Source organism: Xenopus laevis, chromosome 7S, assembly GCF_017654675.1.
Source record: "Xenopus laevis strain J_2021 chromosome 7S, Xenopus_laevis_v10.1, whole genome shotgun sequence".
NCBI classification, from domain to species: domain Eukaryota; kingdom Metazoa; phylum Chordata; class Amphibia; order Anura; family Pipidae; genus Xenopus; species Xenopus laevis.
In genome coordinates, this window is record NC_054384.1 from 21364295 (window position 1) to 21436383 (window position 72089).

The window sequence follows — 72089 nt, forward strand, 5'->3', positions numbered from 1 at the left end:
GTCAATCAAATATTGTCTGCCCCTCCTCTATACCTTAGGCATGGAGGCGGAGCAGGAAATGACTTTCACTTTCCATTCAGCACTTCCTAGATGTCACTTCTCTCCACACATTCCCCCCGTTTTCTTCACTGTCTAATTGTGTAGTCAGGGCATGGGGATGGACATCAGGTCCCCCATTCTGGTGCACAAAGATTCTGAGATGATGCAAGGCTTGTCTTAAAGTGATACTGACACAAAAAAAAGAATTTTAGCATATGAATGTACATTAAATGTTACCTATAGGTCATGTTGATCATTTGTTGCTGAGAGGTTTGTTTTTGTATATAATTGTTGGTTGAAGTTCCTAAGCCTGACTCTCTGACACTCTGACTTTGCCAACCTGACTGTCCCATCTCAGCCTGTTAGTTAGAGTTTCTAATGCTAACGGACTCCTGCTGCACAAATATGGCAGCCCCCTCATACAGGAACATGGGGGATCAGACAGGTAATGTAACACAAAATAACACAAAATGGCTCCTGCCTGCTTGCTATAATTATGAGTACCCAGACTGAAGAAAACAAGATTCAAATAATTTATACAGTGTAATTAAAGTTCATTTTGCTTGACTAATGTGATAAAATAGGATTTTAAATATTTTTTTTGGATGAGAGGTCCCCTTTAAGAAAGTCCAATGATATAAAGGTGTTGACAACACAAATTATATACTATATGGTTTTGTCTGTATTTTTTATCACATGGTTTGTATTTTGTTTTCAGCTTGCAACTTTCACTTCACATTATGATGTGTGCTTGTTACAACATGTCGGTGGAAATGATGGCAATTTTCATTTTTCAGCAGGCAACAAACACATTTAGGCAAAGACAGTAGTTTCCTTTCCCCACACAGAACATGTTTTAACGCTTATATAATTCGTTGCAACATCAATTCCAGTTTGGAACTTTTACCAATACATTTTTTAATATCGTGACATATCGTAGAAAAGAATCCTCTCTTAAAGCGTTACAGTTACTAATGTTTTTCTTACGTGTATTAATAATTGTAATTCAGGTAAATGACAGTTAATGCATTCTCTTTATGTATACAGTGTTTAATAAGCATTTTACGAAAGGGGCTGTGGGAATAAATTAAAACTAAAGTGCAATAAACTATAGAGCAACTGACTTGGACAAAATTACTTAAAAAAACAGGGACTGATCAATGACATCATTATTCCCCAACATTATGTTTTATTAGCACAGGTATGGGATCTGTTATCCGGAAATCCAATATCCAGAAAGCTCAGATTTAAGGGAACACCGTTTTAATAAAATAATTAGGAAATTTTGAAACCTATTTCCTTTTTCTCTGTAATAATAAAACAGTACCTTGTGGTTAATCCCAATTATACATATTAATTATAAGATAGAATTAATGCTTATTGGGCATTATTTAAGGGCAGATTTATCAAGGGTTCAAATTTTAGAGTTTATGGGAGTTTCTAAAAACTGCTATAAACTCAAAATTTGGGGGAAAAAAATTTAAATTTGGGTGAATAGGATTGACCTGCAAACTCAAAACTAAATTTGAATTGAATTAAAAATAAATTTAAAAAGTCCACGAAATGACTCCAAATTGATTGTAGGAGGTCCCCCATAGCCTAAAACTCCAATTCTGCAGGTTTTAGATGGTGAATAGTCAAATTCAAATTCAAAAAGGGGACAGTACATAATAAATTTCAAAATTCTAATTTCGAATTTTTATTCAATTCAAATCGAATTTGGACTATTCGCTAGTCAAATTACACACAAAAAAATGTCTACCCTTGATAAATCTGCCCTTAATGTTTAAATTATTTTAGTAGAGATCCAAATTACGGAAAGACTACTTATCCAGAAAACCACAGGTCCCGAGCATTCTGAATAACAGGTCCCAATATTTTTCTAATTTCGTTTTTTTTTAATTCGAATTGAATTTGGAATATTCCCTAGTCGAATTACACTAAAACAAAATTTCAACCCTTGATAAATCTGCCCCTTAATGTTTAAATTAATTTTAGTAGAGATCCAAATTACGGAAAGACCCCTTATCCAGAAAATCACGGGTCCCGAGCCTTACTTAATAACAGGTCCCCATACCTGTAATTTACTCATTGCATAGGGATTTTAGTTACATTTGTATAATCATAACATTGCTGAGCTATCATGCTTCGTGCATTCATTGGCATTTTCCTGCTTAGTACAATTAACTTCTGTGAGTTGGCAACAGAACAGGCAGCAATTCACACACAAAAATGAAAAGTGTTTGGAAAAGCACTTAGTTAAAAAGCAGTACAAGATTCATTAATGTCTGAGGAGGTGAAAGAAGAGAATTTGATGTGCAAAAGATGTAAAGAGGAAATATATTCTCTTAATGAGTAGGGTTTATAATCAATTTCCTTTAATTACACAGTAAGCTGTCAGGGCAAAGCTTAATGTTCGCAGAAAACTCCTTCTGTGTGTATATTTGCATTTAAATATATTACATGGTTGCCAAGACTAGAAATCATCCCTTTATTGATGAGTGGATTCAAAAAAGCTGGCATAGCTCACCTCTACTACCATAGCTTACAGGAAAACTATAAATCATTCTCCACCATCTGTAACCAGGTCTTTGCTGCACCTCTCACCAGATTAAAATCCAGAGCAAGGTGCAGAGATGTTGGTATCCACCACCACAACTATGCCTCCAGGTCTTCGCTGCACTCTGCACCCTGACCAACAGCACCACCACATACCTCCCAACTGTCCCGTTTTTTCGCAGGACTGGATTGTTACTGAAATGTCCCGACTTTCTCTTTGATCTCCTGCACTGAACAGCCAGAAAAAGCTACAAAGTTTCTAAAACTTAATTGGCTTTTGGCAGACAGGCCTGAATACTATTTAAGATAAGAAAAGAAACAATTGTAACAATATAGGATAAGCAGGTCTCTTGGGGAAACGGTGACTTGCAAGCTTAAAGGGCAATTCACCATTATTAGCAAAACTGTTATACAGCTATGGAACCTATTATCCAGAATGCTCGGGACCTGGGGATTTAATTATAATGGATCTTTCCGTTATAAATAAATTATATCTTAGTTGGGATCAAGTACAAAGTACTGTTTTATTATTATAGAGAAAAAGGAAATTATTTTCTAAAAACGTAATTATTTGATTATAATGGAGTCTATGGGAGCTTTCTTTAACTATTCGATTCAAATTCAATTCGAGTTTGCGTTCGATCCTATTCAACCAAATTGAAATTTTTTTTTTATTTTAATAAATTTTGATTGGTAGTTTTTTTTTCAGAATTTCGAGTTCATGGGAGTTTATGGGAGTTTTTAGAAACTCCCATGAACTATAAATACGACCCTTGATAAATCTGCCCCATACAGTATATACATTTTTTCTTGTTCTTTGTGCTACGTTATTGTATAATAGTCAATAACTTTTCCCTGTTTTATTGGATGGAGGATTGCTAGTTACTGTTGTTGTTGTGATCAAATACGTATCCATTGAAAACTCCTGTATTGTTTGGTAAATTGTTTCACAATAACAAGGGCATAAACTTTTAATTGTAGGGAAACAAGGGACACCCTTCAATCGCGATGTATTCTCACGACATTTCAGATTTCCTTTTGATTTTAAAGTCTTATGGTGAGAACAAAACTAAAAATGTCCCTGTGTTTGGAGGCCGTGATTAGGACAGACTTCTTACTTCTTAATACATTTCCCATCAGGTCTCAAGCGAAGCATTCAATCCATTTATTTTACAAGTATGGGATCCATTACAAGGAAAGCTCCAAATTACAGGAAGGCCATCTCCCATAGGCTCAATTTTAAACAAATAGTTAAATGTAAACATATTTCCTTTTTCTCTTTAATAATTTACAATATCTTGTGCTGTGTTCTAAACTAAGATACAATGAATCCTTACCGGATGCTAAACAATTACAATGGGTTTATTTAGGGGCAGATTTACTTAAGGTTGAATATCGAGGGTTAATTAACCCTTGCTATTCGACTGCCGAATTGAAATCCTTCGACTTCGAATGTCGAAGGATTCACCGCAATTCGTTCAATCGAACGATGAAATCCTTCGAATCGTTCGATTCGAAGGATTTTAATTGATCAAACGATTTTTCTTCAACCAAAAAAAGCTAGCAAAGCCTATGGGGACCTTCCACATAGGCTAACATTGACTTCAGTAGGTTTTAGGTGGCGAACTAGGGGGTCGAAGTTTTTTTTTAAAGAGACAGTACTTCGACTATCGAATGGTCGAATAGTCAAACGATTTTTAGTTTGAATCGTTCGATTCGAAGTAGTAGTCGAAATTCAAAGTTTTTTTTCCTCTTTTCCTTCACTCGAGCTAAGTAAATGGGCCCCTTAATGTTTCAATTATTTTTAGTACACCAAATTACAGCAAGATCTCATTTCCAGGAAAACCACAGTTCCCAAGCATTCTGGGTAACTGCACCATATATTATCCGGATAATAACAAATATGACACACACAGGACCTAATTTACTGGGGTTTATACTATTTTATCCAACAACAATCTTAAATCTCTGAAACTGGGTGGGTTGAGGTGGAACCCAGCAAGAAGTAATGGAACGGGGCTGGTTATGGTGAGGGGGTGGGGGTGGGCAGTCATGTCAGGGGATTGGTACAGTGACATATAGATCTTTGTTAATGCTCCCAAACCAATGGCTGGTGACCAATATGTTGTTCACCAACCCCTTGGCTGTTGTTTCCAGTGATCTCAAAGCAGGTGATTATTTTTGAATTCCTATCTCGGAGGCAAGTTTTGGTTGCATAAAAACAAAATGTACTGCCGAACAGAAGCTTCTTTAGGTGGACTGTCCACATAAGGCGAGGCTACAAAAAGCCAGTCAAAACTCTTATTTAACACCCCTGTAAGAACTTTCATGCTTGTGTAACTCCCCAACTCTTTTAAAAATGAATGTGGCTCACGGGTAAAAAGGTTGGTAACCCCTGGTCTATGGCATTATTCATGGTGAGTGGTGCATTTCATCTGTCTTATCGGCAGATTTTTGTCTGAATTCAAGACGTTGAAAACCAGATGCACAGTTTTGAAACAGACAGCCATGTAAAAAAACAGGACTGTCCAGTTCAGAATCAGGTGGGTCGATTTCAACAGAACATCCTATTGTATCAGAGTTGACCTGTCAAAATAAAAAAAAAGAATGAATCTGCTGATACACTTTTTGGTGCTACGGCAAATAAGGAAATGAAAGGATCTGATCAGCCAGGCTATTAACCCACACAAAGAGAACAAGAGCATTAGGCCATCCCTTTAGGGTCAGGACACACGCTCAGATTCGGTGAAATTAGTCGCCTGGCGACAAATCTCCTCTTCTTCGGGGGGCGACTAATCTCCCTGAACTGCCTCCTGCTGGCTATAATGTAAATCACCGGCAGGTTGGCACTCAGAGTGCTTTGTTTTCTGAAGTCGCCAGAAGTTTCCTTGTGAGGCAACTTTGGAAAACGAATTGATCTAAAGAAGAGGAGATTTTTCGCTGGGCAACCAATCTCCCCCCGAATCTGAGTGTGTCTCCTGACCCTTATATGGCCAGCCTGTCCTTTCAACCCACACCAGACACCTTGAATGGCTGGTCACTGCCAACAAAAACAAAGGTATCATTATTAAAATAATTGTACCAAATATTGCATCACAAAGTATATTCATTGCTTCTTTTATGGGGAAGACTCTGTTCTGTTCTCAGCTGAGACTGAAAATCTCCTTAACCTTGTGATGAGGAATGCTAATTAGCAATACCTGAGTCAAGCTACATCAAGTACAGGATATCAGGCTGTCAAAGCATCACGTAGATCCGCTTTTCTTGTATATTCTTTCCAAGAATTTGTGAAAGTCATTTACTATAGGCTTGTTATCAATGCCGTGAGAAGAAAAGAAGGTATGCTCCTGTAAACAAGATATCACAAAATGTTTCACATATAAAATATCAAAAACAAGGTGCACTGACTTCTATTAAAATGATACAAGGCAAGAGTGTTTTGTTTCTCTGAAAAATCAGATTAACTGTAAATATTTAATTGTTTTTAGCTTAAACCCTAAGAAAGTTAAAGTGCCTCTGCAACACAATGACTTCATTTGCTTTTTAAATGGTTAGAGTTTTTTTTCAATTGAATTGATTAAAATTCTTTGCAAGTGATTCTAGACAACAATTGCTCATTTTAATCTGCGCTCAATACGGCTCAGTTGGAGTTTCACTTCCTCTACTGATGTAAACTGCTAATTAGCCTTCTGTTGTGTTACATGCAGGGGATTATGGTGGACTATGAGTCTGCAAATGCATTTCCACTTATGGGGAACCAGCATGGGGACACAATCAACATGAAAAAGAAGTTTAATATGATTGCAGCACATAGCATATAAAGATGGGCAGACAGAGACAACCAGTAGTTGGCACAGTGCTAGGTCCTAAAACTTAAACAAAATTGAATGCATAAATATAACACTTTTGATTCTCCGTTTCCTTACAACTGACACCCATGTGCATACAAGGAGGAGCAGACCAAACACTAAGGCACAAGGGAGCTCTGTTCCTAACAATAAACCGTCCCCTACAAAGGTGATTATACAAAATACCATATGCAGATTGGAGAGGAGCAATTAGGGGTAGAGGTCTAGATGTAACCAACTTTTGAAACCCAGACCCGCAACTCGTGACCCGCATTATTACCCACTAGGATTTGCTACCCGATCTGCAACTGGCTTTCCCAGAGCTGCCAACTTTTGCTGCCTGTAATCAGGAGCGGGCAGCCAATGAGGCGAGTTGAGAAACTTGCCTCAGGCGGCAACGCCGTAGAGGTTTCCAGGGGCAGCAAAAAAACGCTCCTGGTACCTTTAAGAGCCGAATTTCCTTTTTTCGGCTTTACTATTGTGAAAGAGTGCAATTGCACTCTCGGCATTAGTGTTCCTGCCTCCCCTCCCAACAGGTAAGCCGGTGAGGGGGAGGCGGCATTGCAGGAGCCGCCTCGCTTTCATTAGAATGTTTGTTGCCTGTAATTTTAATTATCTGACCTGGAACATAATATTTGATATTGCTCTAGATGTGTCCATATTTATGCCCAATTAAAGAGACAACCTTTAAAAGCTGTGCACCAATCATATCATAAAACATAATGATATAGGGCCATCAGCCTCTCTGTGAGTAACAACAAGGGGGACCCCTGATTTTCTGTAGGTGGCTATAAGTTAAGCTGGCCATAGATGTAAAGATTTTTAAAATCGTGAGACCTCGATTCTCGCAAAACGATTGTTTAAATGTACGATTTGTCCATCAACTAAAAAGACCATTTCAGGCGATATTGCCAGGTGTAGCTGCCAGCTTGGCCTTGCAAACATAGATAGATTGCACTGGGGCCGATAATTTTTTTTTAACTTGGCCGATCAATTTTCTGACAGATGTCGGACGAAAAATTGTAAAATGTATGATCGTTTGATTCCCACTAACCTCATGATGATTTGACGGTTTGGTCGGATTGCACTGAAATCAATCGTTCACCAATGAAAGATCTTTACGTCTATGGGGACCTTTCCTTTAGGGAAGAGTTTTCAAATGGAGATGTTACATAAACAGCCAACTCCAAAAGGTCAGGGAAAACGATGTTGTATGCAGTGGAGTAGCTAGATATCACAGGGCCCTGCAGCAAATTATTTTTCAGGCCCCCAAAATGTCTAGAGATTGACCTGTTTTACCAATATTTATTGATATTTTATATAAATTAGGGCCTCATGGGGCCCCTATACCTAGTGGGCACCACTGCAGCCGCAGGGTCTCCTTCCTCTGTAGTTACGCCCATGGTTATATGTATCTTCCCCAATTTCCCTCTACAAGCCAGGGGTAACAGCTTTCTGCTTATGACAAGCAATTTGAGTCTATACAGCTCCAGCTCAAATGTGACCCAAATAACATTGAGTTGGCAAAATGTTGGTCAACTAGTTGTTTTTATTCATGACTCTAAGCACCACTGGACGTGAACTGGTTTACTAAAGATCCAAGGGCTTCGGGAATCCCCTGCTATTATATTATATTATTATGTTTATGCCCCATGCACTCAAATTAGTCTTTAATCTTGTAGTTACCTGCTTATTAGCATTCAATTGTTTGCATTCTGTTTGCTGATGGACCTATATTTAGTCAATGTAATTACATTTTGCCGCTAGGACAAAGGGCTGCAGAAATCTATATCTTCTTTTAAGCAAACAGGAAAATGAAGAGACAAAGAGACCAAAAGTTTCCAAAGCAAATCAATTTTCTTGCTTCTGCAGTTCTAAGGCTGACCCAGTAACCTTGATTCGTAGCCAAGCATCAGTTCGAAGGAAAAGTTGCCATTTACCTTTGCATAAGGAATTCTACATTTTCTTACCCCTAATCTGATGTTACATTTTTTTCCAATACCAGAAATTAGAATAATGAAATGTTTTGGGGAATCCCAATGTTTTATAGCTGTGTGCAATGGAAAAGGGACTCTTGTTTGAGGTTACGTTTGGCTTTTGTCATAGTGAGCTGCATGACCTCTGAACAAATAACTGAAATGCTTATCAATAGCAGCAAAAGCACTTTGCCTTGGTACCTAGTCCTAGGGAAAATATAACAAATAAAAAAACAAACAAATACAAGAAGTATTGTAGAAGTGATAGCTATATTGGCTATCAATAAAAATACATTGCAGGCTTTCAGAGCACCAGGGCCCCTTCGTCAGGCAAAGCTTGCAATGTATTTTTATTGTTAGCCAATATAGGTATCACTTCTACAATACTTTTTGTATTTGTTTGTTTTTTTATTTGTTATTTTTGCTACTGGCTAACACGATACCACAGTTTTTGTTTTGTGCTATTCCTAGGGAATAAACACTGAAACAACTGTTATGGGCAGCGTCGGACTGGAGGGTGTGAGGGGCACCGAGGCTTCTGACCCTTTGGGCCCCCACCCCAGATTCAACCCCCCCTCCAGACCCCCCGCCAAAGCTGCAACCCCCGTCCATGCCCCCGCGCCTACCTGTTCTCTCGATTGGGTCTGCACAGGCCATTTGGGCAGCAGACAGTTCTGGGTCTTGGTTGGTGGGATCCAACCCTGTGAATAGGAGAAGGCATCCAATGAGCAGTCATCAAGGCAGGTGTAAAATGTCAAGTAAAAACTTCAACTTCTCTACCTGACTTTTTAAGCCTGCCTTGAGGACTGCTCATTGAGTGCCTGCTCTCATACAAACTCGTGTTTCCCTGTCTCTAGTTGAAGGCTCAGGATAGTGGATCTGGGCCTCGTCCTGACTGTGGTGAGGTTTGGACTAATTCATCTTTATTTGTAGATAAACATTGAGACCAATAGAAATAAAGCCCATCCAACATTCCCTGTCTCAAGATATTTCTTTCTACTGAACCAACACCTCCCATATTAGTCTGTAAGAGTTTCTTGAGTTGCACTTTCTACCATTTAAACATTTAGGGCACATGGGCAGAATCGGGGAGATTTAGTCACCAAGCAACTAATCACCTCTTCTTTGGGGCGACTAATCTCCCCGAACTGCTTCCCCATGTCTTCCGCCAGCTTCAATGAAAAAATGCCTGCAGCAATGCACTCGCGACGCTTCGATTTCCGAAGACGCCGTATGGAAACTTTGGGCAACTTTAGAGATTGGTCGCCCCAAAGAAGAGGCGATTAGTCATCAGGCGACTAAATCTCTCCGAATCTCCAGGTGTGCCCTTACCCTTAAGGTTACACCGAGGCATATCAGGTAAAAGTAAAATCTATTTTTTAACCAAACAGGTCACCACATTCCAGGCATGTCAGGGTTATTATTACCTTCTGTGGAGCCCAGATTGGTCACCAGTAGAAACAAGCATGGTCTGGAAAGGCTCACATGTGCTTAGTTAGATATGCCCCCCCATGTTCAATTGGGACAAGAAAGACCACTGTACAGGTGTGAGACCTATTATCGAGGATGCTCAGGTCCTGGGGATTTCCGGATAAGGGGTACATGATTTGGATCTTTATATAATAAGATTACTTAAAATTAGGGATGCACCAAATCCACTATTTTAGATTCGGCCGAACCCTCGAATCCTTCACGAAAGATTTGGGCGAATACCAAAACAAATCCTAATTTGCATATGCAAATTAGGAGTGGGAAGGGAAAAACATTTTTTACTTCCTTGTTTTGAGGCAAAATGTCACTTGATTTCCCTCCTTGCCCCTAAATTGCATATTCAAATTAGGATTCGGTTTGGCCAAGCAGAAGGATTCAGCCAAATCTGAATCCTGCTGAAAAAGGCCGAATCCCGAACCGAATCCTGAATTCGGTGCATCCCTACTTAAAATTAATTTAAACATTAAAAAAAACAATAGGGTTGTTATGCATCTAATAAGAATGATTTATATCTTAGTAAGGATCAAGTACAAGGTATTGTTTTATTAGTACATAGAAAAGGAAATCAATTTTAAAAATCTGAATTATTTGATTAAAATGAAGTCTATGAGAGTTAGCCTTTCTGTAATTCAGAGCTTTCTGGATAACGGAACCTATGACTGTTCTAATTTAGTTTTCCCTTTAGCACACAGCCTTCAGTTCCTTCGTTGCAAGCGGTTCTAAACTTGTGATTGGCAGTGCCACATTTTGCTAATGCTGGACTAATGCAAATGCTCTTGACCAATTCAGCAGCCCACTGGCCAAAGGAATGAACTCCTTGGTCAGTATCTGATTGGGTCTTAATTAGATAATCAGTGAGGTAGCTGGGAATCCATAGAAAAATAAAATCCTTTTTGTCCCAAATAAGCTTCATTTGGATATTTATATGATAACTTTTTAGCTGCTAATTATCTTTGCCACAGTCACTTACCTATAGCTCTTAATCAGTTTAATTTTGTCCATCCCTCATTTGTCTTTATCAGTTAGACTGACGGAATATATCAACATATCCTCTTATTTCTTACTCAGCTACAAGCTTTATGTTGATGAAAAAAAAGCTTCCAACCAAGCAATCTGGTTGCCTTCCCCTGCAACCTACTCCGCTCTACTAGCAACTAAAATATTAATGCATAATTTCCTTTTATTGATCCCATTGCTATCAACAGAAGCAACAAGTATCGGTTTAAAAGTTCATGCCCAACTTGTTTAGTGATGCTTAATAGCTGGGTGTGTCTCAGATGTGCTAAATTATATCAAATATGCTTTTATATATATATATACACACCAGTAATACATAGACTATAGGGAGCTGGTTTTAATCATGCAACAACTAATATAGTAATAGTATCTTCCATGCAAACATATAACTGAGTCATGTGCATACTACCACCTAGTGGACATACTTAGTATGTACAGTAGGCAACTCGACTATAATTTAAAAATTTTGCTCTTGATATTACAGGTTTTAAAGAATCTTTGGTAAGAACAGGGATCTTTTTCAGATTTCTACTATGTACCCAGGGGCGATCCTGGCCCCTCCGCCGCCTGAGGCAGCATCAGTTGCTGCTGCCCCCCCCTCCCCCTGAAATTCGCTCTTAAAGTACCAGGAGCAGCATTTTTGCTGCCCCTGGTACCTAGTGGGGCACTGCCGCCTGAGGCGACAGCCTCAACTCGCCTCATTGGCAAAGCACCCCTGTATGTACCTTACATTGTAAGAGTTGATATCCATATGGTTTTGCAACCAATATATTCTAAAATAGCTCCTCTTTAAAGATAAAATATACAACGTCTTTTGCCATGAGCTCATTCAGTTGGAGGAAGGTGAGGGAGGATTTGCATCATGCTGTGAGCCAAAGGGGAGCGCAAATTCGCGCATGCGCACACTAATCAGGCGCCGCGACTGCCTGGCCTGCCAAGCGTGGCCCGGCACTGTCGAGGGAATTTTCGAAGTAAAAAAATTCGAAATTCTAAGTATTTTTTTGGATACTTCGACCATCGAATAGGATACTACGACTTCGAATTTACTTCGACTCGAACTAAAAATCGTTTGAATATTCGATAATCGAAGTACTGTCTCTTTAAAAAAACTTCGACTTCAATAGTTAAACCTGCCAAAGTGCTATGTTAGCCTATGGGGACCTTCTACAAACTTTTTCCAAGTCTTTACACATTGAATAAAAATTCGCTGAAATCCTTCGAATCGTTCGATTTGAAGGATTTAATCGTTCAATCGAACGATTTTTATTCGTCTGCAAAAATAAATAATCGTTCCATCTTTATGAATTTAATTGACACATCCCCCCTCCTGACTCTGTTCCAGCTTACACTGACATAATACTACCATTGAAATTACCATCATGAATATCTACATAACAATGATAGATAAATGGAATTTTATTCTCAGTAGTATTTATTTTCCCTTTGGCTCTCTTTATGGCACCTCTATGTTCCCCTAATCTAACCAGAGAGGTTGTTAAACTTGAACTCTTATCAGCTAACCTCCAGAATCGGTCAATTATTATTTTGATATTAGTTTGGAAGTATATTTTCTAATTTGCTCCTTTTTGGGCTATTGCCGTGAAATGTCCACCTAATATGAGATGTATTTGAAATATTATTTTTTTTTTGCTGGCTTGATTGGGCTTTAAATAAGAAGAATTTATTGAATTATATGAATTGTAAGGGAATTATGGTCCGAAATATATGATTTTTAAGGGTCTCGTGGTTTTATCTATTTATTTATTATTTAATTGTTTTTAAAAATTAGTAGACAGGCCAGTCACTGATAAATTATACTATGTAATGTATGTGAAAAAAAATAAAGGTTTTCAATTTTACCGTAATTCCACTTTTTGCATTTTGCAAGTTTTATATATTCTAGAATTGGAATATCTTTGGTTGGTTTGGAGCCACCAACATGTTGAATTGAAATATTCAATATAATACCGAGAAGTTGTCTATTTATCATTATTTTTAAAAATCGGAATTATTCGCTTAAAATGGACAACTTTAGAACCAGTGAAAATTATGAATATCAATTAATGATATATTTGAATCATTAATGGATATTGAAAAGTTGCTCAGACATACATTCCGATTCCTCCATTATAAAAAGCAGGGTTATTGTATCATTCATTGCTAATAATTGAAAATGTAATTCTAAGCAACTTTCGGTATACATTTATTCCAGGTTTAAATGGTTTTAAAGGAATCTGTAAATGTAATAGCACTATCTATTTGTCTGTTTACAATCTCTGCACTGCTGGTTTTGACACCTGAAACATGTTGCAAGTCAACTGATTAAAGATGATGGAAAGACCAGCAGGAGAACTCTCTTTCATTACCTTGTTTTAAGGCTACTGGCACACGAGGAGTTTTGTAACCCAAATTTAAATCTTCACTTTTGAGGGTGACAAATCTCTAAATTTTCTCTGAAAACCACCCTGGGGCCAAATGATTGGATTATACGAAAGAAATGGACACCAATGGGTCGTAGGATCACATCATCTATCCGATGTGGTCCTTGATAGTAGGAAAAATCAAACCTGCCCGATCTACTGTATATCAGGCTGATTTTTGGTCAGATATAGATAAGGGAGACCTGTCAGTCCCCACCCATGAGCAGATAGGCTGCTGAATCAGTCTGAAGGACCGACATAGGCAGCATTAATCTGCCCATGTATGGGCAACTTTAGGCTTGAGTGAAATTTGAGCATGGAGAGATAATCTGTCTGAACACTAAGGGTCAGGCCACACTGGGGGAGATTGGGTCACCTGGCGACTAATCGCCTCGTTTTTGCGGCAATCAATCTCCCCAAACGCCTTCCCTCACTCTGCGCCGGCTAAAATGAAAAAACGCCGGCGCTGATCACAGGCGCAATTCATTTTCCGAAGTCGTCCGAAGCGTGACCTGAGCCTAAAATTGATAGAGGGGTCAGTAAGATTTTTGAGCTTGAATGTTCTCACAGCTTTTTCCCAATTCGTCTGATATGGCCTGGTCCAAGGGATATTTAATATAAATATATATATATATATATATATATATATATATATATATATATATATATATATATATATATATATATATATGGCCCATTTAATAAGCTGAGGTAAAGATATCACCTCAGGTGCCAAATTCCAGGCTGCAACTTGGGATGAAGAAGCGCACCGATTGCAATCCCACCGGCGATTTACATTCTTCGGGGGGAGATTAGTAGCCCCAAAGAAGAGGAGATTTGTCGATGGGCAGGCCCGGATTTGTGGGAAGGCCACCTAGGCCAGGGCCTAGGGCGGCAGGATTTTAGGGGGGCGGCATGCTGCCCAACCTCACCCACATTGGTTCAAAAACACTGAGGATGCGCAGGAGATACAATCTCCATGAAAATTTGCACGAATAAAGGGGAGGGGGCAGGGGCGACAAACGGCAGTGGGCCTAGGGGCTCCCGCTATGTAAATCCGGCCCTTTCGATGGGCGACTAATCTCCACCGAATCTGAGCGTGTTTCTCTGCTCTAAGAAGGAAATAGTCCCTTAAGATTCAGGGATGAGTATTAATAATGAAAGAAAACACTGCACCGCTCCATTCATCAGCAATGTAAGTCTACTATAGAACATGATCAACACGCCATAATTAACATTCAATAAATTAACTTTAATTATGAATTTCTCACTAAACTGATATGCCAAAGAATTAGTTCAGGAATAAGACCAAATTATAAATGACTTTGCTAAGGAAGTGATTCTTGCTTTCATTCACAAGCTTGATCAAAGGAAGGGTCTTGGCTTTGAGAAGTATGGCCATATTTTGCCCAGCTAACAACCTGATTTACACTGAAGGAAACAAACCATCATCCCTCTTTTTCTTCTGTGAATCCTATTTCTGAACTTCCAACACTATCTCTACACCTAGACACAGCATCGGCCTTTCACCATCTCCACTGGCCCCCAGCTGCAGCCAGGGAGGAGGTCAGGGAGCACCAGTGGCTTAACTACTGGAGGAGCAGGGGGTGCAATTTTGCCAGGGCCGGCACCCCCTCAGGGTCCCCCCGGCAGCTCGTACGCCACTCTTCTAAGGGAAATGAGGCCATTTCCGGCCGTACGGAGGGGGCGGGGCCAAGCCCCCTCTAGTTACGTCTCTGGGGAGCACACAGTATCAGGTACTCTTGGGCAGGTCCAGACTGAGAATTAAAATAGGCCCTGGCATTTCAGGTACACAGAGGCGCAAACAGCCCCCACCAGCACACTGAATAGTGACTTTCTATGGCACATTATAGCACCCCCTCTGGGCTTGCCAGCACCCCCAGGTTGCCAGTCCGGGCCTGCTTGTGGGGAACAGGTCAGTCCAACCCTGTTTAGACACATAGCTAGATCCATGGAGGGGTTAAGGTGATGTACTTAGTTCAGACTACTCTGAAAACTGCAGTTGTTGGTGATCTTAATAAACTGGCACTTGTCAACTAATGTTCTGTTCCCCAATTCCAAATTGGGGAGCAACACAAGCATGAAAAAGTCCCTTAGAGTTCCAAAGGAGGGCTGAGATTGGCTATTTGGTAGCCCCTATGTGGACTGGCAGCCTACAGGAGGTTCTACTTGGCACTTTACTTGTTTTTTATACAACGAAAACTTGTCTCCAAACCTGGAATTCAAAAATAAGCACCTGCTTCGAGGCCACCAAGAGCAACATCCAAGGGGTTGGAGAGCAACATGTTACTCGTGAGCTACTGGTTGGGGATCACTGCTCTAGACTATAAGACCTACTTACTTAAGGTGGGGGTATGCCAAAAACAAAGTGAGAAAATTTGGGGGACTTTATTACTTGAACACTAGCTTAATATTTTTAAGAAGTAACAGAATATTCCCATGTGCATTTTTTTTTCGCAGGAAAGAAAAGTTGCATGCCAGCGAGAATCACATTCATTTTCAATAAAATTTAAAATACTCAAAAATGTTTTAATAAACGGGGAATATAAATAAAGACAATTCCCTCTGACTTCTATTGAACCGTGCCTGCTTTTACTTGCAGAATGTTTTCAGGTTTTTTATTTTTGTCTAATTCAAGGTTCCGATAAATATTACGCAAGTATATCCACACTTTTTCCTTGAATCGTGAGTCTTGCCTCCACATAAGGGCTGGCTGTTTCTACACAATTTTAATTGACAGAAATATGTTGGCCCTAATTAGGAGAGACCCCTAAAGATTCAGTTGCAAGATGCAAAAAACATCACATTGTTATATACTGTATTTTATTAGCAAAAGTGTAAAACAACTGTTTCCATAGCTAATTTGGGATTATATGAAATGTATGCAGTTGTTAGCATGTCAGTACAGGAAGCAGTAATTCCTTACCTCTGCGCAGGAATCTTCAGTTCATTCATGTACTCAGTTGTCTACAGAAACATTCCCAGCATGCAAGCAAACCGATCTCGTTATTGTCAGCGCTAATCTCATAAGAAGATTTACATATGGCTGTAATGTAAAAACATCATCTCAACAGACTATTGTATATTTATATTTGCAGGACTGGATTTCATGAGTGGGTGCCCAGAGGCTGGCATCATTCACCACCCCCATCGCCTGTGCCAGTGGCCCCCCTCAGGATCGTGCACACACAGGGGGATGTGATGTACCATTATTTGTGCTGCCCTAGGCCCGGACCTGTGAGGCCTTGCCACAAATTCTGGCCTGTATATTTAGTCTCCTCCCAGTCCTTTTCAGCCTGACCAGCAGATATGCCTACAGAATTAAATGCTAGCCTTAGTAGACCATCGGGGGCTGTTTATTATTCACAATATAAGGCTGATTAGTAATTAATACAGATAATTAATACATGGTAGCACAGAAACCAGTGCAATTAGCATCAGGATTTAATAATCAGCCCTGTAGCATCAGCTTATTACAGACAACCCTCATTTTCTGCTTGATAATTAGTGACGACCCCTAAGCTTAGCTTCTCAACTGCTGCTCAGAGCCCACTGAGCATGTGAGTGTCACAGACACTTTCCAAGGTTGCCACCTTTTGCAAAAAAAATTTCCAGCTGGTGGGAGGCACGTACAAAAAGGGGCGTGGTGTGACGCCAAAGAGGGCGGGGTTGCAACTCAAAGGGGCGGGCCACGGCGCGGCCAGGACAAAAACCTAAGGACAAGGTAAATTTACAGGGGATTGGGGGTGGGCCGAGGGGTCTTTTTAAGGGTATTACAAATTTACCGGCAGCTACATTGCCGGTAAATTTGTAATCCCGGCCTTGGCAGGTGTTTTACCGGCTAGGCCAGTAAAATACCAGCCGGGTGGCAACCCTAATGGTGACCCCCTGTGACAAGTTTGAAGTCCTGGATCATTGCTGCTATTGACAAGCTGAAACTTTAGGCTGGTGCAATAAGTATATAAAAATATGTAATTTTTAGCCATATTGATTTTTAGGGTTTCCTCGTGAGGCAACTTCGGAAAACAAAGCACCTTGTGTGCTTTAGTGCAGGCGACTTTTCATTATAGCGGATGGGAAGACACGCGAAGGCAGTTCGGGGAGATTGTTGCCCAGAAGAAGAGTCGATTAGTCGCCAGGCAACTAAATCTCTCCGAATCTGCCCATGTGTCACAAGCCTTAAAGGAGAAGGAAAGTCTTCTTCCATTTGGGGGTGCCAAATGTTATGCAACTGAAACCCTGTGCCAGTGCTCCTATCAGCAGAAAACTGCACCGGCCCAGGGTTATACCAGTGAGCACCACGGAGCAATCCTCTTCCGACTTCTTCTTTCTTCAAATTTCCCAGGGCAGACACATGCACAGAAGAACGAAATAGCTGACTTTTTAGTTAATGTTCGGCTATTCCGTCTACTGCGCACGCACAGCCGCGAGAAAAAAACAAGAAGACGGAAGAGGATCGCTCCGTGGTGCTCACTGGTATAACCCCGGGCCAGTGCAGTTTTCTGCTGATAGGAGCACCGGCCGGGTTTTAGGTAAGTATACACAATAACTTGGTGATGCCTAACATTTGGCACTCCCAAGTAACCTGTGTACCAAGCTGGTGGAACTAAATGCTACCCAAAGAATAATGAGTACAGGCAGCATTTAATATATGAATGTATATCATTATTTATATAATGCTACTGTATAATATGCCCAGCTGTACATTTTTACAAGACTGTAACAGAACAAACATCCTCATAACTACAATTAAATATGCACAGTAACAATACTATACACAGTAACAAAGGTAACTATGCTTGTGATAGTGTACTGTGGTATTGATTCAAAGGTCTTCAGAGCAAATACCCTTTGGGGCTATGAACCAGGGATTAGTGCATTTGTCAGATGTAAATTACACAGCCTGGTAATGGTAAACACTGAAATGGTTAAGGTTTTTCTGTAAATCAGACCATAATGTTAAAAATACCGAACACTGTGCACAATGAATTCAGGGGCAGATTAAATCTTCTATGAGCCCCAAACTGTACCTGCTCTGTCCACACCCCCCCCCCTCATCTTCCGGGCATGAAGGGGGCCCTGCAAATGCTGCACTTTTGAAAGAGCCAGGCCCCCCTTCCGAGCGACGATTTGCGGCCATTTTTGAATCCGAACAGCCGAACTCCCGAAGCGGCGAAAAGGCGCGAAGTTGAAGTCCTGAAGCCACGAGTTCAATTCTACTGAACACCAATTTGTGTTTTTTTTTCTTTAATCCCCTGGCCACCAGTGTATTATTTTAATATTCTGTAGGCCCCTCACACCAATACTTTTTTAAAAAATTTTGGGCCCACCAATTTTTTTTTAAATGTAAGGGGGGCCCTGGCGCCAATGTTTTTTTAAAAATATTTTATTGAGGCCCCGATTTTTTTTTAACTTGTAAGGGGGGGCCTGGCACCAATGTTTTGTTTTTTTTTTAAATTTGGTGTGCCCAATTTTTTTTAACTTGTAAGGGGGGCCCTGGCACCAATGTTTTTATAAAAAATATTTTTTAGGGGCCCCAATTTTTATAACTTGTAAGGGGGGCCCTGGTGCAAATGTTTTTTTTTTTAAAAAAGAAATTTTTGGGGCCACAATTTTTTTTAACTTGTAAGGGGGGGCCTGGCGCAAATGTTTTTTTAAAAAGAAATTTTTGGGGGGCCCTGGCGCCAATGTTTTTTTTTTAAACTTATAAGGGGGCCTTGACCATCAATAGCTTTTTATAACTTGTGTGTGTGTGGGTTACTTTTTTAGCGCTGATGTCTGTGTCGTCCACTGTGATGTGGAGTGGGCGGGGTCTGGGGTGGGGCTTGGCACCAGGGTGGGCAGGGCCAATGTTGTCGTATGGGCCCGTGATTTCTAATGGCGGCCCTGCACTCAACCAATGAAATCTGTAAACAGACTAGGGTCATATCCATAATAAAGGTGTAGTATAAAAACTCTTTTCAGAATGAGCACTATGAGTGACATGCTGAACACACGTCATGCCTATTGATTTTGTTTTTTATTTTGAGTACAAAGCAAGAAAATAAAACTGCCTACTACACCACAGCACTTCCAGGTTCGTTCTGATATGTCACTGTTTATAGAGATAGTCTCTTTTTATAGCCTTATCTCCAAGTAGGACACGCTATGGGCTTGTTTATACAGAGCTCAGAATCTCCCTCTAAACAAATTACCAAAAGGAAATGCATTTAAGAAAAAAAAATACAATTTTACATTAAGAGCTTAATAACAAACTACTAGGAACCTTTATATAGGATATATTTTCTGCACGATCCCTATTTATTGCGCTCATTAAATATATACATACTGCCTCTTTAAGAGTGTCACACAGTTCACCTACGCCTCCTGCTGACCACAAACTCTTTTACAAGAAGTTAAACGGAACGCCACATAAGGCAAAAGTAAACCAGTGCAGCTCTTATTAACAGGAAAACACAGGGTCTCCGCCCACCACTACTCCACGTGTCACCGCGCGCCTCCTCTCAACTCGCGGGAAACGCACATACAGGTCTCCCTTCCGTGTCAGGCTGTGGCCTCAGCCAATCAGCGTGCAGTAAACAGCATTCCGGGCAACACCCTCTGACTCATTTTCGCGCCGTTTGCAGTTTGCCAGAACTAAAAATGTAGTCGTGATATCTGTTTCCGATGTAGACTGTAATCACAACGGAACACTGTATGATTGAAACGCTGCGGCCTTACAATATTTTATTTTGACAAGCAGATCCTGCATCAGTTATAAATATACATTCTACCCTTGTGACCAGAGAGAACTGAATGAATTTATGGCTTATGAAAGTTGTAGTCATGCTAAAAACAATAAATATGTCCACACAGCATTAACAATGGCAATCCTACTCACAGAGCAGAATTGTTATTTGCTACCGGGGTACGTGACCCCCGATTTGAAAGGTGGAAAGTTTCAGAGAAGGAAAATAATTAAACAACTCAAGATAATTAAAAACAAAGACCAATTGAAAAAATGCCAAGAATAGGCCATTCTAATATACTAAAAAGGTGAACTAAACAATTCTACCATTTCATTAAACAGAATTTCTGCATCTGAATCTGGGCCTCCTGTACATACATTAGTTTCCTCCAAATTAACTAAAGCTCCTGGGAAACTGCTTAGTTGCCTATATTAAGCAGGGCAGAATATTTTATCCCGGTGATTAAGCAATTTCTTAAATATGAAAAAAAACAGAAATTGTTGTCGATGGAAAATTTGCTAATAGGCGATAGGGTAATTGGGTGACAATTTTTCATTAAGCTATTGTCCTCTGCATATATATATAAATATATATATATACATATATATATATATATATATATATATATATATATATATAAACTTAGTCCAAATGGGTTCAGCACACCTCACGATAGAAAATGACCCAGGTGCTACTCTCATTAGCAGTATACAAAAATATCAAAGGAGCGAGGTGCACACCAGGAACCTTTGAAGGGTAAAAAAATCTTTTCTTTATTTATTACATCTTATAAAAACAGGTCAACGTTTCGGTCTTTGCCTAAGACCTTTCTCAAGACCATACACACAACGATTAAAAAACAGTGAATAAATAGCTAAAACCAATTACACTCACCCAACCCCGTGTTCTAGAATGACCCATGTGATCAGGATCACCACTCCCCTTGTGGGGGCTGTGCTACCCGTAAAAACCGTGTCAGACTATGGACAATATTGATGCTGCCATCAGACTAGAGCTTTACTTAAGGCTACATTCCTGGTAATAAAGTAACAAACCTAATCAATTGTTACTATCATGTCGAAAAATGTATCTATAGCTTTTACAAATCTATCAATAGCTAGATCATACAATGTTACTTTACAACTTAATTGGCTGACTGGCCAGATCCCCTCAGTGTTGATTCAAAAAACATAAGAGAGAACAGTGTTCATTTAACCCTGTCGGTGCCAGAGTGTTCAGCTTCCTAATCCAAAACACTTCTCTCTGAAGCAAAATTTTTGACCTATCACCCCCTCTCCTAAGTGGGGGGATATGGTCTATGGCTATGTAACGAAATGTAGGTAGCCTATGACATAGATATATACAAGATTAGTAACAGCACTCACGCTTGATGAATCTGACTGTGGTGCTCGTCCTTTGGGATACTCCGGTCAGCTTCCCATAGTATGTAGAGACGAAAGAAATGGACAGCACTCACTATTAATGCATAAATAATGTATTGAAGGATAAAAACCTTACATCACCATATATGTGCACATATCAATCGGCGACGTTTCGAGCCATCTTGGCCCTTTCTCAAGCCATATGTATCGATGGTGAAAAGACATAATCCGTGTTCATAATGGCATTTAAAGTCCAGGAAAGGAAGTGACATGCAAAGTATTTTCCATACACAATGCAGGGTTTCCACCCCATAGCCTGAATGAAAATCAAATATAATAGAAACAACTTTAGTATTATCGCAGCAATTTTAACACATAAATACAGTAATGATAATAAATATAACAGATTAGCTATAAAAACAAGTACAAATCATAGTCCTTATTAAGACCATGTGGGTGAAGTGTGTTCAACCTATTGATCCACCACACCTCCCTCTGTTTCAATCTCAGCTCCCGATCACCCCCTCTTTTGAGTGGAGGTACTGTTTCTAGCACCATAAACCGCAGTTGGTCACTTGTGTGGCCAAACTCACAAAAATGTCTAGATAATGATAGTGCTAGATTGCCACAATTAATCGTTGATTTATGCTGGGAAATCCGTGACTTCACTTTCTGCACGGTTTCCCCAACATAGAGTTTATTACATGGACATATGATCACGTAAACCACATACTGTGACAAGCAAGTGTGATAACCTCTAATCTGGAATGTTTCCCCAGTATTGGGATGTACAAAATTCTTTCCTCGGATTACATGTTTACATTGTACACAATTCAAACACTGGTACATGCCCGTATTTCTAGTTCCCAAAAAAATATTAGAACCGACTTCTGGTTTTGATGTCTTGGTTCTAGACAGCACAGAACCGATTGTCCTACCTCTTTTATACGAGATCATAGGAGGCAGGGCAAACTCTCTTATTGTGGGATAAGCTCTACGTAGTATGCTCCAGTGTTTGCGTATAATCATGTTGATCTTATTGCTCATTGGTCCATATTCACTCACAAAAGTAGTCCTTGGTTCTCTAGTTCTTCTTGTTTTCTTACTTTTAACTATCTTTTCTGCTCTCTCTAGAACCTGTTGGGGATAGCCTCTCTGCCTGAACTTATTTCTCATCTGTCCAACCTGTACCTCCCTTACCGTGGGATTGCTCACTACTCTTTGTACCCGCATCATCTGACTAATCGGTATTGACCGTTTAGTATGTATCGGGTGATTGCTATCAAAATGTAATATTTGGTTACGATCAGTGGGCTTAGAGTATAGCCTAGTTTGTAGGCCCTGGTCCCTGTAGATAAGGACATCCAAAAAAGAAACTTCATGAGCATTAAACACATGTGAGAATATGAACGTATATATGAACGTACGTGGAACCGCGATAGGGAATCAACGTCACCCCGCCATATTACAAATATATCATCGATATATCTCCACCAGGCCACAGCATGGGTCCGGTAGAGATCATCGCGATATATAAACAGTTCTTCAAGCCAAACCATAAAGGTATTGGCGTATGACGGGGCGACATTTGATCCCATCGCTGTTCCACGTAACTGTAAATAGAAACTTTCCTGAAAAGTGAAATAATTCATTCGCAATATGATTTCCAGAGCTTCAAGAAAAAACTCAATTTGTTCATCAGAATATTGTACACTTGCACGTAATAACCATTCACAGGCCCTTAACCCCTCATCATGGGGTATAGAGGTGTACAGACTGGACACATCAAATGTGGCCAGCATGATATCCTCATTGTCCTGTATATTTAGACCATCCAGTCTTGCTAAAAAATATCCACTGTCCTACATAGGATTGTGTAGTGGTAACCAAGGGTCCATATATATATATATATATATATATATATATATAAAAATATATAAAAAAAATATATATATATATCAATATGGAGACTACCGGCACTCACGAAAAAGATGCATAAACAGCTGCCTGGGTGCAATCCTTACGTGTTAAGTAGCAATACAGTCCATAAAAGGAGCACTCGCTGGTCTTACGACAAAAATCAAAAAGTGTTTATTGTCGGCACAAAAACTGACGTTATATATGTTAGGGATGCACCGTATCTAGGATTCGGTTCGGGATTCGGCCTTTTTCAGCAGGATTCGGCCGAATCCTTCTGCCCGGCCGAACCGAATCCTAATTTGCATATGCAAATTAGGGGTGGAGAGGGAAATGCGTGACTTTTTGTCACAAAACAAGGAAGTAAAAAATGTTTTCCCCTTCCCACCCCTAATTTGCATATGCAAATTAGGGTTCCGATTCGGTTCTGTATTCGGTCGAATCTTTCACAAAGGATTCGGGGGTTCGGCTGAATCCAAAAAAGTGGATTCAGTGCATCTCTTCTATATATATATATAGCTACACACACAAGACAAGATAAAAAATTTATTAAGGTCTTGGAGAATGAATAGCCCTTCTTTTGTGTACTATGACACGTGCAATTACAACTCCAAAGGTTGTCCATACTATCCTAATCACACCCTTCATTAACTCGTTAGATGGACCAGTCAGTTCAACAAGCATGGGTAATAAATGGAGAGCCCTGAGGCACAAAAAAGAGAAAAAAAACTACAGTTTTACTTTTTTTTTTAGTTGTTAAGTTATTGCCTTTAAGTTAGATTTGATGTTACATTGAAGCAAGGGCTAGAGGTAGGCTATTGTAGGGGAATGCAATAAATTTCTAGTGCCAAGAGTACATCATAAGGAAGCAGGGACCATGGCTGTTTAAATTATGTTTTATATTTCCTTATTGGTCTAAAGGAATAGAGCAGGTCTGCCATCAGAGCAGTACAAGGGGTACTGCAGTAGTCAAGGGCCCCATTGGGTTGCCACCACGCCAGTATTTTATTAATGTAAATGTTATTAATAGAGTAAAAAGATAAATATATAGGAAGGCCGGTATTTTTTTCCAGAAAAGGTGGCAACCCCAGCCCCAAGAGATTTAAAAGGGTGATTTGTATAGCTAATTATTATCACATGTTTTACAGAGATCCCAAAATTAACCAGCGAATCAGCATCTTGGGAGAAATACCCAATCATACTCCCCACTCAGACACCGCACTTAGACCACATCATACCATAGTATGGTACTCATTTTTTTGTTACCTGCTCTTTTGTCTTGTTTATTTTATTCAGGATACTTGACCTACCTCATTAAGTGTTGTAAACTTTCTGCAAGCTGGGGATTATCTAGTACTAGCAGTCCCTGAACAATGTTTTTTGTTTCTCTATATTAAAATAATATTATATAAATATATATTATATAAAAAATAATAGGTTGTGAAAAGGGGCAGGGTTTGGGTTTAAAGTGGGTGGGGTTTTGACACAATGGGGCATGGCTATGATGGTGCGAGATTTGGTTGTGCATTCCTTGGACATTTTTTCTCTCATTGGGCCCTAATTCTAAACTTGAAAAAAGGCTCTGTGTAGTCTGAAGCGTCCCTTATCCAGGTCCTGCCATTGTTCCAAATGAAGGCATTTTTATTCATGAAAGATTTGTGGTGCTGTTCTTCAACTAACTTATGCAAGAGGATTGGAAGGTGGCCATTCAGGGTACCTGCACCAGGATCCTCAGATTGAAAGACTTAGAAGATTTAAAGATTTAGGATCTGATTCTACTAAATAAGCCCAATTCTACTTGTCAACACAGCCCTCATTCTATAGTATTAACATATGAATAATTGGGGCACCCAGTCGGCAGGGGCAGGTACCTTTGATTCTTGATAGCAGCCCTGGATGCATAAATGATATGCTTATAAACGGTGAGTTCTGATGTCATCAGTTATAATCGGTGAGTAGTGAGGTCATTTCAGTCACATGACTCACTAAAACTTGTGTATTATAATAAATAAAGTACCCCCTGTTGCAACATATGAAGATATTAGAAGTTACCTCGGAGTTCCATGACCTGTATAAAAACACTCGGCCTTCGGCCTCATGCTTTTATATGGTCATGAAACTCCATGGTAACTTATAATATCCTTATATTTTACAAGAGGGGGTACTTTATTCACTATATTACTGAGCCTCATAGCCAATTCATTTTTGAGCCACCAAAATGTCTAGAGGTTGACTTGATTTACCATCATCATCATTTATTTATATAGCGCTGTCAAGATACGCAGTGCTTTAGCTTTACCAGTATTTATTGAAATTGTATATGACTTAGGGCCTCGTGGGGCCCCTATATCTCCTACCCCCTGCAGCCGCAGGGTCTGCTTCCTTTGTAGTTACGCCCCTAAAATAGACCTGTATCAACCCAAACTTATTGTTGGTTGCCAAGGGTTACTGGGCAAACTGCATTTTGTTACATCCAAGGAGACTGGAAAAATTTGTTACATCCAAGGAGACTGAAAAAATTAACTTTTCTACTTTGGGAAGCAGCACATATTGAACAAGGAAAACAAGTAGTTCAATGGCAATATAAAAAGACTCGTGTTAAGTTGGTGAGCTGGGTTCAGCAGCACTAGGTTCCAGCCCAGGGCTGGTCACACTGCCCATATGGCAGCCTTAGGATTGAGTCAAAGGGCGAGCAGCTAAAAGTAAACACCTATCAGTTCTTTGGTTATAACTATAAATGTATGTTGCACTATTTCTGTGACTCAGTCATTAATAACTAATTAGCCAGTCACAATAAACCACTGCCTTAAACTCGAGAAAATATGAACTGCCACCACAAAGATGGCTGCACGCCTCCACCCAAGCAGGCTATTTCTAGCTCGAAGCCACGCCCCCTCCCATGCGGCAACTACCACATGTTCCAGTGCTGAGCTGCCGGCAAAGCATAGGAGTTAAGGGGCCAAGATGGCGGCGCGGTGGGGAGTCGGAGAGGAGACTTTAACCATCGGAGGAATGGAGCTCTTCACCGCCGGTGGCCCTCTTCAGGTACGCTAATGTTGCGTGGAAGGAAGCAGGAACCCAGTACGTCCTGAAGCGCTGCCTGTCCGTGCTTAGGGAGCCTGTATTTCCTGGCTGCCGGTGACACGTGGATGGGAGACACGCGTGTCTGTAGGATCCGCCCGATCCAGGCCGCTGTTACAGGATAGAGTAGCGTGTCCTCCATATGTGACGCAGCTCCCCGGCTGCCATGGGACTGGGCGCTTGTGGCTCACAGGCCTTTTCTGATCAGCCGACTCGCCTGACACGTGGAGACTGTGCTGTCTGCTGTGCAACTCTCCCTGTGCAGCGCTCCATGGAACTTGTGCAACTGTCGCTGCGAGCATCGTGCGTGGCTAAAGTTTGGCCGCCTGGGCTTGCTGGGAGCTGTTCTTTAGCTGCAATTGGGAAGCCTCAGCCTTTGGCCTGTGTAGTAGACCTTAGAATTCAACGTATGCCTCTTCTGAACTGTAACTCCCACTTTCTGGCAGCTGTGATTGGGGTTAAATGGAGTATATGTAGATAGACATGTGAGTGGGACCTGGATTGGTGCTCCATGCGCTGCAGTGCATTGGATAGGCAGCAGCACCCATGTAGTTGGTGTCAGTAGAGGCACATGGAAGTGTAATGCACATGTGTGAGATGGGTATAGAAACACAGGCCAGGTGCTATTTGGATCATGTCCTGTTCTTAAGCTGTGCAGCACCAGAGAAGCATGTAGCCAGCAGGCTGTGGGCCTTTAGTGTTTACATATATGCAACTTGATTGTTTAGATTGTACTGATTTGTTGATAAACTGCCCCTGGTTGGGTATGATTTCAGGTTAGGTTAACCACCTAATGCAGGGTTACCAGGTTTAATTTTAAAAACAAGCCCAAAACTAGCCAAGCGGCACTTCAAAAATAGCCCACTGTGCAGTCAAAAAAGTTTAAAAATTAAATAAATATATATGAAAAAAATGCATTTTTGACTACAGAGCCTTGAAGTATAGGGGCCCTAATACATATACAGTTTCAATAAATATTGATAAAACAGCTGAACCTTTAAAAAGAGCCCAATATCTGGTAACTCCCGACTTCTACAAAAGTCCGTCCTATTGCATGCTGGGTATTGTAGCATGGGTGTCCGCAGAAAATCTTCCAGCGGGGGGCAAGTAAACTAATCCAGGATTCAGTTTGGAATACAGCCAGGATTCTGCCTTTTTCAGCAGGATTCGGATTCAGCCGAATCCTTGTGCCTGGCCGAACCAAATCTGAATCCTAATTTGAATATGCAAATTAGGGGCGGGTAGGGAAATAGCGTGACTTTTTGTCGCAAGATTTTTTCCCACTTTTTACTTTGCTGCCCCTAATTTGCATATGCAAATTAGGATTCAGATTTGGTTCTGTATTTGGCCGAATCTTTCACCAGGAATTCGGCCGAATCCCAAATAGTGGATTTGGTGCATCCCACTGAAGATGAACCCATTCATGACAATGCAGGAGATAACATAATTAAGACTTGCCATGGGGTGGGAAGTATAAAAATGTTTTGTGCTGTTGGGAATTAAATTTACAAACAATTTCTTGGAACTATCTGGAGAAGTCAGGGTGGGGCAACTGCCCCTCTTGCCCCTTTCTGCGGACACCCATGTATTGTAGTCTTACATGAAACTTAGCAGTTGGCAAATTGTTAAAACAAAAATTACATTACCCAACATGCACTTGGAGACACAGGATTGGCACATTAGGGCAAGAAAAAACTTTGGCTAGTTTCCAAAGTACAAACCAGCCAAAGGCCCATAATGTAGCCCAAATCCGTACCTTGGCCAGTTTGTAGTTTCACAACACGCCAGGGCTTTAATTTAGTAGCCCAATTTGGCTGGAAAACCCCCCAACCTGGCAACCCTGACCTATTGTGAAGATGTGAGATTTATTGGAACTTCTGGTATTCTCAGAATATGTAGAAACATTAGTGCAGAAATTGGCATAAATGTCCCAATTAGTACATGCAGCCATAAATCGCACACCCATATTTGCAAAGCATAATCCTTCTGTGGGTGCCAGCCCATGCGTCAAACAGTTCAGAGAAAAAACTGTGCACAAATTGTAGCAGATAGGTCCAGTTCCAGGGCACTGATTCTAAGGGGTTTGTATATCCCCCCTCCTCCCATACTCTAAAAATATGCAGGCCACTTCATTGGTTGTTCAAACTGGCCAAGGTATTTGTGTGTGTGTCCTTAGACTGTAAGCATCACTAGGGAGACAACTTGCAAATGATGAAAGGCTTTTTTCTATCAACACTACATTAATAAAGACAGATGATTAAAGCAGAAGGAAAGCTCCAAGACAGTTTATTGCCAACAAAATTAGCCACAATAGTGCAAGCTATAACGCTATATTTATTCTGCAGAATACTTTACCATACCTGAGTAAAGCACTCTAGACACTGTTTGTTTAGGATAGAAGCTGCCATATAAGCTTGGCGTGACATCACTTCCTGCCTGAGTCTCTCCCTGCTCACTTACAGATCTGAGCTCAGATTACAGCAGGGATGGGAGGAGGGAGAGGAGCAAACTGAGCATGCTCAAGCCCTGCCCTGAAGGTTTATGCTGAAAACAGGAAGTCTGATACAGAAGCCCATGTGTACACATTAAAAGCAAAGAAATGCTGTATTTCTTTTGATAGAGGACTCTGAGCAGCATTGCTCTGAGGGTTTACTGGTGTATTTATATAGACCTTTCTGATAAAGCTTACTTAGTTTTAACCTTTCCTTCTCCTTTAAAAGGCTATCTGCATCCCAAAACTTTTTGTTATGTAATAAAAAGTTATACTAATCTAATTTCACTATGCAGTCATAGTTTGCAAATGATTTGATGTGCTTGTACTGAAACGATATAACAAAATCCTTGGCAAACCTAGAGGGGAACGGACTTCTGTTACATTGTATGTAAAGTGTCACTGCAGAAACAAAAAGGGATGCACCGATTCTGCTTTGAGTTGCTATTCTATTTACAATGTTTGTAAACTGGAATATTGCTTAGAATAGAAGAGCAGGATGCCAATGCTGTGATACAATTTCCTACACGTTCAGCAGTTGTGTATATATTCCTGGCTGGTTAAATGTTTGTTTCCCAGCTACACTAAGTAGACGGGAAGGTTAGTTGTGACTAATATCTGAGCCAATATGGACATGTGATCTCCATTCAGAATGCTGCCAGTATCCTATGTGTGTGCCCTAGTCTTTGCTATTATTGAGCAGGGGTTTCTGTCACTAAAGGCCCACACAGCCTCATCACCTCCTAAACTGCATTAAAGTGGTGGTTCACCTTTAAGTTTTAGAATGTAAGAGAATGGCTAATTATAAGCAAAGTTTCAATTGGTCTTAATTATTTTTTTTTATATAGGTTTTAAATTATTTGCCTTCTGACTTTTTCCAGTTTTTAATTGACCCCCCATCTAAAAACAAATGCTCTGTAAGGCTACAAATTAATTGTTATTGCTACTTTTTATTACTCCTCTTTCTATTCAGGCATCGCCTATTCATATTCCAGTCTCTTATTCAAATCAATCTGTGGTTGCTAGGCTAATTTGTAGCCTAGCAACAATATTGCTGAAATTGCAAACTGGAGAGCTGTTTAAACCACAAATAATAAAAACCAATTGCAAATTCACAGAATATCACTCTCTACATCATACTAGGGATGCACCGAATCGGTTCGGTATTCAGCCTTTTTCAGCAGGATTCGAGCGAATCGAAAAAGGCATGCTTGCTATACGAATTATCCAAACTATTAGTGTACAGAATTTGTCAGTCTACACTTGACTATGACTATAACTATGACTTCTAGCTATTTTCCCAGTACCAGTAGCACCAGAAAATGACAAACATTGATCTGTTTGTTTTAGAAACGCTACTATTGTCTAAATAAGCTGCTGTGTAGCAAAGGAGGCAATTGAAATGCAGCTAAATTGACAGGTTAAATAGCAGATAATAGGTAAGCTCTGTAAAACGCCATTATTTCCTCTACAGTTTATCTTCTGTGTAACTTTAGCATTTTCTTGCCCCTATGTCTACACAGCAGATTTATTTTATGATACTATATAACTATAGTAGTGTTTCTGAGTCAAACACATATGTTTTACCAGTCTAGGACAACCGTACGTTATATTTTAATTTCATTAAAATAAGTTTTGTTTTTTGTTACTGTTCTTTTAATCCTAAAGATTTTGTGCCCTCTAGGTACAGCAGAACTACCTAAGAGTAGTTCTGCTGCACCTAGAGGGCACAAAACCTTTGGGATTAAAGGAACAGTATCACAAAAAATAAATAAACTTATTTTAATGAAATTAAAATATAATGTACGGTGAATAGGCTGGTCGGGCTATTTTATATGATCAGAGAGAAAGCGCATCTATGTATAAAGTATAAATTTAAATCACAAGCACGTTGTCATTTTGTTAGAGCTTTATTCTTGCTTAGTGTGACTGTCAGGCGTCTAGCCTTGGTTGTTTGGGTTCTGCTTGTGGATGCAGTAGAGAATAATAAAATAGAAGGAACAATCCAGTACATGAGCAATTGGGAATCCCCTCAGCTTTGCAACTGTGCATGCAAATGATTAGGAATGAACCAAGGTGAAAGTTTAAAATGCTAGGGTTTTGTTGTTGTTCACACTCTTTAAGGTTTCTGAATGGAATAGAAACTGCCACTCTCCAGTTGTTGCTTAGCCTCAGCTTTAGGGCCACATGGCATTCTCTGTGGGAGTTTTATTTGGGTCTCAGTTTTGTATTTCAAGTTGTGGCGAGCTATTTTGGGGCTTCCCACTGTGTTTGAACTTTTTGTTCCCAGTTAAAGTAACAACCTGTATAAATGTCCAACATTCTTCTTGTAATGGAGGTTAGGAATCCAAGAATATTACTGTTACTTGGGAAACCGAGCACATGCTTCCTTCTCATTCACAGGACTGCTACTTGTTTCCTCTGCTCCAAATTGTAAATCGATAGATAAAAATGTATACATGGTGCTAACGCTATTCACACTGAAGTTATTCAGGCTGCATCTGTCTGGCTCCCAGCGTCCGTTAGTCCTTGTTTCCAAAAAAAAATAAAAAAATAAAAATATATGAAAATATGTGTACATTGTAGTAATGATCTTGACTTCTCTACAGTTCTTCTGTATAGAGATGAAGTGATGAATGACCTATCTTTGCTCTTGGCTAGGCTTTGGCCCATTTGCAGAGTCCATTCCAGCCTGGTTCAGGAAGGAATTAAATGTTATGTAAAAGTTATCGAAACCCTATTCTTTGAAGCTTGGGCAGCTAGTAAAGAAGAGTTAGTAGGCTCTGTGGTATAATTTTATAACTTTTTTTTTTTTAATTTTAGGCAATGATATAAAATTAAGAATTTTGACTGGTTAATGCGTCCTGCAGAAACCCATATGAATTGGCCACATATGATCAATATGTGTATGGGCTGTTAATGGAAAGTAATTTCTATTGCTATGGTTATGAAACGTTGTGGTGTGTTAACTGCAATCTAATGAGCTCTACATAATGCATTTAATTCCTCCAGTGCAGCTGCCCAACTCATTGTTCCTACACTGTATGAGATGGCTTTCCCTTCAGCCAGAAAAGCCTTATTTTCAGAGCTAAAGCAACCCAAAAATAGAACCCCAACACTGCAAAACATTATCTATGGGATTTTGGTGCACGGTGAATAGTTGAGAAGTGTTTGGCAGTTTGTCCAACTCCAAAAATACAGTATTTTCAAGGAAACCAAGGGTCCTGGGGCAGTCACTTTTAATGTAGCAGCCCGTATTTCCATGCCATTCCTTCTTTGCAACATTGCTCATTTCCTATCATTTCACCTCAGTCCCACAATAACTTTACCATTGAGGCCATATCTTTGAAACCTCTGCTTCCTTGTCACCTTCTTAGCAAACCCAATTCGTTCTTGAAACAATGGGCTACTTTTACTTGTTGCAAAAATAAGAAACCTTTTATCTCTGTATTCCTATGAATAAATGTGGAAGCTGATATCCTGCTTTAAATCTCCCCTATCCAAAAAAAATTTTCTTTGATTCAAAATGAAGCCCCATTAATTCACTGGCCTTATGATTAAAATTGCTACAGTGTCTGCTTGTCTTTAACAAGTAGTAATTGGCAAATCAACCGAAAAGTATAAGGACATAGGTTATTGTCTGGGCAAAATAATCCTATTATGTATTTCTAGTTCTGTGAGTGAGTTGCTGTGTTTCTTACCTCAAAGGACCTTAAAGGAGAAGGAAGTTCCCTGGGCGCAAAAACCCTCTCCCCTCACCTGTGTTGCTCCCTCCTCCCCCCTGGCCTACCTGTCCCGCCAGGCAAATGCCCCTAACTTTTTACCCACCCCTCTGCGCAGGTCCAGTCCACGGAGTTCACAGGCGCCATCTTCTCCCAAGTGGTCTTCTTCCTGCTTTGACCGGTGTTTTTGGCGCATGCGCAGTAGGAGCATTTACCGGTACGGATCTACTGCGCATGCGCCAAAAGTCACTACGTTTTCCGATTTCACTTTGTGACATTCGGCGCAGTAGATCCGTACCGGTAAATGCTCCTACTGCGCATGCGCCAGAAGATGCTGATTAATCCAGGAAGAAGACCGCTTGGGAGAAGATGGTGCCTGTGAACTCCTTGGACAGGACCTGCGCAGAGAGGTGAGTAACAAGTTAGGGGCATTTGCCCGGGGGGACAGGTAGGCCAGGGTGGAGGAGGAGGGGGGGCAACACAGGAGAGGGGGGGGATTTTTGCGCCCAGGGGGTTTCCTTCTCCTTTAAATTGACTTGGGTTTAACACCAGAAATAGGTGCTTCCCTCTGCATTATGTAAAGGTGGCCATACACGGGCCTATAAAAGCTGCCGTCACAGTCGGCAGCTTATTGGCCCGTGTATGAGGCCCCCCAATGGAGATCTGGCCGAAAGTCGTCCAGATCTCGATCGGATGGTACTAAAAATCCGGTCGAATCGCGGCCGCATCTGTTCGTTGATGCGGTCCCGCGATCCGACTGCCCGTAAAGCCACCATTAGGATCCGATCGTTGGGCCCTAGGGACCATGATCGGATCAGCCCGATATTGCCCACCGAATATTCGTACGATATGATCTCTGCGTCTATGGCCTCCTTAAGGCTAGGGATGCCATTTTGTTTGCTGTAGAGGACTATCCATTCTGAGCATGAGATCCAAGTGCTGCAGTAAGCTTAGCTCTTGTGTAAATGTGGCTAATTGGTAGGTTGTGTACAGTTGAATGCAAATGTGGGAAGGGGAGCAAGAAGATTGCAAGTGGGCTTTCCTCCTCCCATTTAACTTGGTAAAACTCTTGTATAGGGCACTGTTGGCTTTTATTATATTGGGATAATGCAGGCCTGGAACGTGCATTAGAGTCCTGCAGCGTGTCGGGTACCCGCGGGTTACCCGCAAAAACCTGCGGGTTGTGGGTGGAAGTTTCGGGTGCTAGTATAGATGCAGGTCGGGCCGCAGGTCTTCTCAATATCGATTTCTACTCCGTTTTTCTGATCACGTCTACTTCCCATGTAGTTTTCGGTTTACAATGACAGCACTTCCTGATTCTTGATGCTCAGCGGGTCCGGTTTGCGGATAAGGTACTTGCGGGTAAGAATGTGGGTCCGGATTGCAGGTTGGGTACGGGTTCCAAAAAATGGACCTGCGCAGTACTCTAATGTGCATAACAGGGGAGTTCAGTCATTTTTATCATAGGGCTGCACTCCTTTGGAATCCTTACAGAACTCCTTTGGGCTATTATTAGCCTAGCTTTGTTTGCCCTATGTGTGTGCATATATTTTAATATACCTGTACTATTACTTTCATTTGCAATGTGGCATGCGATCTATTGTGCGCAGCACATACAGTCCCCAGAAGTATAATTGTACCCCCTCGTATAAATGACTATAGCACTTGATTAGATTTGGCTCTTTATGGCTAAATCCCATACCGGTGAATGCACAGAACACTGCTGAGTATAGCGCTTCTTCCTTCAGCCAGTTTGCTGTGCCATACACTTTCCTTTGATACTAAACTATGAACTGCTGGGGGGAAATCCTGTGCCCTGATCTCTATAGAGATAAGTTAATTTAGCTACACATGCTTCTGTTCTTCCCATCACAGAGTAAATAATGAATATGGGCTAGATTTGTTTTATAAATTTGAGGGAAATGAAAAATGCAAAACAGCTGAAAACAGTTGTGGGGAAAAATACAATGAAAAGTGTTAATATTTTAATTTTACTAATTTTAGTTTGATGTTGTTGGTATAGATCTGTATTTTTTTTCCCTATACTTCTATATAGCGAATCCAGATACATTTCATCTCCAGCATTTCAACTTGCTATTAAATGTTCATATACAGGTATGAAATCTATGATCCAGAATGCTTGGTTGTGACCAATATTGCTTCAGGTGAATTACCAAAATAGACTGCTCCCTGCCGCAACCAAAAACCTGTCTGCTGGATGTAAAATTAATGCTGAAGATGCATCTTTCTTTAGTTGGAGTTATGCCAATGACATGTACCAATTATTTTAATGGCATTCAAGTGAAAATACTACCATTATTATCTACATTTTATATTTCCTTGATTTTCATGTGCAATGGTTGTATTTTGCCAACATGTGTCGCAATTGAATTATCTTGTATGTTTCAGTGCAATGTCCTGGAGGACCATGAGTCTTGTTCTGGTCTTTCAGACCTCAGCCTGGATGCAGGAGGATTCCTGGGAACTTTCCAGGGCTATGTGGATCACTCTATCATATCTATCATTGATGATACAGGTGCACTGGCTGAGGTAGGTCTTTAATAGCGACTGAATGGTTTCCCCACATCACATGCTACCTGATGAAGAGATTCTTTTTAGTGTAAGATTGCTGAATTTAGATGGAACCCTTTGAGACCATTCTGTTCCTAATTGTAGAACAAAGGTCACTTTGATGAGGAGAATGAGCTGTCACTTCTGAATGCTCTAACAGAGATTCTGGACAATGCCGATGATGAGAATATGTCTCCGTTTGACACCATCCCAGATACTGAACTACTCGTTTCCCCAAAAGACAAAGAAAACGCTACAGTAAGTTTTAGCACATTGATGCATCTATGTTCATTAAGTGGGTGGTTCACCTTTAAATTAACTTTTAATATGTTATATAATGGCTACTTCTAAGCAACTTTTTCAATAGTCTTAATTTTTTTTTTTATTATAGTTTTTGAGTTACTTGCCTTCCTTTTACTCGTTCCAGCTTTCAAATGTCACTGAACCTAATCTAAAAACAAATGCTCTGTAAGGCTACGAATGTATTGTTATTGTTACTTTTTATTACTCCTCTTTCTATTCAGGCCTCTACTATTCATATACCAGTCTCTTATTCAAATCACTGCATGGTTGCTAGAAAAATTTGGATCCTAACAACCAGCTTGCTAAAATTGCAAACTGGGGAGCTGCTGAATCAAAAGCTAAGCCACTCAAAACCCACAAGTAATAAAAAAAAAAATGAAAAAATTGCAAATGGTCTCAGGATATCATTCTACATCAAACTAAAACTTCACTCAAAAGTGAACAACCCCTTTAAGGATATATAGCAGTAGGCTCTTTTTATCAGTTGCTTATTTGGAACCAGTTTCTTCATTGGACGGTCTGTTTTTCATTTTAGCCATTTTAAAAAAAAAATTTATGCATATCCAGCTTTAATATCTGCTTTGTTAATGGTAAAAGGGATACAGTGCAGTCAAGTATCAAATCAGCATTAGACACTGCTTCAAACTCTAACCCACTGAGTAGAATTTTGAATTCCTCCTCCGAGAAGAGACTACTTGTATAAATGGAAAGAGAAAAGTAGGCTTTTTGGCATGACATACATGTATATATGTCAATGTACACTTTTTAATAGAATAAGATTGTGTGTGTACACCATTCTGAAAGATCCGCAACACCGGGATTTTTGTGCAAAACATAAGTGTTCGATTCATGTGAGCATATACAGCATTTGGCTCATATAAATATAATGTTTTTGTTGTGCACACAAATCCCGCTGTTGCTCGCCACTTGAAATGATATATGATGCTTTAATGTGCACCTGGGTATAGGATAAAAGTGGAGTGCCATAATATAACTAGGGTGTATTTTGCTGCCTTTTTTCACAAATTTGTATTTCTTGGATTAGCCTTGCTGCAACTATTCTCATTTCGTCTAAAGTGCCTCATTTCTGGAACCTTTTCTCCAGTTGCAGAGATTTCTAAGTCTATCGCGTACACCGACTGATCGAGCGGTTTCACCTTTGGATGAACAACGCGGAATTAATGGCAAGGTAAGAATTTTTAAGCATTAGAGACTCAAATGTAATCGTATTTATTTTTGATTTAAGCAGAACTGCATTCAAGCTTGCCCAAATTTATTGAGCTACAGACTAGCTATGATGAAATTTTATGTTTCCGATGTATAGCCCATCCTTTGTCAAGAATTTCTTTGAAATGTTGAATATTAATGCAAACCAGTCTGTGGCCAAACTCTCTAAATGCATGAAAAGGCTGCTCCTGTTACACCAGAGCGTGTTATCTGGTGACATCCAAGAAAGAAGAGCACTACTAAAATATAGATAAAAAGATTTGCTGCAATAAAAAATCTTACATATGTTGTGTATGCAGCATTTGCCAGTTGGCTTCATCTGTGCCAATTAAATGCAGCCCTGGTTAAGGACAAGGAGTGTTGGGTTTAATTCACATGTTCTACATTTCTAAGATTACGTGTTTTTTTTTTCTTTTTCTTCTTCTTTCAGCAGCAACAATTAGGCCCTGTGACTCTGACATGTCCATCTAGCAGAGCTACACAAACTTCATTTTTATATCCATATTCTAAATTGTACACACACTAAGGATAGAAGGACAGGGCAATAAACATGTCTGTCCCCTAAACTTGTGAGTTTTCTGAGGCATAAAGATTAAGTGATGGGTAGTGGTAAACCACAGCTTTCTCATACAATCATTTTAATGGGTCTTTCTGTCTTGTATTAATATGTTTAGCCAAAATTTTAATGTTTAAACATACACCCTTATGCCAAATGTCTTCTAATTTTTTTTTCTCTTTTACAGTTTGACACATCAGGTCAGAATTGGGAACTGTTTACAGAAAATATCAGTTCTACACCAAAGAGACACAACAGGCAGAGGAACACGAGGGGATGTCTAACACGGAGGTTAAAATCAGAGCTTACCCAACAGCGAAGTGATGGGGAAGATGAAGAGTTCCCAAGCCCAGAAAAAAACTTTGAAAAAGACAGCACTGCTGTAGATTTTGAATCGGAATTTGCTGTAAATTCAGTAAACAGGGAAAATGTGTTTGAGGAGGAGGTGCTTATGAAGAGAATACCTTGTATAATTAATACAGAAAATGTTGCTCTTAATGACCTTGTGAAATATATGCACCCATATTGCCTTCCATCAATTGCTGCTTGCATGGACCCTAAAGAGTCTGAGATTGAGGATAACCTCAATGAAGGAATATTTCTTGAAATTGTAGCAAATGGAAAATGTATTAAATTGCCAGTGGTGATTGAGCCAGCAGAGGAGATGGAGTCCGAAGGTTTAGAAGAAAAAGTCTGTCTTTCAGGGGGAAAAAATTCAGATGTTGAAATGCAACAATCTTCTGAAGAACAGTGTGGATCGCTACAGGATAGTGATCAACATTTAGTAAAAAGTACAGATGAATGTACACAATCGGTGCAGGAACCAATACTTCTTGACTGCAAAGAAATTTTGCCAATTCTATCCTCTCAGGGGGAGGAACCCACATTGGAGCCACAGCAAAAGGACATTGTGGAAAACGAACCTAAATTTGAGCCTTCTTCAGAAAACAATGGTTTAAGCCAAACCATTTTCAAACAATGCAATGATTTTGGCACAAAAGGGAATGAGCTAGCAGAGTCTGGTCCTATAAAGAAAGATAATGAACCAGAAGCTTGTGTTAAAGAACATGCGGCACAGAAGGGGAAGAAATCTGACAAAGTATGTCACGGCAGCCAAAAGTCCAAGCTGAAAACGAAAAAGAAGACGGTTGAATGTAAACAGCAAGATGTTGTTGAGAAGATGACGCTACCGAACAACCAGCCTCCTGTGTGTGTGAATAACCCAGTAGTGCAGGAGTCAGATTTTCTAATAAAACAACTAGAGCAGGTGAAAATGGAGACTCGGTTGGAACTAAGGTCTTCTAAAATGGTCAGAGCGAAAGCCCGATCAAGACAAAACATGGATAATTCCAATGCTTCAGTGAAGAAACTACACAACGGTAAGACTAAAAAGATAGAGAAGCCCGTTGCCATAGAAAATGAGCAAGCAAAGAAAAGTTCAGAAAATACTGCTTCAGAGAAAGATTTAGCTCAAAACAATGTAGAAATGGTATGTGAACAAGCTGAAGGCAAATCGGATAAACACATAGAAGGGAATACAGTGTTAGATGACAAGACTGTCCATCAACAAGAGGATGAAGGTAAAGATTTCCTTCCAAATATCCAGTGTAAAGAGAGTCTTGATTTGGATGAGAAGAGCACAATGAAAGGGGAGGTAGAAAATGACCCTAATGCACTACAGATGTCCAAACCAAAGTCCCTCAGTTTAAGTGAGTACAGGATGCGAATGCAACATCGCAAACCGAATGCAGAGCAGCGAGACAATGAAAGTAAATGGCCCTCCATTCCTGAGCCGCCAACTGAACTGGCAGAAATCCCTTGTTTGGTTGTACCTGGAAAGGAAGAGGTTTCTTTGAAACCATCCAAAGTAAAGCCATTAGAGGAAAAACCCAGGGCTGAAGAACCATCTGGCTTGGAAATCTCATCTAGCTCTGTTTCTGCAACATCTTCACAGCCAGTACTAATTTCAGAAGCTCTGCAACCGAAACAGCCTGATATGCAGGCACAAACTGTTGCTATGGACATTGCTCCTTTCAGCGTGACTTCCCAACCAAATGTTCCACCACCTCCTTTTTATACACCTGCGTGGCCTTCTGTTCCCTTGCAACCCCCATACTATCCAAGTATACCTCCTCCAAATGCAGTTACATTTGCAAACGGTGTACCACATGATCCCTTGCACACACTACCTATGCCTCCACCACCTGTTATGGCTTGGCCTCCATTTCCGCCACCACCATTTGCAATGGGTCCTGTTCCATCTCCTGATATGCCTCTCTTGGGTGCGGGATTACCTCCTCCACCACTTCCTTTTTGGCCACATCTACCAATGCAGCAAGGTTTACCTGAAAGAGGTCCACCATCTCTGAGCACTGATGGAACCACTGCCATGCCTCCAGTTGCTTTTAGTGACGTTAATAAAAATATTGACTCTCACTTGTCTAAAGAGACCTACGTTGCACCGGTTAAACACCATAGTCAGAATAATTCTGCAGTCAGCAGTCAAAAAAGAAAGAAATCTGATAATAGTGGATTAATTTCAAAGGATAGGAATACCAATGACGTAGCAAAACCTCCAAAAGAGTTCATTAAACAAAACACAGTGCCCCTTAAGCAGTCTGAGACTAGAACATCAAAGTTACCTGCAGAGAGCCACTCTGACCTCAGGAAGTTGGATCTTTCTAAATCTGCTGGATCGGCGGCGAAGATGCTGGAAACTATGCCAGCAGAGCCAAAAAAGGTAAATTTGCAGGATCCAAACATCAAGTTTGCAAATCCAGTGGTCTTAAAGATCATGGAAATTCTTAAGAAAGCTCAAAAACTAGGTTTTCAAATAAACCCTCAGCAACCTTTGCAATCTGGAAGTTCAAAATCGGGAACACTTCTCCCCTGTCCCTTAAAACCAATTCAGAAGCCTTGCAAAGAACAAGGAAAAGTAAATCCTAAGCGTCTGACCAAAAGTCTTGACAAAGATCCCATCCTGGAGAATCAGCCAAAAGGTGAACCTATAAAAATAGCATCTGATATGCAGAAACAAGGGAAGGTTGAAAGTTCACAGGTGCCCAGTATCCACCCAGTCCAACAGAAAATATCCATAGATGCCACCCCTGGAGACACTAGAGCTGATGGGAACATCAAGATCACTTCAGCAGTTGCAAATGATCCGCAGGCTCCTGTGGAAAACTTCACTTGTGAAGAAGGCAAGTGTGTTTTGTTTGGTTCTGCCTGTTTTGTGTTCTTTCTTATTCTGGGTGGTAAAATAAGCTTTGTTGTTTCTGTAGGTATTGAAGCTACAGATCTAACCAGTCTTCTGGAACAGTTTGAAAAGTCTGAGGGTAAATGTTTCATATGTATTCTTATATAAGTTTAAAATGTGCAGGATTTCAGCAGGCTATCAAAGTCCTTTGGCCTTGTCTTATTTTAGTAGATTAGACACCCTTTGCAAGACTAAGACTGTGCACATGCTCTGTGTGGTCTGGGCTGCTTAGGGATCGTCATAAGCAAAGATGCTTGAGTTCTGCATGGCTGGGAAGTAAGGTGGGAGCTCCCCCTGCTGTTCATAAGCATGATTGGTTCCCTTCAGAGCAGTTAGGGAACGTCCTATCCACAGCAGTAAATGAAGGGAGAATTTCACTGCATACAGTCAGGTTTCTTATAAAAACGGTACACATTTTTTAATTAAAGTATATTGGAGATAGGTTTCTTTTTCATTAAAGAATTGAAGAATGGAATTTTTTTTTTTTTTTTACTTTTACATGCCCTTTAAGCAACATCTTATATCAAATTAAGTGGTATATTCTTATAAAACTGGTATATATAGGCAAGAAAATATTACCCTTTTACACCTCTTGCCTTGAACCACCATTTTTTTTCATGGTTGCCTGTGTGTTGCCTCAAAGATTACGTGACCAGAAATACTGCAGCTCTAACTGTAACATGAAGAAATGTGGAAGCAAAAGACAAAACTCAAGTTTTTGGCTCATGTGACCTAACATGTATGGTTTGTTTGTGTGCACCGTCCTAGCATCCCTGGAGCAGCCCTTGTTTTTAAAAAATGGCAATTTTCTATTTATGAATACCCAATGGCACATACTACTAAAAAGTATATTATGAAAATGGTTTATTTACATGAGGTAGGGTTTTATGCAATATATGTTTATAGAGACCTACATTGTTTGGGGGGTTATAGTTTTCCTTTAAGTACATATTCTGACCCTGCTGACTCCCAGATAATAGGGTACACAATTGACACATTTTTCCATATTGCATTTTTGCTGCTTTCTCTTTCACACAAGCTCTATGTTAAAGTAAGTGTTTCGCACTTCTATTTGAGCACAGGCCATGACAAGCCGGTCAGCTGAACCACTGAAAGATCTAAATAATGTAAATTGAATTTGTATATGTGGAGGTATAGAAAGAGGTATTTTATAAATGCTTTCTAGCTGCTCACTTTCCACAAAGCCGTTTAACAGGTTTGGTTCTTTACAGCTAACAATGAGGAACGACACACACAAAGTCCTGAGTTAAAAGTGGCTGTAGGAAACTCTGGGTAAGTATGAGAGTTACCCTACAGCTATATACCTGTGTCTCCAGCAGGTTTGAAATACCATAATGTCTGTCCTTCATATGCATGAAATTTGCATTTTATGCACAGCAAGAATCTTGGTTTTCTGCTGGTAGAAAGTGTGTATAGATGGGGCACAGTTTACTGAAGTAGCAGCCAGCTGATGTCTAGAGCTTTAACACCTCCTTATCTAAGAACTGGGTTCAGCAGATCACTACTACTGTTTTATGTCTTTAGTACTTGCACCATTTTGGATTGATGTCCTTTTTTCATTTACATGGGGCAGTAATGTTATAGTATACATGGTATGCAATAATTTGTTCCCTTCTAGAAACGCCACATAAAAGCCAGTCCGTACCAAGGACATTGATAAGATTTGATAGAAATAAAACTGGTAGCTTTTTTTTTTTTTCTTTATGTCAATAACAAGAGAACATAAAATCAGGAAGGAACAATGTGCATAGTTTGGTATAGCTGTTAATGATTTAAGCTTTTAATACCATGGCTTAAGCATTACGCAGATATCTTCTATTCCCAGGTTCGAAAGACCAATGGAGAAGAAGGTACTGGACAGACTTCTGGCTCCTGAGTTGGCCAGTACTGCTGGTAAGAATACTTTTTTTTTTTTAGGCTGCATATTCCCACACCCTATGACTTTTGTTTGGTTTAAGAATGGAAATATGAGAGAGTGTTTAACATTATCAGCTTGACAAACCACATGCGCTCATGAGATTCTAATAAGTTAAGGTGGCCATACCCGGGCAGATTAAAGCTGCTGTTATCGGTCCTTTAGACCAATTTGGCAGCTTATCTGCCTGTGTGGGGGCTTCCGACGGGTCTTCTCGATCGATATTTGGACACGATTAATTGGGAAGGTTTAATTTTTCTGGTGATAGACCTGTTGGAGCCCATTGCTCCTCGTTGTAATACGGTCATTCAACCCTAGGGCCGAATGTTCAGAATATAGCCCTGCTGGTGGCGGGCATATCTGGGAAAGATCCACTTGTTTGGTGATGTCGCCAAACGAGCGGATCTCATAGTGTATGGCCAGCTTTACACTGCTGTGATTCCAGAGGATAAAGGCTTCCTACCTCTCAAGCTCTTGAGTATTCAAATACACAGAATAGCCTCTCAAACAATGTTTGATTCAAGGTGCTTAATCGATTCAAAATGGCATAATGTCTTTACTGCTAATCCTATTACAGGGTTAACTCCACCAGCAACTCCACCGCATCAGATGTGGAAACCAGCAATTGCTTCGTCTCTGACTGGAAAAGCAAAACCACTACATGGAAACTTCCAAGATCGAGCTTGTACTTCTCCACTAAAGGCTGCAAAGTTAATTGAAGCAAAGCCTCTTCCACAGTGTAAACTACGTAACAAAAGCACAGTGATTGCTCCTGTTTACGCACAACCTCCTATCCACGTGGCATCGGGTGATCACGACTATTGTATTCTTGCCACCGGCAAGTGTCCAGTTGCTGCTTCATCTGCCCTTACACAATCCGAGCCTGAAACTGTCAACATAACCCAGCCTTCCCGATGGAATGTTAAGCATCACCAAAATATTACTATAAAGCCTATAGTGCCGTTTAATAAAAGGGTTCAGAACAAATTGTGTCCGAATCAGGCCACAACTCTTGAAGTGTGCAACCAAAGTATTCCCTGTGGAACCAACAAGTCTGTACCATCTCATAGTAATAGCCAGAAAAATACCAATGATCCACTAGATCATAGGACTAATGTAGTAGAATCTGTGGCAGAAAAGCACCCAGGTTCAGTGTTAATGTCTCCAGATGCGTCACCTTGCCGCAGTGAAGACTGGGAGACCAGAACTAGTGTTAGAAGGGAAGATACTGCTTTTTCCCGGAGATCTTTGCGCTGCTACAGAAGATACAGAAGTTCTCCTAGCCCTCAGAAATCCAGCCGTAGCCGTTCTTGTAGCGCAGATTCTTCATGCTCTTCATCCTCTTCAAGTTCTCACTCAAGATCTCCTCCATCAAAGAGGCAGAGAATGTAAGTTTCGTGTCTTGAAAATTTTTCCTCATGTCCTAATAGTCCCTATCCAATACTGTTATGGGATTGTCAGCTCTTATATTTGCTGTGAAACTTTCCTTCTATTGGTTAAAGTTATTGCAAAGGTGTTTATACATTAGGAATTCAGCTTGGGTTGCCTTAACATAAAGCTGGCCATAGACGCAAAAATTCGTACGATCGGACTTTCCCATCTCCAGACCTGCCACTAACCAATCAGATCAAATAAAGTAGTAAAAGAACAGATCAGCCGATGTTCTGCCCCTGACAGCAATCGTACGAAAGTTATGTCCGACCAAAGCTGGTGACAGTCTCCCTCTGATAATCATACGATTGGCATTACATGCAGAGAAATTACCCGCAGCCGACAAATCTTTTAACCTGTCCGATCTCTGACGGACGAAAAATGTCGGGACTCTCCACACATGGTCCGAAAATCGTACGAATCCTTGATTCGTATGATCAGATCTTTGCGTCTATGACCAGCTTAAGTCTGCCATGTTCTGTGCTTGATGGGACCAGTAGGGGTAACTAGGGGTTGGTTTCCATTCTGCTTTAGTCTTAGAAAGTTGTATCAGTCTCCTGCTTAAGTGGAGCATTCAGTACAATGTCCCTATCACATAAACATCCCCATTAAAAGTAGCAAATAAAATGATCAATGTCTGTTTCATTGGAGAAAAGGGGCACAGATCGAGTAGTGCTGACTCCACACATAACACTCTAACTGGAAACCTCATCCGTATTTGCGGTACAACCCATACCAGAACAATCATTATGTAGGATTTATGCAGTTTAACAATTATCACTTTAACTGCTTATAAACTTACCTGTGGGGGGGGGGGGAAGGAAATATTAAAGGAAGTAAAAGCTTGGTGTGGCAACTCCACTTCCTGCGGATACTTTTCATATTCTCTTGAACTGCTTACAGTGTTCAAACACCAGCAAAGCTATTTTCGCTTTCACTGCACAAGTCTTCCAAAAGACATTTAGACATTCGTTGTTCTCTGCCTCCATCTTCCTTCCATAATAGCGTCCCGTTGCATTTGCTGTCCTCTGGGCGAGCTGGCGGCCAGCTAACAGGCACAATTCAACTCACTGAGCAGAATGCAGTGTAAAAGTTTTCAACCCATATTCATTTTCCTGTTTGTCCAATCTGACATAGTGCACAATATTACCTGCAAATATATTGCATTTATAAATCCCCCACCCCCTGCTGGCTGTTATAAACCCAATATGATAACTTATTCCGTGTTTATTGAGAAGCTCATAGTCTATACAAGTAGGCTAAATTTGTAAAGGTCAGTTATTTTAAACTTTTTTTATTTTTTGAGGTTAATTAAGGGACTTTATGTTGGTAGCAAGTAGGGATGCACCAAATCCACTATTTTGGATTCGGCCCGAATCCTTCACAAAAGATTCGGCTGAATACCAAACAGAATCCTAATTTGCATATGTAAATTAGTGGTGGGAAAGGGAAAACATTTTTTTACTTCTTGTTTTGTGACAAAAAAGTCACACGATTTCCCTCCCGCCCCTTATTTGCATATGCAAATTTGGATTTGCTTCAGCTGGGCAGAAGGATTCGGCCAAAACCGAATCCTGCTGAAAAAGACCGAATCCTGGATCGGGTGCATCCCCCTAGTAGCAAGAACCCACTTCTGTGTGCAACACACTCTTCTTGAGTTCTATTTAGGCTCAAATTTGATTGCAGGTCCACGTGTCTATAAGAGTTCTGCCGGGCTACAGCTTATAATTGGCATTACACAAACCACAGCCAAGCAGTTCAAAATATAAAATATTAAATTTGCTGATAGAATCTTTACTGGTCATGTGTACGTATGGTTGCCACCTGGCCTGTAAAAATGATGGTTGATCCCAATGTTATTAAAAGGGAAAAAAGATAAATATATAGGTAAGCATTGCTTTCTTTCAGCGCAGAGGTCCTGCTAGAAAATGAATTCTTGGTCCCTTTGTTCTGTGGATGTTTGTAGTGATATATCTCCCTCTTGTGGCGACTTTTATCTCTTCTAACTTGTGAGCAATGTAATAGGATACCAGCACAATCCCTTTAATGCTTATGCCCCTATATATTCAACCCAATTTGATGTTGATTATATTATAATAAAAAAAAAAGTGACTGCTGTAGTTTTTCAGCAGTTTGATCAGTTCTGCTGGTCATTACCTGTGACCCTGACTAGTCGCAAAATAGAATAATCTAATGACAGTCCATGCAAGAGTAAATTTCCCCTTTTAAGGAGAGAGCATTGTATGGGTAATTTGTTTGTGTGCCTATAGTGAATGTATAATTGCTGAGGAATTCTCTCCAGTATAGGCATGTTTGTCGCATAGGATTAAAGAGATACTGACACATTGCAATAAAAATCATAGCAACATGTCCGTATCAAGTAGTTCCTAGCCCTCGAATAATTTCCCTGAAAGCCCCCCTCAAAGGCGACCCAACCCCCCTACACTCCTGTGATTTTTATAGGAACGTGTCGGTGTTGCTTTAACATAACTGCCATGTATTGGAACTGCACATCATTTACAGCTGTGTATAAGGGTGCAAAGTCCTTGAAAACACGGAGTAGATCCTGTCTCTGCATCCTATTCCAGACTTAATCTGCTCATACAGTTCGGTCCATAAATATTTGGACAGAGACCACTTTTTTCCAATTTTGGTTCTGTACATTACCACATTCAATTTTAAATCAAACAACTCCCAATTTCCCAGCTGCCCCAGGTCATGTGACTTGTGCCTGCACTTTAGGAGAGAAATGCTTTCTGGTAGGCTGCTGTTTTTCCTTCTCAATGTAACTGAATGTGCTTTAGTGAGACATGGGTTTTTATATTGAGTGTTGTTCTTAGATCTACCAGGCAGCTGTTATCTTGTGTTAGGGAGCTGTTATCTGGTTACCTTCCCATTGTTCTTTTGTTTGGCTGCTGGGGAGAAAGGGAGGGGGGTGATATCACTCCAACTTGCAGTACAGCGGTAAAGAGTGATTGAAGTTTATCAGAGCACAAGTCACATGACTTGGGGCAGCTGGGAAATTGACAATATGTCTAGCCCCATGTCAGATTTCAAAATTGAATATAAAAAAATGTTTGCTCTTTTGAGAAATGGATTTCAGTGCAGAATTCTGCTGGAGCAGCACTATTAACTAATTAATTTTGAAAAACACATTTTTTTTTCCCATGACAGTATCCCTTTAAACCACTGCTTGGTTGCTAGGGTAACTTGGCTCTAGCAACCAAATAGTTGCTTGAATTCCAAACTGGGGAGCTGCTGAACAAAAAGCGGACTCATTTGAAAACCATAAATTGTTTATACTATGTTTAAAGGCAAGCAGCCCCTTTAACTGCCAGTAATAGATTCTACAATCCGCATTGAATCCTCTTTTTGTCTTGTCTATGTGGCTAATCGACTATAAGCATTTCAATGATTTTTAGTGGCTTAAGTCATGTGCTGCTGAATAGGTCCACAATTATGAACTTCGCAAGGATCGATCAAGACTGCAGGTTAACTGCTCAAGCTTAGTGTTTATTGTTAACACAACATGTTTCGAGTCTCGTAGGACTCTTTGTCAAGTGGGATCAAAGAGTCCTACAAGACTCGAAACATGTTGTGTTAACAATAAACACTAAGCTTGAGCAGTTAACCTGCAGTCTTGATCGATCCTTGCGAAATTTTTTACTTCCTTGTTTTGTGTGAAGCGATTTCCCTCCCTGCCCCTAATTTGCCTATGGAAATTAGAATTTGGTTGAGCCTGGCAGAAGGGATCCGAATCCTGGATTCGGTGCATCCCTAGTAATAGTGTGAGGGCTTGAATACATCTGTGCATGACATTTCCATACAGTTGCTTGCATGCACATTTTTGTGCTAAACCTCTCAAGGGCAGAATGAGATCTGTTATATGTTGAATGGGTCTAATGATGCACATGAGGCAAAGCCACTATTTTCCCTTTATTCCCACGTAACCATGTATTTATGCAGATTCACTGGAATCTTGGAGGAAGTTGTATCATTTAGTCCCTTGATTGTTACCCCACAAAATATCTTGCTGACAGCAAGTTCAATGCCTATGGATTTTTTCTTCTCTAGTTACAGATCAAGAAGTCGCCACAGGTCTCGCTCTTCCTCCCGATCTAGATACCATGGCTCAAGCAGCAGGTCTTGGTCATCTTCGTCCTCATATTCCTCCCGCTCCTGCTCTCCATCCTCAAGCTGCTCTGGCTCCCGCTCTAGATCCCCCTGTCGCCGGAGGTACAGGAGCAGAAGTAGAAGGTAAGATGTCGCATGTTCAAACTTGACTGCTTTAACACAGGCTTAGCTATAGGGTAGAAACATAGTCCTGCTGTTTTGCTTTGGCCGTTTTGTAAGGTCCATACGAGTTCTCTCGTTCCTGGCTTAAACATTGGTTTCGTTTGTCAGGTGTGAGTCTCGAGAGAGCTGTAACAGGCAGAAGATCCAGCACAAGGAACAGGCAATAGTAAGTATTTCGATACAATAGGCCCTTACAGAAACTTGAAATGAGAAGTCGTTTTATTTCTTGGGGAATTGCTACCAGTTTTGGAAGATAAACGGTGTTTGGCCAAGCAAAGAGTGGTTATGGCTGCTCTAGGTTCTATGCTGAAAATAATTTGGGCATCTTTTTAACAATGAAGTGTATATAATTAATTAATTACCCAATGATTGCTGTTTCTTGACTGCTGTAAGGAGAGCATTGCAGCTCTGCCCCTGCAAAGGAACTTCTATGGACATCCATTCACTTTGTAAGTCGTACATTTATTAGTGGACCTGTCACCCAGACATAAAAAGTCCTTTTCAAATTAAACATGAAATCCCAATTTTTTATTTTTATTAAAGCATTCATAGCTGTTGTATACTCGTTTAAAAATCTCAGCTGTCCATCAAATATTGTCTGCCCCTCCTCTATGCCTTAGACTTGGAGGCAGTGCAGACAATTACTTTCACTTTCCATTCAGCACTTCCTAGATGTCACTGCTCCCCCACATTCCCCCCGTTCTCTTTACCATTTAATTGTGTAACCAGGACATGGGGATGGACATCAGGTCCCCCATTCTGGTGCACAAACAAGATTCTGAGATGATACAAGACTTGTCTTAATAACCGTGTCCACAAAATGGCTCCTGCCTGCTTGCTATAATTATGACATCCCAGACTGAAGGAAACAAAATTCCAATAATTTATACAGTGTAATTAAAGTTAATTTTGCTTAACTAATGTATTATAATGGGTTTTGGGGTGACTGGTCCCCTTTAAAGGGCACCAATCTAAGCGCATGCCTGGGTTGCACTGTTCCATTGTGTAACAATTACATTATTGTAATAATCCTAGACTAATGCATAGAAACTCTGGGCGTACAAAAGCCTACTTTTGAATCTTAAAAGCGTGATATTGATCCGTTTATAATTATTCTGACTTTGCAGGAGGAAAGGAGAGTCGTCTACATTGGAAAAATTAACAGTCTCATGACAAGAACTGAGCTCAAAAGCAGATTTTCTGTTTTCGGGGAAATAGAGGAATGCACAATTCACTTCAGGGAGGAAGGGTAAGAATATTATAATTTTCCCACCCCCGTATTTGTTGAAACCAAAGCGTGTGACAAGGTTAGTTTTGCATCTTTAATTTTTAGGTGTGGACATCTACCTGCCTTATACTAGCTTTAATGTAGGGGAGGGGATCTTGGTTTATTATACCAGAAATATGTACTACCAGGTGACACAGCCATGGAAGAAGTAATGCAATAGACCATGTGTTTTTTACAAGGAGCCTTATGCCTTTGAATGGTTGTCTCTTTTGAGAGAAACTCAATCTTAGCTTGTTCCATAAACGATCTTGCCTCGTGTTACATGACTTCGTTCACAGGGAATGTGACACTGAGAAAGTGTTTCATAAAGGGGAACTAAACCTTTTGTGCTGCCCCTTCTTCCGTCCCCCCACTCACTTCCACCATGACTTAGAATTATTTCATCTCTGCCCCCACACTCTGATGTACAGAAACTGCTGGAAAAATACAAGAGGTCCTCTGCACTCAACCCATTATCAATATATTTAAGACAGAGACATTTTGTGCATACTGCTACTGAAAAATGCCTTACCCTTTAAACAAAACAGGGATTTTGCAGGAGGAAAGGAGAGTCGTCTACATTGGAAAAATTATGAGACGGTTCATGAGACAGTTCTTGTCTCATGACAAGAACTGAGCTCAAAAGCAGATTTTCTGTTTTTGGGGAAATAGAGGAATGTTTGTCCATATATTGCAATATATTTAAGCTGGCCAACTACGTCAAAGTCATCCCATATCTGGCCAGTCCTACGCTCAATTTTCATCTGATTCATTAAGAATTCAATTGCTTCATTATACATTTTAGACAGTTTTACTTGCAAGTTATTCGCTTCTTTCAAAGTAAAACTCCCAAACTTGGACTGCTGGAAAATGTATGATGAGACATGTTATTAGGTACGTAATCTTTTTCAAAAGTTAAGGTGGCCATACACGGGCCGATATAAAAGCTGCCGACAGACCAAGTCGGCAGCTTATTGGCCCGTGTATGGGGCCCCCCGACGGGCTTCCTCGATCGAGATCTGGCCGAAAGTCGGGCAGATCTCGATAAGATGGGACGAAAAATCCCTTTACATCGTAGCCGCATCTGTTTGTTGATGCGGTCCCGCGATCCGACCCCCGTTTCCCATTCGTTAGGATCCGATCGTTGGGCCCTAGCGCCCACGATCAGATCAGCCCGATATTGCCCACCTCAAGGTGGGCATATCGGAGAGAGATCCGCTCGTTTGGCGACATCGCCAAAGATCCGCTCGTTTGGCGACATCGCCAAACGAGCGTGTATGGCCACTTTTAGTGGGCAGGGGTACGGAAAATGCAGGATGAACATTGTGTATTGGTTAGAGATGCACCGAATCCACTATTTTGAATTCGGCCGAATACCGAACCGAATCTGTGGGTGGGAAGGGGGGGAAAACCACATTTCATATGGTCATATGACAGTTAAAAAACATACAATATCCTGTGTATTCTTATAAATGTTTAAAATGTAATGATTCTTGTAATGGTAAATTCATTTTCTGCAAGGTGTGCTGTTAGTGTTCATAAATAACAATAGAGCCATCACTCAGCTGTTACTGTATATGACGACTGCTGAGGCATGCAGTATGGCAGTTTATGCAAGGTACAATGTATTTCTATGTAAAATATTTATATTCCACGTTTGCTATTTCAGGAGCAGCATAAATAGTGCTGACTCCTAAGCAATACTCTGTAAATGAACCCAACAGCACCCAGTAGGGATTGAATAGATACAGGGATAGGTAGCTACTCATGCAAAGCATTTAGAAGTTAACTGTGCATGCTACAGTGTATATAGAATTCTGCTCATTTGCCCACTTGTCTTTTTCATGGCTAGTGATAACTATGGCTTTGTCACCTACCGCTACACTTGTGAAGCCTTTGCTGCCATAGAAAACGGCCACAAGCTACGGCTTCCAGACGAGCTGCCTTTTGACCTCTGCTTTGGCGGCAGGAGACAATTCTGTAAGAGCAGTTACGCTGATCTGGGTAAGTGTCTATTGCTTGAAATTTCCTCTTGTCGGCCCTTTTCTTAACGTGTGCTGGAGGGCAAACGTCCTGTAGATTCTAAACGGTGTACTGGTGTATAGAAAGTCACGTGATACTAAATGAAATACTATAAATTTGATGCCATTCACTTGGTAGTTTGTCAGTCTGTAGTCTATCGAAGCCAAATTTTACCATCAGTGTAAAAATAAAAACTGTGTAAATAGGCTGTGCAAAACAAAAAATGTTTCTGATATAGTTAGTTAGCCAAAAATGTAATGTATAAAGGCTGGAGTGACTGGATGTGTAACATAATAGCCAGAACACTACTTCCTGCTTTGCAGCTCTCTTGGTTTCCATTGATTGGTTAGCAGGCAGTAACCAATCAGTGACTTGAGGGGGGGGGCACATGTTGCTTTTTGAATCTGAGCTGCATGCTAATGATCAATTGCAAGCTCACTCAACAGTTATGTACCATGTGCCCCCCCTTAAAGTCGCTGACTAACTCCAAGTTAGAGAGCTGAAAAGCAGGAAGTAGTGTTCTGGCTATTATGTTACACATCGTCACTCCAGCCTTTATACATTACATTTTTGGCTAACTAACTATATTAGAAACATTTTTTATTTTGCGCAGTTTTTATTGTAATACTGAACAATCCCTTTAGAGGGTCAGTACACCCCCTTGTTAAACGAATAGAGCATGTGCCTAACATACTCCTGACAAATCTGTGGTTTTTGTTCTATATCAGGGGTGTCCAAACTGCGGCCCGAGGGCCATATGCGGCCCAGGATGCATATGAATGCGGCCCAGTTTGGTTCCCGAGGAAACGTCATGTCGCAAAGGATTTAGGAGGAGGGGGGACTCTGCCCATTGCCGAGTTAATAATAATATAATAATAAGTCTATTTAATATCCAGGTGTCCCATATTCCAGTGTATAGCTCCATCTGGTTATCCAACTGGCATTGTAGTTATTTTCTGTGTATTTCCTTTACTTTTACAAGTCAAACATGTTTGTGTATTTCATGTGTGGCCCCAGACAATTTTTCTTTTTCCAATGTGGCCCTGCGAGCCAAAAGTTTGGACACCCCTGTTCTATATGGAGCTTAAAAATAAATTGAAGCTACTCGCGTTTGGTTCTTCCAAAGTAGACTAGTGATGTGCGGGCCGGGCCAATACCCCCCTTTTCCGGGTTGCAGGTTGAGCTCTTCGGACTGCTCTACCCCATGACCTTCCAAATTCCAGCTTCCGGGTTCAACTTTTATAGACTCGTGCCTCTCGCCCCTTTTGTGATGTCATCGGCAGGGTGGGTCGGCGCTGGTCTATAAAAGGAAACCAGAAGTCAGGCGTGGGCGGGTCAGGAAAAGCCCAACCAGCACATCACTAAAGTAAGCCATTCAATTTCCAGAAAGCTTGGGATCATGCTCTTGATTTGCTTTCCTAGATCTGGGATTTTTACAACTTTGGGGGGGGGGGGGGGGAATCTGAGTTTTCGGTTTATTGAAAAGTAGAAAACAAACACATGGGGTTAGAGTTGCAGACTGTGACCTGATATCCATTACATTTAAAGCGGTGATCCCCAACCAGTAGTTCTTGAGCAACATGTTGCTCTCCAACCCCTTGGATGTTGCTCCCAGTGGCCTCAAAGGAGGAGCTTATTTTTAAATTCCAGGCTTGGAGGAAAGTTTTGGTTGTATAAAAAACAGGTGCACTGCCAAACAGAGCCTCAATGTAGGTTGATAATCCACATAGGGGCTATTAAATGGCCAATCACAGCCCTTATTTGGCATCCAAGGAACATTTTTCATGCTTGTGTTGCTCCTCAACTCCTTTTACTTCTGAATGTTGCTCACGGGTTCTAAAGGTTGGGGATCCCTAAAGCAATACAGTCTTGGGTATTGATCCGTGAATTAAGAGATATCAGTCTGTTCTATTGTGGAGCATGATGATTTACTAGAGGGATGTCCCCTGCCTGTTATAATATCCAGAGAAATGGTTTATAACCTACAGTCCTCTTGCTATTAAACTGCTGCTCCCAGCATGCCCTGCTACATAACACCCATAAGGTGAAGATGCCAGTACCTAGGACTCGTGCGTGTTACTATTGTAAGCAGACTTTTTTTTTTTTTTTTTATTAATAAAATATAATTTTATGTTTCTGTCCCAGATTCAAACAAGGATGACTTTGATCCAGCGCCCATAAGGAGCAAATTTGAAAGTCTAGATTTTGATACGTTATTGAAACAAGCCCAGAAGAATATCCGGAGGTAACGTTAGGAGCAAGTGCTCAAGCAAAGAGATCAAACCTATAGAGTCTATAACTATTTACCTCAAAACACTGGATATGGCCATTCACTAAAAAAAGCATGACAATGCTGTTCAAGGAAAAGCGTGCCCTATTTTTTTTTTTCTAAAATAAACAAGAAAATCGTAATAAAAAGGTTTAAAGAAAATTCGATGTTTTTTAATGACATTTGTTTTTCTAACCTATTTAACAAATGCTCAAAGTGCATTGGGAATAAAGTAACTATGTCTATACTATATGATAAATAAATCACTATGCAGATTTAAAAATAAAATCAATAAAAAAGATGAACTAGAACCAGCGTGTTTGTTTTATTTTAAGCGGTTGTTAGCAGTGCTGCATTCACATTTCATTTAGAAATCTGTTGTAAATGGCTCCTGAAAGCGTGTGCATTGTTTTGGTTAAAAGACCAAAACCTTTGTCATAGGACCCCCCTCCATACTGCATGACCCCACTTTTTTTTTTAATTTATTTTTTATTTACCAGGTAAGGTGGATAAGTGTGGGTGATGTGCTACAGGAGGAGGGGCTTCTACTGGTTTTTTTTCTCGTTTGCTGCTTGTCGTGATATCTGGTAACCTGCTGAGATTGCTCTCCTCTGTAGTTTGAAGTTGCAAAACTACAACCTGCAGAACCAGTGGACTTCTGGAAGTTGTAGTGAATTCAATGTGGACTCACAAGTATTGATGTGTGGTCTCTCTAAACACCAACAGACTGATTTATCAAAGGTCGAGCTAGTTTTTTTTTTTTTTTTTTAACTTCGAATGACCTCAAAACTCAAATACTTAAATTAAGAAAAAACCAAACGTCTAAAACTCGAACGAACATTACCGACCCTAAAACTTGAATCGAATTTGACTAAACCTGAATGTCAGGAAGGCTATTAACCTCTTCAAATGGGTCACTGGAATTCGGCTGAATCCCTGATGAAAGATTCGACCAAATCCTAATGCAAATTAGGGGCAGGGAAGGAAAAAATGGGGGGGGGGGGAAATCTTCTTTAGTGACGAAAAGTCACATGATTTCCCTACTCGTCCCTAATTTACATATGTAAATTAGGATTTGGTTCGGCCAGGCACAAGGATTTGGCCAATTCCTGCTGAAAAACGCAGAATCCTGGATTCAGTGCATCCCTAGTCACTGGACCTCTGCCATTGACTTCTACAGTAAATGAACTCTGCAGGTTTTAGGTGGCGAATAGTCAAATTCGAGTTGTTCCCAGGGTCAATGTATGATAAATCTCGAATTTGTGTTTGGACAATTCTCTTTGACCAAAAAAAAAAAAAACCAACTCAAATTCTAATTTACAATTCGAACCTTAATAAATCTGCCCCTAAGTAGTGCAGCCCTCAGAAACTGACGTTCAATTCAAACTATGTGCATGAAGAGTGCGTATTGCAGCCGCCGGGTGGTACTTAATGCCATGTATATAATAACGAATAAAAAAAACAAACCAATACAAAAAGTATTGTAAAAGTGATACCTCTATTGGCTAATAATAAATAATACCGCTGTATTTTGCCTGACGAAGGGGCCTTGGTGTTTCAAAAGCTTTCAATGTATTTTTATTGTTGGCCAATACAGGTATCACTTGTAAGATACTTTTTGTATTGGTTTGTTTTGTTATTTCTGCTACTGGCCAATACGCTATCACAGTTTTTGTTTTGTACTTAACATGTATATAATAAAAACTGGCAGAGGAGAGGGCATTTTACAGATACTGCAATAAGCAAAAACATCAGGCAGACAATTAAGGGTCATATTTGAATGTATAAAAGAGATGACTTAGGGACAGATTTATCAAGGGTCGAATTTCAAAGTAAAAAATACTTAGAAATTCGACCATCGAATTAAAATACTTTGAATATCTTATTCTAACTTTCTTCATCGAGTTTGGGTATTCTGCGGCCGAAGTAAAATCGTTCGATCCAACGATTAAATCCTTCAAATCGAACCATTTTACTTTGAGTTAAAAAAAACGTAGAAAACTGCTGTAAAAGGTCCACTATAGGCTAACGTAACACTTCAGCAGGTTTAATTTGGCGAAGTATTGCAGTCGAAGTTTTTTTTAAAGAGACAGTACTTCGATTATCAAATGGTTGAACTATTTTACTTTGAAGTGGTAGCATCCTATTCGATGTTCGAAGTATCCAAAAAATTACTTTATTTTTTTACTTTGAAAATTCCCTCAAATTCACTTCGACCCTTGATAAATCTGCGTAACAGGGACGGCCCCTGTAGACTGTGTGTAAGAAAGGGGAAGGTTGGCAAGAGGAATACAGTCCTACCATGTTTGCTGAACATATGCTTTCATCCTGGATCCTATACCTCTTTTGGGATCAATTTGTCAAATATATGTCCGAGCATAAATACATTAAAAAATCCGACATCTAGGCCAGAAAGCAAGTGCTATGCCTCGTTGCATATCTATAATTGTTGGCATTAGCTTCCCACATAAGTATGAGTGAGTATCCTAAAAATCTGAGGGTTTCCAGATTTTGGATATCAGAATTTGTTCCTGACAATTTATTGGAGTCCCATTATCCCTAAAGAAGGACCAGTAGGCTGCCCATTTGGTCAGGAATGGCTAAACCTGAAACCACAGTTTTGTGTATGGCCCTGTTAATAGGATTTGGAATCTCTAAAAAGACAAGGAAAGTCTGAAATAGAATAAGGCTAGAAATGCTGTATTTTATATACTAAACATAAAGATGAACTTACTGCACCACAAGCCTAATCAAACAAATGATTTATGCTTTCAAAGTTGGCTACAGGGGGTCACCATCTTGTAAATTTGTTAAACATATTTGCAAGACTAAGACTGTGCACATGCTCAGTGTGGTCTGGGCTGCTTAGGGATCGTCATAAACAAAGCTGCTTGAGTTCTGCATGGCTGGGAAGTAAGGAGGGGGCTCCCCCTGCTGTTCATACGTATGATTGTTTCCCTGCTCCGTCTGACAATTCCTATCCACAGCAGTAAATGAAGGGAGAATTTCACTCCATACAGTCAGGTTTCTTATAAAAAGGTACACATTTTTTAATTAAAGTATATTGGAGATAGGTTTCTTATATTATTAAAGAAAGTAAAAATGGGATTTTATTTTTTTGCCTTTCCTTGTCTTTTAAATATAAAGGTATAGGACCTGCTATCCAGAATCCTCAGGACCTAGGGTTTTCTGGATAATGGATCTTTCCATAATTTGGATCTTCATACCTTAATTCTGCTAGAAAATCATCCAAACATTAAATAAACCCAAGTTTTGCTTCCAATAAGGATAAATTACATCTTCGTTTGGATCAGTACAAGTTACTGTTTTATTATTACAAAGTAAAAGGAAATCCTTTTTAAAAATTTGGATTATTTGGAGAAAATGGAGTCTGAGAGCCTTTCCCTAATTCTGAGCTTTTTGGATAACTGGTTTGCGGATCACAGATCCCATACCTGTATAGCAATGAAAAGGTAATTATTTATGTGTGGTTTTAATCTGTGGCAGGGCTGGGGAAACTGGAAAGAGCCTGTCATTGATATGGTCATTATGGGTAAATGCTTTTGTGCAAATTTCCTCAAACAGCTGCAGGAAAGAAGGAACAAAAATTTGACTATACATTAAAAAGTTAGAGAAGCAGGAATAGGAAGTAACTAGCTGCTTAGGGTTTTATTGGCACAGCCTGGTTCAAGCTCAACTTGATAAAGAACATTGAGCTAGAAACATGTTGTGCCAGTAAAACACTAAGCAGCTAATTACTCCCTGTTCTGCTTCTCTACCTTTTCTCTGTATATGTCATTGCATTGTGAGTGGGGTTGTATATGAAAAGACCAGGATATCATTTCCTCCATTGTTGGACTTTCTTTATTCTCAAAAAAATTGACTTATTGCCATGGGTTACTGCACATGGGTAAACTCACCAATTGCTCGATAAGTTCCTAAGCACAGTGGATACAGAATTTGATTTGAGAATTTGACATATGTCATGAATATCACATTATATAGATACGTTGTATACATTCTTATAGACTCTCATGGCAACTGTCAACCCAGAAGTCAACAGCACAACTGGCACAGTAACCCCTGCTGGTGTCCTGCCCTTGATCCGAAGTGACCCCTCATACTTTTTCCAGAGACATTGTGAGACCACTTAGACTGCCAGCTTGTGAGGGTGCTATAGTTTATTGGATATCTGGATGGAGGTACCATTGCTCCATTATTATACTTGCCAACAGAGAAAGGGTGCTTTGGCACCTAATGATATGAAAATGGACTGTAGTTCAGTTCCTGCATTCATGTACCATTGTACCACCAATTACACTTTTTAAGGAACTGTTTTTTTTTATTTTTGGGTTTTTTTGTCATGAGAAACTCGTCTCAGACCAATGAAGACAGGAAAAAGGGGACAATCCTATGTAATCCAAAAAGGCATGCGCTTTCACAATTACTGGTTAGTACCCATCCTCCTCCATAAGTAGCCGAACTCTGTTGCTGATTAAAGCTTTCATTTGTGCTCCAAGAGGCCTCTAAACTGAATTTGTTCTTTCACAACGCAAGGGGGCACCCCAGAGCCATATATGCACACAATAATCTAGTGCTACAGAACTGCATTTAAAGGGATCTAGCCTTGAATTTGCACTCACCGGAGGAGTTGTGTAATGTTGATTTGTTCTTCAATTGACCTCTCCGGCCCCGTGTTCTTCTATCGAGCACCACGGAGTGATCTTCTTCATGGTTCTTCGGGTCTTCTCGTGGCTGTGCATGCGCAGTAGAGAGAAAAGCTGAACTTTAACGAAAAAATCTACTATTTCATTCTACTGAGCATGTGTCTACCCCAGGAAATTTGAAAACCAAAAAAGCAGGAACAGGATTGCTCCATGGTGCTTGCTACAAGAATCCCGGGCCAGTGCGGTTTTCTTCTCATAGGAGCACCGGGTGTCAGGTAAGTAAAAGTAGTCACTTGGGGGTTCCTACATTTTGGAACCCCACTTATAAAATGTTATTCGTTCTCCTTTAACTTTAGGATGAGCCTATATGTAGTGGGGTATCCCTACAATTGGGGTCCAGGTTTGTATTGAGTCCTTCAGGCAATAGGAGAGCAGGGGCCCAGAGAGGAGAGAATATGGGACAGCAGGGCACGCTCGGCTGATTTTGGCGCCAGACTTCAACCTGTCAAGCCGAAAGCAGCCATCTGTGCCTGAGCAGACACAATGGTTCCAGGTTATTGCTTGCGTAGAGGCTGATTTCAGCCTCCGTCACCACCCTAGTGGAACAAAAACTAGAAAATGTAAGTTCTACACATCTGCGGCTGGTCATATGGGAGTTGCAGCATTTAGAGGGCCTTAGGGTGCTCATCCTGATTTAGCTATTGCCATAGACAAACCAATAGTTTCACGTGATTTTCAAATCATCCAGACCACTTTTGCACCATGGTGATCGGTCTTTAGTTGATCAGATAGTTTAGACATTTTTTGTCGGCCAACAACGTTCATACAATTGCTGTCAATTAAACTTATTATATTTCCTAATTTAATCCTACAATTTAAATCGAAATGATTCGTTTTACTGTAGATCGTTGCATTAAAAGGAAGGATTGCTAATTAATATTAACATATTTTTAGACATCATAACATATTGTGCAGCGCTGTAACATAAATGTGTTTAAACAAAGAAATCACATGGATTACATACATAAAACATACAGAGTTACATACATAAAACATATAGGGGCAAATTCACTAAGATGCGAAGTTGCGCCAGGCGCAACTTCGCCGCACTTCGCCAGGCGTAGTTTCGCCAGCGCTCCGCAAATTCACTAAAATCCGAAGTTGCGCACAGGGGTAGCGTAAGGTTGCGAAGTTGCGCTAGCGTTGATTCGCTATGTAAAGTGAAGTTACGCTAGCGAAGGCTAATTTGCATATGGCGCGAAATTCAAATTTCAATGGAGGAATACGTATCAGCACTACAAATGCCTAGAAAACCTTCAAAACATCAAATAAAATTTTTATTTTGTCCTACACATGTGCCCACTGTCTAGGTAAGTTGCCATGAGTCAGGAAATGTAGGGGGGAAGGAGGGGAGCCCCAAAATTTTTTTCGATCTTTTTCAGCCTATCACCCATAATGTAGAAAACACGCCAGCGTTTTTTGGGACTTAGAAAAAAATTTGACTTTTTTTGAAACAATCCCTATCTACTCTATTGCGCTTCGCCTGGTCTGAGGTGGCGAAGGAAGTCTAGTGTAAAAGGTAGCGTTCAGTACACTGCGCAAGTTAGTGAATTTGCGTAGTTACGTCGCTAGCGAAAATTCGCCTGGCGTAAGAGTGCGAAGTAACACTAGCGAAACTACGCCAGCGTTCGTTAGTGAATTTGCGCAGTAACGAAAATGCCAAACGCTAGCGAATTAACGGTAGCGTTCGGCGCTTAGTGAATTTGCCCCATAGAGTTTCATACATAATGACCAGTACCGGTACAAAAGGCCCTGTGCAATTGTTAGTCTGGACAGTATTGAATTGGAGCCAAATAAATATCACAAACCACAATGGATTCACTTTGTCAGTGTGCTGCGATACTGTGGACTAAGCACATTTGAGGATGAAGAGTCCGATTTTTGCAGAGCCCTCCAACGATAATACATTTTGGGAAGAAATTTGTAATCCTATTCCTTCCATTACTTTTGTGAAGCACTAGGTGGCCCCGGTGAACATTCTACAGCTCCGAGCACTAAAACATTGCTAAATCTACAGTCTTCCCAAAAGACGATATATTCATTAAACGTTTTTTACTTTGTAATAGAAAACCTCTTTGCATGTCGAATTCCGTCTCCAAACAATGGTATCTCTTTGTTGCAGTGGTAGAATTCCAACAGAAATAGACCAGTACCTACAGTATAGCACCTTTACAGTATGGGCAAAAAAAAAGCCCCTAAAGGCATTTGCATTTCTATAGCTAATGGCTAGCAATGCTGCAGGCTTGCAGGTAGGGTTGCCACCTGGCCGGTATTTTACCGGCCTGGCCGGTAAAAATGATGCTTGATGCCAATGTTATTAATTGGAAAAAATGGCAAGAATATAGGAAGGCCGGTATTTTTTTCCAGAAAAGGTGGCAACCCTACTTGCAGGGGACTGATGGCAGGGGGTAGTCATTAAATGTATAGCCTAATGGTGGCCATAGACGTGTAGATAATATCGTACGAAACAAATTTCGTACAATATTCGGTGTGTGTATGGTGGGAAAAGAGCCGACCGATATTGGCAGAAGACTTGGTTAACGGTAGGCTTGTTAGTCGGGCTGGACGGAAAATGTAGATTGGGTGCCTTTTAAGCAGGCCCTGACTGGCAATCTGTGGGTTCTGGCAAATGCCAGAGGGGCTGCTGTAAGTTGCCATAGATAGTCACTATTTAGTGGGCTGGTGAGGTGCTGTTTGGGCCTCTGTGTAGCTGAAATGCCAGGGCCTATTTTGAATCTAAGTCCAGACCTGATTTGAAGGCCATTGTTTGTGCTGAATCATCAGATACAGGTAGAATTCTATTGTTTATACCTGTATATCCGATTCAGCTTTACACATGTGTATTGAAACAAATGGTCTTTGTTGGAAAAATCTTTCCCAAGAAAGATCATAATTGTTACTTCTATGGCCACCTTTAATCCTCTCAACGTTCCCTCTGCAAGGTGCGATGCTCAGATCTCTGCTAGCATGTAAAGGCTTTCTATTTATAAAAAGGAAAAATGCTGATATAACTGGTAGCAAAGCAAACAGCTGTAGCTGCTTCGAATTGATCTTCTTATAGATAATTATATTTGGATTTTTCATTTAGAGCACCCTAAAGAGCAGCAATGGCAGGCACTGAGATAGGAGAGAGGCAGTAAAGCTGTATGGCGGTTAGCTCTTTGTGAGACATGTTTCAAATGACTCTGAAACAATGGCATCCAACCAGGTCCGGACTGAGATTTAAAATAGGCCCTGGCATTTCAGGTACACAGAGGCCCAATCAGCCCCCACCAGCCCACTAAATACTGACTTTCAATAAGACCTTATAGCAGCCCCTCTGGCATTTGCCAGAACCCACAGATTGCCAGTCCGGGCCTGCATCCAACCTGTCTATAGCTTCCAATGCTGAGCTACATCCCCCAATTGCCTTGGACAGCAGGGCTATTAAACCAACTGCATAAACCACATTGTGTTGTGGCAGTTTCATTTCAGGGTAGGGGACGAGTGAAGGTCCGACTGCTCCCAGTTCTAATACAATTGCGTATTTAGCAATAAAAGGGGAAATTTGTTTCCAGCATTATTACTAAAAGGCAAAATATACCCAATAAGTAGTTATGGACTATGTTTCCATCATATTTAAATAAAGGGACAGTTTCCTATATGAATATTCCATCATTATTTATTTACATAGCACTAGCAATTTACAGTGATAATACAGGTATGGGATCCATTACCCTGAAACCCGTTATCCAGAAAGCTCCGAATTAAGGGAAGGCCATCTTCAATATTTTTATCAAATAATTCACATTTTCACAAATGATTTCCATTTTTCCTAAAACAATAAAACAATACCGTGTTCCTGATCCCAACCAAGATATAATTAATCCTTATTGGAGGCAAAACAATGCTACTGGATTTAGTGATCATTGATTTTTTTTTTTAGTAGACTTAAGGTATGGTGATCCAAATTACGGAAAAACCTCACAGAAAAATCTCGGGTCCCAACTATTCTGAATAACAGATCCCATACCTGTATAATGAATGAACAGTAATGAAGGGGGCATATTGAAACAGAGATCACAATCTCAAGGGTTTCTTGTTGTAACTGCTGAGCAGGCCCTGCCATATTGCTCCCATTAACAGAGGCATACTCCATAGGAGCACTTACATATATAGAATATTTTAAATAAATTCTTTGTATGGTGTCCCTGTTTGTTTAATCCTCAGAACAGATAAAAATATTTTAAGGAATTTCTATGATGTTTGCACTAAAGTAGTTTTAAATGTGGAACCCAATGGCATAAACAAGGCTCCCGCATACCTGAATCCTGAAGGGCCCTGCTGCCACCAGGGACATTGAATGGACGGCCACTAGGATTTCCACCTGTCCAGATTTCACCTGGGCAACCCTTCTTAAAAGTTGTACATTGAAGTGAATGACATGGCAATCAGCCAATCGCTGATCACCATGTCATCAGTCCCGTCCCTGACGTCACCGCCCGCCTCCTCTCATCACCCGCCCCGTGACATCACCGCCCCAATGTCACTGCCCCGCCCCCCTATGTCACCTACCCATCCCCTCCCCCTGGCGGGAGTCAGGAAGTGTGTGTGGCGCAGCAGCGGCTCTCAGAAGTCACTCTGTTGCTAGGGAAGAAGGATGGACAATGGGAAACACAGGGTGGAGCTGCACAAAGGGGATTGGAAGGGCAAGTTTAGAAAAGTGAGGAGTGATTGGTGATTGGCTAGGCTTAAGCCAATAATCCAGTGGCATATGCCTGGACATAGGTAGGGCTAGTTTTATATTGTGGTGGACCACAGTGACTGCCTTGATAGTTATCTTCATTAAGCACTTGGGAGCATCACTTGTAAATGAAGTTCAGTCAGTCTATATCATTTTATTCAGCACCTAGGAATGTTTCTTGTTGTAACCGAAGTTCAATCAGTCGAAATCATTTTTAAATATTTGTAAATATCATTGACTGATATAAATGAAGGAGGGAGCCAAAAGTTCTTCTGCAGGGGGACCCACAAACTCTAACTACGCGCCTGGTGGAGCCTGACAGTGATCCAAAATACTGCACTTCTACTGATATAAACGTGATGATGAGGCTTGATGCTATCTGCTGAAACAATAATTAACATATCCCCAGGACAGCTTCCAGTTACTGTACTAATTACTCTACTTCCTATTTGTATGGATTGGGCTTAATCTATAGTCCTTACCTAGGGACTGAAAGGCTTTGAGAACCCTAGCGCTGGATACAGAGATTGAAAATGATGCACGTGGGAGATCGAAGGCACATTTAGAGGAGCCTCACTGGCCACTTTCTGCAATAGTTCACTTGTCTCCAGAATGATTGTCTTGCTTATTCGCTACTGCCCACCTGATGGTGGACAAACAGACATCAGGGATAATAGCAACAGGAGCTAGACATCTTATGTAGAAAACTGCAGAAAAATTTGCAAAATGCTTTGAAGTCAATGGGCGTTATTTTATTGCGTGCGACAATTTTTTTTGTCCAGATACATTATAGTCGACGGGAGTTTTTTATTATGGCACCTTTTTTTGCAAAGTTTTCCCTGGTGGATTTTTGCACCAGTTATGTAAAAAAAAATTTGCAGATGGTGAAATTCAGAATTTGGACATGAGGTCCACAATAATGGCATATAAACAGAATCTGGGCAGGATGCAAAGCTTGTCTTAATAACTGTTCACAAAGCTTGCCGTGATTGTGTAATTTCATGACTGAAGGAAACAACATTTAAAGACGTTATATAGTGTAAGCAAAGTTTATTTTGCTTGACAAACCCTATAGAAAAGAATTTGGAATTATTTCTTACAGTGACGGGTCCCCTTTAACAAAGAAGTAGCCCAGAAATTCTGTACAATTTTTTAAATTTTGTACCAGCCCAAGGCAACCACACCTTTAGCAGGGAAGATCTGTTCCTCTGAGAGTACTCCCAATTGCTCCCCATCTACTTTATACAGTAGCATACACAGCTGATTAGTGATGGGCGAATTCGCGAAACGGCGCCGACGTCTCGTTTTTGACCCAGGCATCCATTTTTTTTGCCGCCGGCAAAATTTTTTTGATGCCAGCGAATTTTCGTGGCCGTTTTGCAAATTTATTCGCCAGCAGCGAATTGTGCAAATTCGCGCCTGCCGATTAAATCCGCCCATCACTACAGCTGATTGGTAATTGGATTCACAGAAACCAGTGCATTCAGCATCAGAATTTATTAATAAGCCTACTATGATCTTCTAAGACTTGAACCTCATTTTCTGCTTGATGATTCAAGACAACTCTGAATATTATAATTTCAGCAGCTGCACTGAGCATGTGCAGTGTCACTGACACTCCTAACAAAATCCAAGATGGTGACTCCCTGTGCACAACTTTGCAGGCTTGAATCATTAATGTTATTGAGCTGAATTTCAAGGCTGGTGCAGTAAGCTCAATATAAATATATATAGTGAATAAAGTACCCCCTATTGTAAAATATAAGGATATTATAAGTTACCGAGGAGTTTCATGACCATATGACCATGTTTTTATGCAGGTCATGGAACTCCGAGGTAACTTCTAATATCCTCATATTTTGCAACTGGGGGTACCTTATTTATTATAATACACAAGTTTCAGTGAGTCATGTGACAGAAATGACATCAGAACTCACCGTTTATAACTGATGACATCAGAACTCACCGTTTATAAGGCTATAATTTACAGCATATTCAAGGCTTTTGTGTGCCAGCATGGGAAATAAGCAGTTAACAAGGATTGCGGCACTCACAGGGTTTTAGTGAAAAAACAAAAAAATGTTTTATTATTAAGCCTCAACGTTTCGATCCCCCACAGGGATCTTGGTCAGGAGAAAAAACATATATATATATATATATATATATATATATATATAATACAAATACAGCATTTGTAGCCATATTTAAACTTAGAGTCTATTTCTCTTTTAACTGCAATGTATTTTGTTGACATTTTCTTCGGGTTCAGGATTCTTAAATAAAGCAAAATGCCATAAGGTGGTTATTTTATCACTAGTTATGTCCTTACTGTAGATCAGCCGGTAGGTGGATAAGGAGCCAATGTTAGTTCTGAAGATTTTATCATCCCCTGTGTATCTCTAGGCTTTGTACTGCTGTTTATATTGATATGTTCATGCACACTCAAGGTGACCAAGGTTTGGGTAAAACACATGCAAACACATTTCCTATTTAGATCCTAGATCAGCTCTTTGTGCACACCTCACAATGTAATTAATGGCACGCATTTCTGGTGTAAGTGCCTTTTACATCCACTTCAAGAGATTTCAGCTTTAAAATTACCCACTGTCTACGTGATTGAATTCAAGAATCAATTCCTTTTGGTACAACTGGGTGGGGGGGGGGGGTGAGAAGACAAAAATCATATAAAACCTACACAGCCTTTCATTTTTATGGTTAAAATTAACAAGAAAAAAAAAAGTCACGATTTGAGTTTCAGCGGAATCCGTAATTAGCTTCAGTCTCCCGTTGACTCAGGTCAGATGAGGTTTGCATTAAATTTGTTCCCTGAGACACTTACGCAAGGCAGCCGGGCTGTGAAAACCGACGTCGACTTTAAAAACATATGCACAATAAACCGTTGTCAAAATATTCTTGACCTTTTGTCTTTTTCCGAAATGGCTACGGAAACGGTGGAAAATATGATGTGCTTGCTGATATTAAAAACTGGTTTCCCATAGAAACTCCAACTATTCATAGCACACAACCTTGACATGCATTTAATGAAGAGCGCAAAGGCAAGAATGCTGCTTTTGTTTGAAAGAATGGCAGCTATAGACAGTAAAGTAAATACAGACGGCTCTCCGAGTTTATATTAGGTGCGGGAGGAAAACGACATTATGCCGACTGTGTTTACCTTGCTAAGATGGCAACTTTCAAACAGCTAAAATGGTTCCATTGAAAATCACAGTCAGTGCCGGGGAACCTTTAGCCATATAGTGAGGCATTTTATAATCTCCATAGGAAGATTGATTCAGTCGGACTTTGAGAGCAGAGGCAATTTTTGTAAATTAAAATTAATTTCCAAGGACCAAGCAGGGCAGTACCTTCTGTATGCTAACTATGAATCTACTAGGAAGGATTCATGAATCGAAGCCTATTTCATTCTGTGGACTTTCACTATACCCCTGAGCACTGCAGGTCTGTATAAAAATATACAAGTGTGAAATAAAGACACATTGAATTGCTGTGGGACTCCAGAGTTTATGTGAATAAAATATACAAGTATTACATTCAGTATAACAGCCCATAAGTAAAAATACTAAATGTAATATAAGGCACAGCATTTGTCCAGGGACAGTAACCCATAGCAACCAATAAGATGTTTGCTTTTTAAAAAGTGTCCAGAAAATACTACTTTCTGATTGGTTGCTCAAGGTGATAAAAACTGTAGCAAACTTTGCACTTTAGAGACACGCTCAGATTCGGGAGATTTAGTCGCCCAGTGATAAATTGAATCTTCTTCGGGGCGACTAATCTCCCCGAACTGCCTCCCGTTGGCTAGAATGTAAATCTCCGGCGGGATGGCACTTGGAGCGCTTCGTTTTCCGACGTCGCCCCTCATGAGGCAACTTCAGAAACTAAAGCGCACCAATTGCCAACCTGCCGGCGATTTACATTCTAGCCGGCTGAAGGCAGTTCAAGGAGATTAGTCGCCCCGAAGAAGAGGAGATTTGTCGCTGGCCGATTAAACTCCCCGAATCTGAGAGCGTGTTTCTGCCCTTATACATAAACCCATTGTGGTCATTTACAAAGTGCAGGGCAAAGAACAAAAAATCTCATTCATGTTTTTTTGCACTGTGCAGTCCAAAAATTAATTTTTCTTCAGCACACCATTTACTTTTTCAGGGTGCATCCACTCCCAAGCTGCCTCCAAGTCAGCCAAATTCCTTATCTTGAAGAACAGGATATGAAGCTCACCATCCTCAGGCTTTGCCTTTAAAACATTTTATTTCAGCGGAATTCACACACAAGCTTTCGGGGGAAAACCCCTTCCTCAGGTGCATTCAGAGCTTGTGTGTGAATTCCGCTGAAATAAAATGTTTTAAAGGCAAAGCCTGAGGATGGTGAGCTTCATATCCTGTTATTCTAGATTTTTGCACTGTGCAACCTTAAAAGACAAAGCACTTTGACATGGGCTCACTCCATAAATAAAGTGTTGTCTGCATTTGGAACCAATGAATTCATAAGGGATAGCATTTATGCATACCCCTCCCACCCTCTACCCGTCCCCTTACTTAAATGTCATTAAGACAAGTAAGATAGGATGGGACGGCGGGTGCAGACTTCAACAAAGCCCTGTACTTACCACCTGTCGTGCTGGTGCTGTGATCAGAACTTTGTACCAGCCAGACACTGGACATAGGTTTTTTCAAAATAAGCATTAAAGGGTACCTGTTACTGTAAAATAATAGAGCCCGCACTCCAGTTGGGGGAAACAGTAGTTTTGGGATTTTTAATTTGCCCCTGACAGCGCTAGGACACCCGCACTGGGTCAGATTATGAAGCTCCTACATTATGTGCTCTTTATCTGCATGCGCGCTATACAACATGGCCACTTGCACCTGCAGCTCCCTCCCAGTGTGGGTTTCTTAGAGCTGGCAGGGGAATTAAAAAAACAAAAACTACTGTTTCCCCAGCCAGAGTTAGGGTTGCCACCTTTTTTAAACCGCTTTACCGGCTGATGGGGGCAGGGACACAAAGGGGCAGGACGTGATGTCAAAAGGGGCAGGGCCAGGGCCAGGGGCTGGGTCGTGCCACGGATGCTAGAAGAGGAAAAAGAAAAGGTAAGTTCCAGGGGATTGGGGCAGGCCGAGGGCTCCTTTTAATCGTATTACAAATTTACCGGCAGCTACATTGCCGGTAAATTTGTAATACTTGCCCCGGCCTTGGTTAGGCCGGTAAAATACCGGCCGGATGGCAACCCTAGCCAGAGTACAGGCTCTATTAGCCAGTACTTTTGGTGGGGATTAACTTTTTTTCAGTAACAGGTCCCTTTAAAGTTCCTGCTTTTGTGCCCCTTAGTGCCCTTGTACTTGTGCCTGGGGTCGCAGTAAATGACTAGGTTTGTTACCTGCCCAGTTTTGACCCAGACAGCCTGGTTTTCACGAGGGCTATCCAGGTCAAAAAATTAGGAAAGCTGGACAGGATTCTAAAAGATTGCCACTGCTATTGGCTGATCATAACCTTGCCCCTGATATCACTGATCCCAACCCTGACATCACTGATCCCGCCCCTATCATAACCAAGCCCACCCCTGACATCACCCATCCCACCCACATGACATCTCCACCACTGCACCTGCTGGTCTCACTAAAGCTCAAAGTTTGCAACCCTATAAATAACACCTGCTATTTTTCGAAAAAAGAAAATTATGTAGCACACCCTTAGGCTGTAGGCAACTCCCTGCAACTCCCAGCAGTGTGTAGTGGCCCCTTTAAGCACCTTACCCTCAGATAGATCCTGGGTGTCTCCTGGTGCACAGATCAATCAGGCTGAAAGTTACAGCAGTTGGGGCCTGATACTGTCGAGACCCACTACTATACCCACCTCCCCGCAAGGTGGAATCCAGGAAAAGAGCCCTGAGCACATGTGTTTTCTCCCTTTTAAACACTGCCACCTACTGGGCAAATCTTACCATTACAATGGACCCAGGAAAAGGGGCATAGCTGTCCAGGTGAATCCAAGGACTTAGGTGTCCAATATAAGGGGAAACTGGCTAAATGAAACATAGCTAAACCGCAGGGTCTCTACGTGCATTTTTCTAATAATGTGTGCTATTTAACAATGCCATTTTTTTAATTGCTTGTCCATCCCTCTTGAACATATGAGGCTGCCACATGTGAGGTACTATTCTCACACACAAACCAAAGGAACACATACAGTATTTGCTAGTAAGTCTGGTCTGGCAATTTGTAGATTCTAGGAACAGAGGGGCTGCTGTAAGATGCCATAGACATTGCTATTTATTGGGCATGCAAGGGGGGGGGGGGGTCTGGTTGGATCTCTGTGTACATGAAATACCAGGGCCTATTTTGAGTCTCAGTCAGGACCTGCTTGCTTGGTTATATCAGCCAACGAATGGACACAGCTGTGTTTTTCTTCTACAACACTTCCTAAAAAGTTATCCAGAAAGCTCTGAATTACAGAAAGGCCGTCTCCCATAGACTCAATTTTATCCAAATATTTAAACATGATTTTATTTTTTCTTTGTTATGATAAAACAGTAGCTTGGACTTGATCCAAACTAAGATATAATAAATCCTTATTGGAAGCAAAACCAGCCTTTTGGGTTTATTTAATGATTAGTAAACTTTAAGGATGAAGATCCAAAACATGGAAAGATCCACTAACTGCAAAACACCAGGTCCTGAGCATTCTGGATAACAGGTGCCATACCTGTATTAGCTTTTTCTGTACACAGGAAAACCCTTGCGTCAGCGTGTCCATTTGGTCAGATCTAATGCAAAATCACAGGAGGCAATGAAAATGAAACACTCAGAAAGGCTGTTTTAAAGGGCATGTAAAGTCTAAAATAGAATACGGCTAGAAATGCTGTATTTTGTATACTAAACATAAACATGAACTTACTGCACCACAAGCCTAATCAAACAAATGATTTATGCTTTCAAAGTTGGCTACAGGGGGGTCACCATCTTTGTTAAACATATTTGCAAGACTAAGACTGTGCACATGCTCAGTGTGGTCTGGGCTGCTTAGGGATTGTCATAAACAAAGCTGCTTGAGTTCTGCATGGCTGGGAAGTAAGGTAGGGGCTCCCCCTGCTGTTCATAAGTATGATTGTTTCCCTGCAGAGCAGTTAGGGACTGTCTTGACAATTCCTATCCACAGCAGTAAATGAAGTGAGAATTTCACTGCATACAGTCAGGTTTCTTATAAAAACTGTACACATTTTTTTAATTAAAACATATTGGAGATAGGTTTCTTTTTCATTAAAGAAAGTAAAATTGGGATTTTGTTTTTTTTGCCTTTACATGCCCTTTAAAATGAGTTGTACAAGTTAAAATGTTTGTTGCACTTAAAGCAATGTCATAACTCTCTACTGTTCAATCCTGCTGTTCTCTGAAAGCGAAGTGCAGTCGTTTAGCTTAATTATAATTGCTCCGCTCCTGCCATCGAGGGCCTAAGAAATCAGGGAATAAAGAGGATTAGTACCAGGTTTCATTCCTTGAATATCACTGATTCCTGCGCATTTGTTATCCAACTGATCGTCCTGGATATTCATTCTTTTTAAGCTCCTTACATGTCCCTCATGATTTGTGTGGTGTGGTAAGCACTTACTGGGTCCCATGATTTGGAGGCAGTTTCTTAAAGCAACAGTTTAAGATTCATAGCTTGTACTAAAAAAAAAAAAATGCAGGGATGCTCCAAAGCACACTTCACAAACATTTGGCAAAATACCAAAATGAACCCCAACCCTATTTTAGTTAAAATATTATCTTAATAATGAAATTTGTATCCTACATGTTTCATATCCAAAAGTAGGGTTGTCACCTTTTCCCCCGCTGGAGATTGGACAGGGGGCGGGGCTATGACTCAACGGGTGGGTCGTGGCATTGATGGGTGGGGTTATGATGTGGCGATCGGCAATTGGTCAATCACCGTGTCAATCATGGGGGATCCTGATTTAGAAAAACGGACAGGTGGCAACCCTATCCAAAAAGTGTCTATACAGGTAAGGGAATGCGTCTTTCTATATTTTAGATTTCCATGATTTGTCCATTTTCTACAAAAAATGTATTAAAACATTCCCAGTAGGATTGTTTTATCTTTAATAAGGGTTAATTATATCTTAGCTGGAATCAAGTACAAAGTACTGTTTTACTTTTACAGAGAAACATGGAAAATGTTATCATACTTACCGTAATTTTCCTTTCCTGGACTTAAGCACGGCAGTAGGAAGGGCATGAAACCAATAAAACCTTCTTCCCAACCCCCTTACCCCATCTTTTAACCTGTCCGAGCTCAGGCGCTGAGGGGGGTCGTACCTACTTCCATGCTTCAATCCAGGAAAGGAAAATTACGGTAAGTATGATAAAATTTTCCATATTTCCCGTCCTTCCGCATGGCAGTAGTTACTAATGGGAATTACCCTAGCAGTAACCAGACTTTTGTTGGCATAATCATTTATTAAACTGAACTGAGGAAAGGATTTTTGTCCAAAAGAAGCTTTGCCTGAGTGCCTTATTATGACGTCACATTCGCCCTGTTTGATTCCTTCAGCGTCTTACCGCGAACCCGACTTACTGCGCACACTGCGTCCTACGGCGCTCTCTGAGCCTGGCTACAAGGCTCCACTGGCTATTAATGAACCAGCAGCTTTGGTGGGCAAAGAGGAACCGCACCAATCACGAGGCTCATTCCTGTAGCGAGGACAGGAAAAAAAAAATGGGGTTGGGAAGAAGGTTTTATTGGTTTCCTCTCCTTCCGCTGCGCGAGGGAGTTAACCCATTACTTATTACCTACTGCCATGT

The 72089-nt window shown here is 40.6% G+C and overlaps 1 protein-coding gene across 3 annotated transcripts; it reads left to right on the forward strand.

Annotated features, from left to right (window-relative positions):
• The first annotated feature begins 26285 nt into the window (after window positions 1-26285).
• On the forward strand, window positions 26286-54137 carry LOC108697434 (peroxisome proliferator-activated receptor gamma coactivator-related protein 1). 3 transcript variants are annotated; one of them, XM_018227462.2, is made up of 14 exons: window positions 26286-26443; window positions 35102-35242; window positions 35369-35521; window positions 36672-36755; window positions 37537-40549; window positions 40631-40684; window positions 41838-41898; window positions 42452-42519; window positions 43119-43929; window positions 48047-48229; window positions 48377-48434; window positions 49396-49517; window positions 51388-51539; window positions 53703-54137. In XM_018227462.2, the coding sequence occupies exons 1-14, from the start codon at window positions 26363-26365 to the stop codon at window positions 53804-53806; spliced, it is 5085 nt and encodes a 1694-aa protein (XP_018082951.1). In that variant the 5' UTR covers window positions 26286-26362; the 3' UTR covers window positions 53807-54137. The 3 variants fall into 3 exon arrangements, 2 of the variants coding, with proteins under 2 accessions (XP_018082951.1, XP_018082952.1); XM_018227463.2 differs by lacking the exon at window positions 40631-40684; XR_005962893.1 differs by lacking the exons at window positions 48377-48434; window positions 53703-54137 and having other exon boundaries at window positions 51388-51526.
• Window positions 54138-72089: the final 17952 nt, after the last annotated feature.

Coding starts and splice junctions, on each gene's coding strand:
- LOC108697434 (XM_018227462.2), top strand. CDS start 26,363: ATGGCGGCGCGGTGGGGAGTCGGAGAGGAGACTTTAACCATCGGAGGA. Junction 48,230..48,376: donor TACAGGAGCAGAAGTAGAAG/GTAAGATGTCGC, acceptor TTCGTTTGTCAG/GTGTGAGTCTCGAGAGAGCT. Junction 49,518..51,387: donor ATTCACTTCAGGGAGGAAGG/GTAAGAATATTA, acceptor TTTCATGGCTAG/TGATAACTATGGCTTTGTCA.